General features: G+C 42.9%; 10 protein-coding genes across 10 annotated transcripts; 5 read left to right on the forward strand and 5 right to left on the reverse strand.

Moving 5' to 3' along the window:
• Positions 1–978: 978 nt before the first annotated feature.
• EPUS_02681 (uncharacterized protein) lies at positions 979–2,485 on the forward strand (the record flags this gene model as incomplete). Its single annotated transcript, XM_007787603.1, has 3 exons — positions 979–1,162; positions 1,216–2,361; positions 2,463–2,485. The coding sequence occupies 3 exons, from the start codon at positions 979–981 to the stop codon at positions 2,483–2,485; spliced, it is 1,353 nt and encodes a 450-aa protein (XP_007785793.1).
• Positions 2,486–2,825: 340 nt separating this feature from the next.
• On the reverse strand, positions 2,826–3,510 carry EPUS_02682 (uncharacterized protein; the record flags this gene model as incomplete). The annotated part of the gene is made up of 2 exons (XM_007787604.1): positions 2,826–3,230; positions 3,406–3,510. The coding sequence occupies 2 exons, from the start codon at positions 3,508–3,510 to the stop codon at positions 2,826–2,828; spliced, it is 510 nt and encodes a 169-aa protein (XP_007785794.1).
• Positions 3,511–4,450: 940 nt separating this feature from the next.
• EPUS_02683 (uncharacterized protein) lies at positions 4,451–6,001 on the reverse strand (the record flags this gene model as incomplete). Its single annotated transcript, XM_007787605.1, has 1 exon — positions 4,451–6,001. The coding sequence occupies one exon, from the start codon at positions 5,999–6,001 to the stop codon at positions 4,451–4,453; it is 1,551 nt and encodes a 516-aa protein (XP_007785795.1).
• Positions 6,002–7,377: 1,376 nt separating this feature from the next.
• On the forward strand, positions 7,378–8,829 carry EPUS_02684 (uncharacterized protein; the record flags this gene model as incomplete). Its single annotated transcript, XM_007787606.1, has 3 exons — positions 7,378–7,413; positions 7,479–7,907; positions 7,957–8,829. 3 exons carry the CDS (start codon positions 7,378–7,380, stop codon positions 8,827–8,829), a joined length of 1,338 nt encoding a protein of 445 aa, XP_007785796.1.
• Positions 8,830–9,188: 359 nt separating this feature from the next.
• EPUS_02685 (uncharacterized protein) lies at positions 9,189–12,592 on the reverse strand (the record flags this gene model as incomplete). Its single annotated transcript, XM_007787607.1, has 3 exons — positions 9,189–9,396; positions 9,582–12,315; positions 12,364–12,592. The coding sequence occupies 3 exons, from the start codon at positions 12,590–12,592 to the stop codon at positions 9,189–9,191; spliced, it is 3,171 nt and encodes a 1,056-aa protein (XP_007785797.1).
• A 2,207-nt stretch (positions 12,593–14,799) lies between these two features.
• Positions 14,800–15,162, reverse strand: EPUS_02686 (uncharacterized protein; the record flags this gene model as incomplete). The annotated part of the gene is made up of 1 exon (XM_007787608.1): positions 14,800–15,162. The coding sequence occupies one exon, from the start codon at positions 15,160–15,162 to the stop codon at positions 14,800–14,802; it is 363 nt and encodes a 120-aa protein (XP_007785798.1).
• Positions 15,163–16,258: 1,096 nt separating this feature from the next.
• On the forward strand, positions 16,259–20,335 carry EPUS_02687 (uncharacterized protein; the record flags this gene model as incomplete). The annotated part of the gene is made up of 3 exons (XM_007787609.1): positions 16,259–17,430; positions 17,480–17,873; positions 18,980–20,335. The coding sequence occupies 3 exons, from the start codon at positions 16,259–16,261 to the stop codon at positions 20,333–20,335; spliced, it is 2,922 nt and encodes a 973-aa protein (XP_007785799.1).
• A 2,391-nt stretch (positions 20,336–22,726) lies between these two features.
• On the forward strand, positions 22,727–25,084 carry EPUS_02688 (uncharacterized protein; the record flags this gene model as incomplete). Its single annotated transcript, XM_007787610.1, has 3 exons — positions 22,727–22,944; positions 22,994–23,161; positions 23,215–25,084. The coding sequence occupies 3 exons, from the start codon at positions 22,727–22,729 to the stop codon at positions 25,082–25,084; spliced, it is 2,256 nt and encodes a 751-aa protein (XP_007785800.1).
• A 3,481-nt stretch (positions 25,085–28,565) lies between these two features.
• EPUS_02689 (uncharacterized protein) lies at positions 28,566–30,028 on the forward strand (the record flags this gene model as incomplete). The annotated part of the gene is made up of 4 exons (XM_007787611.1): positions 28,566–28,798; positions 28,846–28,985; positions 29,043–29,137; positions 29,192–30,028. The coding sequence occupies 4 exons, from the start codon at positions 28,566–28,568 to the stop codon at positions 30,026–30,028; spliced, it is 1,305 nt and encodes a 434-aa protein (XP_007785801.1).
• Positions 30,029–33,038: 3,010 nt separating this feature from the next.
• EPUS_02690 (uncharacterized protein) lies at positions 33,039–33,676 on the reverse strand (the record flags this gene model as incomplete). Its single annotated transcript, XM_007787612.1, has 3 exons — positions 33,039–33,064; positions 33,127–33,262; positions 33,311–33,676. The coding sequence occupies 3 exons, from the start codon at positions 33,674–33,676 to the stop codon at positions 33,039–33,041; spliced, it is 528 nt and encodes a 175-aa protein (XP_007785802.1).
• Between the last annotated feature and the right edge of the window lie 25,020 nt (positions 33,677–58,696).

Raw genomic sequence — 58,696 nt, forward strand, 5'->3', positions numbered from 1 at the left:
CCTTGTTCCCTGATCCATAACTGTTGCTTGCTTTAGGATCCCCGCGGTAGGGCTCAGCATCGTTTCTGCAGACATCTCTGTGCCCGGTACTTTCACTTGTGAAAGCATCTTGCCACTCTGTTGCACAAAGTTCTTCTGATCCGCTTTTATCGCGGAATCAATATCGCTGACCTGAGCTTGCCTCGGCGTTGACTCGGAGACATAGCTGCGTCGTGGAAATTTCGACTGCGCTGGACAAGCAGCTGCTTGGAGGCGAGGGGCGTTAGCAAGGGCAGTGCTTGTCGAGAGGCGACGCGAGCATGACCTTGAAGCCTGTCGAATAGCTGAAGGTGCATATCCCGACATCTTGAGATTGATTCGGTCACTTTGAATCGGTAGCCGACCCGGAGTATCAGTTACTATTGATCCAAAAAGCAGCTCGACGGCATATCACGGCTCGATGGCAATCACGATTCATGGTAACTAATGACGATCCCAAAGATTATTTAGCGCTAATTTAGCTCAGATAAGTTACGGCTGAACCTCGGACGAAGCGAGCGGAAGCCCAGTAGTAGTAGTCAATGCTTCTGATCAATCTTCCTGCCGCGCATAAGATACATAACACAGAAGCATAGTCCAGCCCTGCATATATATCCGGATCGAAGGCATTCCCATACCCTTGATCGATTTCACTCTGCATACCCGTCTTGCTGGCGCAACTCCACCACAAGACGCAGCCGGTCAACCCTCACCGCAAGTGGCTGAGCATTCGTATGACGTTGGCCATTCTTGGCCCCAAGAAGATCGCTGCCTGAATCAAGAGACGGGATATTTCGACCTGCTCCCACGAGACTCAAACTCGCGGAGTATTCGGTGTCTGGGAGGAGCAAGCGGTATCAGCGCCTCTGTTGGAAGAAATATCCGCGACCGTCATCCGACCAGTGAGCCTGGATTGCCTCTACTCCCATTTTGACAATTCCGTGGTTATAATCAGGGGAGATGAGCTTAAAGGGAGTTGGGAGAAGCTTGACAAGAGCACCTCAGACTATAAAGCAGCGATTCAATATTGGTGACTCCACAAAAGATGCGGTCTACATCGATGCAGAGAGAAGATTCGAGGAGCTGGAGAAGGAGACGAAGAAGCTTCATTCGGAGTCAAAAAAGTATTTCGAAGCGATCAATGGTACTTGCTTCTCGTTCGTGGTCGCCATATCCGCTCACTGACCAAATCTCCAGGCATGTTAAACCACCAGATCGAATTCTCCAAGGCGGTACAGGAGATCTATAAGCCCATTTCCGGAAGGGTATCAGACCCCAACTCGATAATACCAGAAGGCAATCCTGAGGGCATTCGAGCTTGTGAAGAGTACGAAGCTATCGTCCGAGATCTTCTTGCAACCCTCCAGCCCGAACTTGAAATGATTGAAAGTCGTGTGATCGAACCTGCTCAGCAATTACTGGAAGTGATCAAGGTAATCCAGAAAGTCGCAGTGAAAAGACAGCATAAGCAGTTGGATTATGACAGACACCGCGCCACGTTGAAAAAGCTGCAAGATAAGAAGGATAAGACGCTAAAGGACGAAAAGGCTGTCTTCAAGGCAGAAAATGATGTGGAGCAAGCGACCCAGGACTTCAATTATTTTAATGATCTTCTCAAAGATGAGTTACCCAAGCTCTTCGCGCTCGAAGCGGAATTCATCCGACCTCTTTTCCAGTCGTTCTATTATATGCAGCTCAACGTCTTCTATACGCTACACGAGAGAATGCAGGATATAAATATTGGCTACTTCGATCTTACGCTAGACATCGAGGAAGCGTTTGAGGCCAAGCGTGGAACAATCAGGGAACAGACCGAAGCCTTGGGCATTGTGCGCTTCAAGACGACCGGAGGCATCAAAGGGCCGAGGGGGAGCAAATATGGCAGAAAACCACAACTAGCACTCGAAGACCGGAAAAACAAACCACTCGCCATTACAGACGGCTCCGAAACCTTGCCACCACCATATTCAGCCAGCCCATCGAAATCCACAACCACACCACCATTGATGGGCCACTCACCATCCATAGGCAAGTCCCCATCACTCGGCCACTCGCCATCAATAGGCCACTCGCCCTCAATAGGCCGCTCGTCCTCCGTCGGCCATAACGCCATGTCTGCAGCAATTGCCGCCAAAGGCAAACCACCGCCTCCGAAACCCAAACCGTCAAGATTATCGGGCGTGCCAAACGCGGAAACAGTGACGGCACTGTATGACTATGAAGCACAAGCAGAGGGCGACCTGAGCTTCTCGGCTGGAGAGGTAATCGAGATTGTCACGCGCACGGCTAATGAGAATGAATGGTGGATCGGCAAGATCAACGGCAGGCAAGGCCAGTTTCCTGGTGAGTTGGACTTTTCCATTCAACGCACACTCACACACACATACCCACTCTCTCTCGCGCACTCTCTCGCACATGCTGACGAGTTGTTCTCTTGGGGGCAGGAAATTATGTCAAGCTGAATTAGGAATTGCCGGTGTTATCTAAGACATGTATTACTTATTCTTCGCATCGTATGGAGACGTATTTGGTAGCGCAGGCTCTTCCAGCGTAAGGTGTAATCTGATAGTGGTAGAAGACATGACTACGAAGTATTAATGAGCAACAGCAAACCTTCCGAGTTTACTATCTTGAGCGTCATTTCCTGGTGCAAACTGAGTCAATGCCCATCCATGTAAGCGAGCTCGTCGTGACCACTTGGGGTTCGCCGGCGAAGTGTATAGGCTCTGGCCGCGCATGCCTTGTGCTCAGATCTAAATCCGTATTCCCTGAACATGAGAAGCCCGCCTTCCGGGTCCAACCAACCCTCAAGAAGCCGCCTTATCCATATCCACCTCGGCGCCCCTCTGCCTCGTCTTCCCCTCATCATGCCTCTCCTGCCACCTCCTCTGCTCGTCGCGATCGCCCACCAGCGCCGCCACCGCCCCGCCCATCGTGCCGGCCACGCGATCCCCGACCCCCTGTCCGAAATCCGCCAGCTGGCCCTTGGCCTCCTGCCCCTGGCCCTGGAGATTCTGCTCCCGGCCCTCGCGTTTCAGGCCCTCGCTGCCGACGAGGTTGCCCACCGTCTCCTTGCCGGAGCCGACGGTCTGGTCCCAGGCGCCCCGGCTGCGGTCGCCCGAGGACCCCAGCGTCAACGGCCCCACTTTCACCGCCGATTCCGACGCCGCGTGTTCGGCGGAGGCGTGGGCGCGCGTTTGTTCGGCTTGGGCCTGTGGGGAAAAGAAGGGGGGGGAGCTGGGTTAGCTTGAGGTTTTGGGGAATACGTGGGGAGATGGGAGCGTGGCAGTTTTTTTTCTTCGTCGCGGATTTGGACATGGTTCGATTGCAGGACGGATGCTGCTGTGTCAAAGAGGGGGGAAAGACGGGGAGGAAGGGGTCTCGTACTTTGTCGCTGGTGTTGCCGGTCAAGGAGGCGATGCCAGATTGGACGGCGCCGGCAGCGCTGTCCACATAGGATTTCAGGGTGCTTGGGTTGTCGTTGGAAGACATGATTGTTCTGTCGAGCGGGAAGATGTAGTGATGTTATGATGTTTCAGTGTATATCTGGATTCAGGAATCACTAATTGGTTGGTGGTTGAGTACAGAATAGTTTTACTTCAAGAATTGGATTCACTGGCCCAGTGAAAAGCATTGGACCCTTTAGTGGACCCTGGAGCCTATTGCATATGCCAAGCTTTTGAACCCAGATGACATCGGCATGTGACACTGGTGCAAGGCTGACATAGCGCAGGCTTGGCTTGCGAGTAATGGTGGGGTGGTTACACGAATTACTACGGGGCCTGAAGTAATGTTAGCTCAGGGCTAGTATCTTTCCTTGTAAACCCTCTCTGTACAAAACAGCTTTGCCCGAAAAGGGTTAGATGTAATGATTTGACTCATCAGAATGGATACACACAGAGCAAGCTTTGAAACGACGAATCATAACCCTAGAGATTTCGTAATAAGAACTAGCTGTTCTTAGCACCAGACTAACATTACTTCCGGCCCCCCGTAGTATTCAAGTACGAGGGGAGTCAGGAGCATCTCGAGGTATGTAGCCTTGAGCAAGTTTCTAAGGTAGACCAGCCACCAAATGTGGTATTTTTCCAACAGACATTCACCGCTTGCACCCACACGTTGTCCTTCGAAAGCCACCTTTTAATAGCCCTACAGTACGATCGGCATGCAGCAGTACAGGAAGAAGCCTGATGTGTCGCCCCCAACTGCACAGTGTAATTTGTGAACGAGTTACCTATTTCTTTGATGGTATTGCTGTAAAATGTCGTACACAAGACTTTGTGCTCCTTGACTCCCTAAATGATTATCCAGTGCTCTTGAGCACCTGCCGTGTGTACGCCTTCTGGACCACGGTAAGAGCAGATCAAGTCGACGAACCGAAAGTGGTGACCAAGGCGCTCACAAACTCCCCTACCGTAGCATGCTTCCTCTATCAATACTGACAGAGCCCACCCCCGTTGTCCTCCATATTCCAACTCCCAGCCATCCCAACCACCAGCCCACTCTCATCTGCTGGAATGTCATATCCCAACATACCTAATTCTCTCGCATAAGCGCGACTATCAGCCTCTATCTCGGCATCAGCCTGGCTCTTCCTGGCTCCACTCATCAATTTTCTCGCCCACGCGTTGATGGCCGGCTCGCCAGTCTCGTCGCGGGCTTGACGAAGAAACGGAATCAAAGCCGTACCGCCCGTACCGCGTAATCTCTTGCCCCCACTTCGTGAACCAGAGTTCTCGCTCTTCTTGCCACCGGAGTGATCGTATTTGACGGATGCGATGCCGGCGCCGCGGGTGGGGGCTGGCATGGCGCTGGGGTCTTGGTGACGAGTATGGCTCATGCTTCTCGATTCGCGGCTTTTAACGATGATGTACCGCGATACCATCTGGATGTGCTTGTCTCGGAGGGCGCGAAGCATAGCAAGACAAGCGTCGTAGGCAATACGGAGCTGGGTGTTGGAACGATGGGATTCGACATAATCGCGGATGTTGGCTACATTCTCGACTGCTTCTAGGAATTTCCGGTGTGGACCGGGCATGTATTGACGCATTTCTTGAATGAAATTGTGTCGTGCTTGTGGAGCCATGCCAGGCTCGGCTTCTGATTCTGAGCTCTCGTTTCGCTTTTCACCAGTAGGACGATGTTCGATGCCGAGAACAATATCGAAGAATTGAATTAGACTGCTTTGGGCGTTGCTGCCTCCGCCGTATTGGCGCCAGGTGGGATTCCCACTGCCATCGTCATATTTGACACCATGGGGCAAGCCGGCATCTCGCATGTTTTTGCTGCCTGCAAGATATGGTCGGATACGGTGATAGAAAACATGTGAATCACAATTTTCGTACATTCGTACCAGCAGACCGCCCAGGTCGTCAATTATTTCTGCGAACGATCGAAGACAGCGCATGACTTCCTCAGGCTGGTCACATCTTGCTGCGTTGATGGCATCCAGCATAAGCGGTATGGCAGGTCCTCCTCTTGCTTCCAATGCCACCGAAACCAGGTAAAACCATTGTTCGTCAAGGGAGCCGGTGAATGTGGTAAGGGTTGCAAGGTTGTCGAGAGTTAGGTTGTCGGAAAAGAAGATTGGCTTGTAGTTCCACAAACAAACTGCGGAGTATGTAGCGACAGGAGGCACGCCCAGATGGGCAGAGACTTGTAGGAGTGGATAGGTGATGGGAGGCGGTAATATTTCTGATGGCTTCTCGCCTCCCCAAATGTAGCCATGTGCCATGAAGGCCAGCATGCTGTATGCCCTGCGCCATTCTCGCTCTGTGTCTAGATGTGAGGTAGGTAAGACGGGTAGACGATCGATGACTGTCCGTAGGCGCTTGGACAGCAGCAGTGACTGGAAGTTGTTGATGATTCGTTCCCATTTGTCGTAGACAGGATGTGGAAGTCGTTGAAGCGGAAGTTCGGGAGGAAGGAAGCCATAGTTAGGAGATAGCCCATAGTCTTCGAGACGCGGAATGGGAGCAAGCATGTTGGCGGTCTTAAGATTGATGGTAAGGGCGAATGATCGAGTTCGAGAACTTATGTCAGTAGGTTATATGCCCGTTGGCCGGTGGTATATGACGATTTTTGTCCCCTCAACTCTGTATTTGCTTTGTCACGATCTACGATCCACGTCAATCAATGAGAAAAGACTGGATTGTTAGTATTAAATGGAATAAGTAGAAGATGGTTAGAGATTATGCTTTCATGAAAATGTTGTAGGGGCCAGTCTGAAACGTGGATCGAATAGGCGATGAGTTCACAAGAAGAGAGGAGGTTTGATGCAACGTGTGTCAAGTGAATTACCTGTAGACAAGGGGCATGAATCAGCAGTCTGTACGAGGACCTTAAGCATTATTTGTACAGGATCCATCGCAGATGGTGAAGGTGTGAGTAGTGGGCATATTGATCAACCGAGACGTCCGGTGACGGAGGATGAAAGATGTGTCGGAGTCCCCATTTATTGGCTTGTCCCTCGGCCGCTTAGGAGAGATTCGGCTCTCGAAATTTTCACCCCTGTGGTAGCCGCATTTACAGAGGTGCATACCAAGAGCTTTACCAAGCAAAGGCCCCGTGATAACGGGACGTTCTATCTCCAACATCTACTTTGCATTTGGTAATAAATACTCATGATCACTCTGCACTTGGAAGCTCCTAGAAACAATGAGGCGAATGAGAAGAAATTGCACCTGACCACTACTTAAGAAATGATTTGTTTGAGATTTCAGATGGAACGTGATCACTGATCACCTATGCTTAGGAACACCGTGCTCAACTACTGATTGAGAGTTTCTGGCGTAGTATGAGGTAGGACAGACGAGGCCAGGTTGATGCTTGTGTAGACAAAACTGAAGGAACGGTTACTCCTCCATCAACCATCAACCGAGTACCTTGCTACTGCGATGCCGTAATATCCAAGTGCATAATGTTTGCGCTCTTCTCCAAAGCATTGCACCAGGCAATGACAGTGATGAAAAGATTTGTTTTGTGTAGGCCAAAAAATACACCAGTCAGAACCCCGAAGGATGCTGAATAGATTCGTCTAGCCCGATGTGCAATGGACAGTCAAATCTATCGTGAACCGCATTCATGAGCGCGGCCACGCCAATAAGGTAAGTATGAAGAAGAAGAAAGAAAAAGAGGAAAATGTTTGGTGGAGGAGGCAGATATTTGTACTTGAGAGATTGGAGCTAGTGGCTAGTGCATCTGTTAGCATGGCCTTGGCACAAATCCAGGCAACTAGTACTAAGTAGTACTAACACAGTTTGGCAGCTTTCCGTCAAGCACGTGATATGGAATTTCTTGGGCTCGGTATTGAGTTGGGACAGGTTACATGAATGGTTTATTGATCCATCATCCAGGGCAATGAGGAATAGGGCCAGGATACCTCTAAGCAAGGCTGTGAGTTCATTCCATTCAACCTCTCCCTTTCGAATTGATAAGTTGACATACTATACGACTCTCAGAAAGTCCGACAATCATGGAGCAAATACAACCTCTACAATCTTTCGCGAATTGCCACACCACCCTACAAGACTCGAACCGTCTTTCAACAAAAATGGAGCGCCAAATCTATACTACGCGCTTATCATTCCGAGCAAGTCCGCGAAGGCATGTGGGAGCGCATGTTCTCCCGGCGACTGAGATCAGTCGTGCCGATGAACCCAGAATATCTTGCGATGAATGATGGATCACTAGAATCTGCTGGTAGAGGATCAGGACTGGAAACGCTTTTCGCGAAACGACATCCGAAAGCTATACCTTATATGCAGATGACATTTGCGCCATTAGAGAGAAGGCTAGACACAGCTATTTTTCGAGCACTATTTGCAAGCAGTGCACGGCAGGCAAGACAGTTTGTCGTCCATGGAGCTGTCAAAGTCAACGGGAAGAAGGTCGGTAGCTTTGTGCGGGTGCTTCTGCTCCTATACTGATGCGTCATAGATGAAGTATCCCGGCTATCTTCTTAACCCAGGGGACATGTTCCAGGTCGACCCTGAACGAGTCATGTTCGCTACCGGAGCCCCGAAAGGTCTACCAGACGTATCATCACCAGATGACCGAGCCGTATCGCGCTCAGAGGATAAAGAAGGCGCCGCACCATTGGAAAACCAAACCGAAGAATCTGACAAGGACGAAGACGAAGACGCAGAGGAGGAAGAAGAAAAAGAAGAAGACCCCCGCGAAGTCCTGAAATCCCTTCTCGCACAAGCCAAATCCGTCATATCCAGTCCAAAAGGCGGCAAGCTCAGCGCCAAACAAAAGCAGAACCTCCGAGGTTTCGCAAAGCAGGTCAAGCGTCAACTCTCGCGACGTGACTCCACCACAAGCAAAAGCCATGATCTGGAAACTCAATTCGAGGAGCTGAAAGCTAAACTCCTCCGCCAGCCCAATTTGCCTGCCTCAAAACCAGAAGACTCGTCCTCGTCGCCTAATGAAGATGAAGACGGAGAAAAGAAAGAAGAATCTACCACCACCCTCTCTATCTCCCCACCCCAACTCAACAGCGCAAAAGAAGAAGACTACTACGACGATTCAATGCTCGATCCAGAAGACCTAACCGCCCTCCGCGCTGCCCTTGCGCGCCTGCACCTCAACCCCATCGACCCCACAAAACCCTACGCCACGCCCTGGACACCTAGGCCCTACATGTCAGCCTTTGCGTTCATCCCCCCCTTCCTGGAGGTGAATCAGAACATCTGCGCGGCGGTGTATCTGCGGCATCCGGTGGCGCGGCCGGGGATGGCCGAGGTACCGACACCATTTGCGCAGGTGACCGGGGGGGATGCTTTCGCATGGTACTTGAGGAGAAGGTAAATATCAGAAGGGTCGTTTGCACAGTGCGGAACAAGCGCGGTGGGGGTTGTGTTGGCTTAGTAGTGGAGAAGGGGATAGAGGGGCCATCCTGTCTAGGATGCTTTGTCTCGGGGGTAGGAGGAGGACAAGAGGAAGCCATGCTGACAGGTCGGTCAGCTAGCATCGAAATGCATAGCATCTACTCTGGGCGGGCTTGCTCGATGTTCTTTCCCTGCACATTCAAAGCAAGAGTATAGACTGTACAAGTACCTACTGTAAAAACAAAGACAAAACAAGGACTTGGCAATCCAAGCAATCACAGAACATAGATAGCTTCAGAAGCATACCGTCCTACTACGGACTGACACATGCTGTCTCATTTACATCACCGCACTAGATCCATTAACCTGCTCGACGACGCTTCCGGTCGCTTGAAGCCGCCCAGGACTGGTCTCACCGGCCTCGGCGTGCTGAACAACGACAACTGCTGCGCCGTTAAAGGCTGTCGCATTGGACGCGGCGTGCTGAAAGCTTCGATGGGTGGTGGTGTTGCTGGTTTTCTCATCGGTTGTGAAATGAGTGGAGGCGCTGGCCGCACATGAGTCAGTGGTGAGTGGCCAAGGGAAGAAGGAGGTCTCGTGAAGGTGAAGGAGTGTGGTGAATGGACTAGGCGTGGATGCGATGTGTTCAGGCTTTCATGGGAAGCATGAACAAGTGGAGATGTTGCCGCCATGTGTTGATGGTGAAGACGTCGCTCTGGGCTGGGTACGCACTTGTCGTCCTTGAAATGATTTGTGGTGGTATCGGTATGCGGACATGGGATGTATTCATCGGAGCTGGCTGCAATATGGAAAGATGTTTTGCGGTGCGATATATGATGTGTGGTTTGATCACCAATTTCAAATCGGTCGTGGCCAAGTTGTGGTGCAATACGGTACGAACTTGGAGGTCTAGATGAGGCTGGATACCCCTGCTGCTGCTTCCTTTTGGCGTGGTTAAGGGGGGTATAATCCATAGGGAAAGCGCTGGTATGGCGACGAGCGGACAAGGAGCTCTTCATTGTGGAACGAGGAGGATCAATCCACTGATATCTCGAAACTCCTCGCTCGGGTGTATGATTCATCATAGAGGGGGTTTGATTAGATTTCTTGAATAAGCTTGGCGATCTTCGTAGTGGATGAAAGTTTGAATGTCTGGGCTGGGTAAAAAGATTCGAGATTGGACACAGCGGATTTCTATTAGTGGGGGGATGGGATGCTGTGGTGGCCGAGCGAGAGCTCGGAGTAGGTGACCCAACTACGGACGCTGCCTGTAAAGTAAACTGATCATCTGTCAACTCGACGGGCGACTGATCGTGAAAATCCGTCCAAGACTGCTCGGGAGAGTCATTCTCAACAGTCCTCTCGCGCTCTTGCTGTGTATTGCTTGGCGCTGCTATGTAACTCCGCTCGGTACGAGCTGGGTTGGTATAGACAGAAAGATTGAGAAGTCGATCATCTAGTTGGCCTTCCATAGGACTCAACTGACTCCAAAAATCTGTTTCTGGGGGTCCCGCTTTCCCTGATGCGACGGATTCTGCATCTGAATTCGCTACGCGCAACGTTGTATTAGCAGCTGTCTTGATGGTCTGAACAGGACTAGAGCTCCTTTGGTTCTGCAGCTGACTTGGTAGCAGCTCACGATCCACAGAGAGAGTGCCATCTTCACTAGAGTGATATTTGAGCCAACGTGGAGGGCGGCCCTGGACACTGTGTCCTTTTATTGGAGGATTCTCGTAGAAATGGTTGCTGATAGCGTTCATTTCATCTTGAAGAATGAATCTCATCCATGCTTGACTTTCATCACTGCGAGCTGTAATACCAGAACGACGATCACCTTGCGGAGCCTCTGGCTGCTGGGACTGTCCTAACCTTTGCCGCATGAAATTCTCCTGCCTGGGCTTTGCCTGTCTCAGCTGGACATGGATTGGTGAGTATTGCCTTGCTGCAAGCATGTCAGGGGATCTGGCAATACTTTTATGGACTCCTGCTGTTTCATTCATCCTTGTAGGGGGCTGCAAAGACTGGCCCATTTCAGGAAGTGCCCGCGGGATACCTTGTGCCGATTTATCACGATGCAGGTCTCCACCAAATGCTGGCGAACAAGCAGTCGAGTTAGACTCTCGCTCTTCACCTGCTGCACAGGCTGGTTGAATAGCCTTGTCAGTGCCATCACCAAAGAGGTTGGGATGAGAACTGTGGAGCGGAAGCTCTATTTGATGGTTTTGAGGGCTGGCACCCACGTGATCTTTTTCGCGACTTGGTGCGTGGACCACTCCTGCAGCTTCTGTCTCCGCTTCAACTTGCAGCTCCAGAGTGAATTTCAATCGGTCCTGGGTCTGGTTTTCGATCCCACCAAGTGCGACATGGTTGACTCCAGGTTCTGTAGCTTCAGGCAGTTCCCTAAAAGACAGTCTTTGATTGCTGGAGGCACGACTGTTTCTTACTCCATGATTCTCATCACAGCGACGATTGCTTGGAAGAAAGTCGCTTGATAGACTGCCTGGAATCTGTTGGGAAGAATTTTCGCCAATACGTGGACGCCGTCTTTGCTTTTTTGGTGTCGTGCGCAGATAGCTACCTTCTGAGCGCGGAGGTGTGGATCGAAGGAGGCGGTGTCCCATTATGATAGAGCTCGACCTCACCCCATCCGATGCCAATCTCCTATCCACTGCTCTCCGTTTCATAGTCTTTACGACTGTCTGCGAATGAGGTTGAGAACTCTGTTTGCTGACCGAGTCTGACTTTGCCTTCACTTCATCAAAGGTCTCACTGTCCCGCACCTGCTCTAATGATACCAATGACTTGTTTAGGCTGGCGTATCTGGGCCGCTCAGCTAACATCATAGATTCTGTCAAAGGATTTTCAGAATTACTCCTATCATAGATGGAATTGTGACAGGTAGGGACTTCTCTGTCGAGTAGCATGGATTCTGATGACTCGCTCTGACGTTTTATTGATGCCAGCTTCTTGAACGGATGTGGCATTGTTGTGGTCTGGCTCTGATGTATGTTTGATCCAATGCGTATGCTGACAACCTCCTTTTGGACATCGTCAGAGTGATGCTGGTGTAGGCGAGAATGAAGCGCAGGATCTGGTAGAGGACCAAGATAATATCCTGTTTGCGCAACGGCTCTCCGTTGCTTGTCCTCCGCTATAACTTTTCGCCTTCGGCCTATGCTTTCCAACTCACAAGTCGAGGGAAATTTCATACGAAGGGGCCGCGCTACATTAAGACCCATCCAATCAGAATGTCTCAGGAGACTACGTTTAACCCCGTTAAGAGTGTTTCTCTCCACTTCAGTAGACTTACGGCTCTCTTTCTCCGAAACTGGCTGCGCGTTCGACTCGGTTGTAAAGTAGCGTTGATGTACGTGAGTTGGTAGTTCCGAACCACTGCTCGAATGACCGGGGCTGATATTGGGCTGGCGATCAAAGCGTCGACGCTTGGTACTGAGCCCGCTAGAGGCTTCGCGAGGGTCAATCACTTGTCAGACCGAGTATATGTGTGACGTACCTAGCTCCTCGGGAGAGTTTCGTCTCTTGATGCCCCGGTGTTGATCTTGATCCAACTTCCCGATCTGCTTGAGTGGCACTTTGAACGCTGAAAGTTGTAATGGGGACGGAACACGACGTCCGTTCTGTTGTTGCAGTCTTGCTTTCGCAAAGTGCTGCTTCTGCGCCTTAAGATTGGCGTTGGCGTGGGCTTTCGAGTGGCGCTGAAGGCGGCCACCGGTCCAGTTCATGATAAGGATAAAAGATGACGATATAACAGGATAGGAAATAGACTAAAGGGATGAAATGAAAAGCGAGATTACAGCTGTAAGGTTAAGAGAAGATGGTTCAAAGTTCAGAATCCGTGGCTATAAGTCTGAACGAGCCGTGGCCTTAATCATTAGGAGACGACTTCCATCCCAGAAGGTGTGGGTGCCCTCCCCAGATGCACCAGGAAAACAGTGCTGCTTCTTCGGCTGAAGGTCTGAAAATCCCAGGATATTTGCTCAGATGTTTGAGAACACGGTTCTTGGACGGACTCGAGTTCAAGCCGGGAACTGCCCTGACAACAGAAATGCTGCAAAGAAATGTAGAATCGCTAATCACAGGTACTCGACTATGAAAGAACTTCAGCAATTCAGTTGGCATCTGCCACAGTCGAAGAACCCTCCAGCGTCCTCTCAGTACACCTCCCCATCAGAAAAGCACCGAAGGTGTCACTACTGATTTCGGCCCACAGATGCAAGCTTTGTAGAATAAATGCTAGCCTACCAGACAAACAGTGCAAACGTCGCAGGCAAGATTTAAGCTACTAGTTAGTAGGATGAGGCAAAAGAGAGCCTCGCTAACAATTGGAATCTTTAACTCTCAATATTTCACCCACAAGTAATTTCTTGCATCGAAAGGCAAGCAGAAGTAGTCTCCTGCTACGATTTCATCTATATCCATCATAATCTTTTCGAGAATCAGTCTTGCGTCTCAGTAAAGGCTTTCCCTGGTAGGTCCTGATGAGTAGCATTCTTCCCTTCCGGTTGTCATTTCCATGATGATTTTGAGGTTCAAAGCATAGTTCAGCTGAGGTGTAATAACCCTTGAACGAGAAAACTCCATCCTTAGTTCTCTGAGATTGTTCTGTATCTGGTCCACTCTACGAAGTACTCTTGCATTGTTGAAAAGCTAAGCAGCTCATAGGGTCCATTGGACACATTGATTGGTCGCGAGAGAACACGTTGATGTCCAACGGGCGAATGTTTACACGTTTTCCGACTCCTTTATCTTGACCTGCCCTTGTGCGGAGGATGCTGCCGTTGTCAAGCTGAACAAGTCAGTTGGGTAGCTGCCCTACCTTTCCAGAGATCGCGATGGCCTCCGAATACGATTCTGCTGGCGTAAGAGCTAAGTTAAGAATGAACAAAACTCCAACAAGCTTCATTTGTTGCCTGCAGAGCCAAGATTCTTTCACAGGCTCACCATCTTACTTAGTTATGAAATCGATCATGGGACACTACCATCAATGCAGGCCAACCATTTCAATCACAAAGCCCGCCAGCTGACGGAGTTTTCCTGCCTAATCAATGCTCAGCCGGCGACATTCTCGGCTCTAAAGCTACAGGCCAGCTCGGCTAACTAACCATTTCTCCAACACCTTAGGACTACGTAGATGGTGGTTTTGGTACGCGTGAACCTTTTGGTTTGTTTGATCTTACTGGTTTGAGATAACTCTGAAAGTGTTTGGTGTTGTCTGTGATTAAACAGCGTTGTTTGCATAGTACGGTATCAGGCTGAACTTTGTACCCCCCGCGTCATAATTTCTTACCAAACGCCCTCTTTACATACACTTCCTTGTCAGCATCCCTGTCGCTATTTTGCACGCAGCACGCTCATCCTGCTCATATTGCAAATTTTGCTCATCCTTCGAATATCCTACGAATTCCACGCGTTCTGCACATTCTACGAGCTACGAATAGCTGTTAAAGCTGTGTGGGATGCTGTACCTTCTGACTATCTTGAGGAGCTGCTTCAGTCGATGCAGGCAAGATGTCAAGCAGTTATATATGCCAGGGGGATGCAAACTCGATTCTAGAGACTAGCTCTCTTTGGGCCATTTCGTGGGCGTCTGTACTCAATTCTGCGTAGTGAGTTATTTACGAATACCAGCGTTTTCATCAGGGGGTACGAGAATTCCGCCTGGTAGCGTAGTAGTGGATACAATATATTTCTGTGTCAGCCGCAGTAGTACAGCACACTACCTATCGCAAGGTTGTAAATACGCTTCCTGAGGGACCGTTTGGGAGATGATGATGCAGAGACTCACGGCCCTTTGGTCGGCTGCAGAATGCCACGTCAACGCTATAGACAATTGGTCGGGGATGCGGATCCAATCTGCATCCGTGCAGCTTTCCATCACTCCGGCCTGCAAGTCCATCACGTCTACCCTTCCTGGAGATCGAATCACTCTTTAGGAAGCCCCTGTTGATCTTTCTTGGCCATAGCTGCAATGATTTGACTCGTCCTGATCTGCGCCAGGTGACAGAAAGTTGGCAGCTGGCGGCGGGGATGGAAGGCAACCTGGGTCGCTTTCGCTAGTGGCGCATTTGGCTTGCTGCCACCGTCTTTTGGCAGCGCTGTCCTTCTTAACCACCTCCATGAAGCTTAAAGCCCCGTTCCCCCTCCTCTTCGCCGATGTCTTTTCCTCTTTCCCCAGCACATCATCATTCTTTCCTGCTTTGTCATTGTACAAACAAGGTTCCAGTCCTCGATCATCAACTAGTCGTTTTGTGTGCGCTGAAGCTTGCTGCAACTCTCCTTCAACCTTGGACATTATCCACCTCAGGACAACTCACTCCAGGATTGCAAAGCCAGGCTTCTGTTTCTCGCAGTTTTCTTTTCTGTTTGACCGAATCATCAAGATTTGCGCTGGACTTGGGCTTCCTGCCTTTACCCTCAACGACAGACTTTGCATCAAACGTCAGGTAGTTCCCTCTTTCTTTTCTTTCTTGCTTGCCAAATCCTGGATATCTGCCGAGGATAGTCTCAGCCATGGACCATTCTCAGGACGCTCTCAATGGTCTATGAGGAGCCTGTTCGCTCGTTACGGGCTCGGATACTGGAGGCGAATACTGGAGCCCCGCTACACCTGATTTGCGATAGCCATCGCGTGGAGAAATCAGCTTGTATTCAAAACAATGAACAAATGTTAATGATACATTTGCCACACTGGATCAATCTGAGGCCGGACCTTGACCTGCAACGCTCCCTCCGTTGGACTAATCTGTTATGCTCAGCTCGACTTGTCGCGCATGATATTCAGCAAAGCACTTTTCATTCACGCTCTTTTCTGCTCCACCCCAAGGTACTCTTCATTTGGAAGCAGCTTTCCAATCTACGCGGCAAGAGGTTGAACAATCAGCATTCGATGCTGCGTCTGTTCTAAATTGAAGGATTTCCAACCATTCCAGAACCTTTCATCCTGGGACCACGAGTTCTCTTCTCACTGTTTCCGGCTCTTTTGGGCACCTGTCTTGCCATGAAGGGCTGTGCTCTCCACTTAACCAGGAATCGACCCGCCACATCGATCAGAGGACCACTGAACGGCCCGGAGAAATCTCCCTCGATACCCCCTCTCTATCCCTGCAGGGAGCCTATGGATGACCCTCTGCTATTATCTCCTTCTGCTTTCCAGGAACTGTCTGACTGCCAACCCTACCTTTACATCTGGCATCATACTGGCATTTCCGCCTAGGCATGGTCGGTTTGTAACCTTGCCTTGATGTGTTTACAGTTACTGACTACCACCAGACCCGGATCCCCCTCGATTCTCTTTGCTCAGACATGCCTTGCACCTTAGCTATTGGTGGTTCCTACTGACCATTTGCATCACAGGACTTGCAATAGAGGTCTCGCAGAGATTCGAGAACATGCCTACCAGACTCGTCTCGAAATCCTCAACTCAGTCACGTTCTACCCGTGATTCAAGACGATCCTCAACCAGCCAGGACAAATCGTCTACCACCACAATGGATAACCCGGATGCTGCTCAGCCTTTCTTTTCTCTTCCTACAAATCTTCCGCAAAGACACGGTGACCGCGAACGTGAGATTGTCCAATGGATTGCCGCAAAAGACGAGTTCTCCTATACAGACCCCAATTATGCACCCGAGCAAATGTACTTGACAGGATCAGATGCGTCTTTCTTGACAGAGGACTTGCCCACCACGACAGGAGCATCTTGGAGCACTGCACTGCCAATGGACAACCTCGTCCTGGAGCAATGCCAGCCATTCATGAATGATGAACCCTATCGGCTTTCCAGTACTAGTGCACCCATGACCAGTGGATCTCAGCCCTTTTTTGATGCCCTGGCTATTGAACCTGCAATCAACTTATCGAACGCACCATACTCAGGATCAATCACTCTTGGCACTGGGATGACCGACGGCTCTTTCAAGCACGACTTTGCTTCCGGGTGTATTTCTTATGATTCTAGTAGTTCTATCTATATGTCCCCACCCGTGTCTCCGGGACTGCAAGGGCAAACCTGGCCGGAGGCGTCCAATGAATACGGCACCAGCGGTGATTATGCCACTCATGGAGCTGCGGCCTTTTATCCTAATTCTGATGGATTTTCGCATCCACCCTCCCCACCTATGTCGGACGGTGATTCTCATGCTGCCTTGGTATCAGGTCGACAACCTTTGAGCGGAGGCCAGCTCCCACTTGATAATACCATACAGGTAGCCGACAACTGCAACATCAAATGCTCTCGAACAGGCTATCGCCACCTTGAATCTGCCATGATCGGAAATGCGGTCAAAACCTCTGGCACCACTGATCAGAAGTACGCCTTGCCCAGCCGTCCAGCCCAGAGGGTTCTCAAGCCTGCGTCAGAAAAGCCAAGGGGATATGACCAGGGAACACAGCTTGCAACATCATCTGCCCATTCGAAGCTCAAGGAGAAGCCGGAAACCGCCCAGCCACGGAATCATCATCTGTACAAAGCCTCGCCAGGAAAGGATGGACTATTTCGCTGCCCCTTTGCCAAAGACAACCAATGTGCGCATGTGCCCACGAAACAAAAGTGTGCCTATGAGTGAGTTGTCTTCCTTGCGGCTGTGCGCGAACCCAACTGATCAACATAGCAAATATCTGGACTCGCACTTGAAGCCTTATCAGTGCAAACATGCTGACTGCCTGGGCCTCCAATTCTCCTCAAATGCTTGCCTTTTTCGCCATGAGCGTGAAGCACATGGAATGCATTTCTATGGGAAGAATCCTCACCGCTGCCATTACGCTGGATGCGACAGAGCTATCGAAGGTTTCCCACGCCGCTGGAATCTACATGACCATATGCGACGTGTTCATAAACATAATCCCTCTCAGCTCTTGGAAAACAAGGAGGACTTTTCCGGCTGTGAAGTACCCAGCAAGAGAAAGGGGTCCGATGCCCCAGCATCATGCCAAATGAAGCGAACAAGCTCTTCTCAATCCAAGGCCCGCGTTGCGTCGGCCAGCTATTCTCGGGATGATCATGAGGTATTGGATTCAAGATACCATGCCAGGCAAGCACAACCCCGACGATCGAGTCATGTTCAGACCTTCGACCTGGTCAACCAACAAAACATGGACTTTGCTAGTCCCTTTCCATCAGGGTTTGAACACCTTCCGTATGGCAACAATGCTGCTCGCATGTCCTATGGCTTTTCTTATTCTGCATAAAACCTGGTACCCCCTGTGAGATGCCTGTGGCTTTGCTTTCCCAGAAATATGTCCAATGGATGAACCTGCCATGGATTCAGCACATGGTCCAATACGCGTCTTGACATTAGAAGTGGAGCCGTGAGCAGAGTTTTCAGAACTCTTAATCGTGGATTTTCACAGTTAGCAAACAATGTTTTCTCGGTCTGTGGACCAGTCACAGCCGGACGATATAAATGCAATCCCGCTTGGAAACCCCTGGATCAGCACTGGTTCTCGCACAGCTAGCATGCCAAAAAATGTGAACGTAAGATCTATTAGGATCTCATGTTCCTCGGAGATATCTTATTTTGTTCTTATGTTTTCGAATCTTCTGGACTTCGGCCGCTGACTGAATACTACCCCGTTCTCCTGCTGGTCGGTGTACTGATGATTGCTTCTTGATTCAATATTGCCTGCTGTGCTATTTTGGCTGGTTGTTTTGATCACTTTTCGTGCAAGATACCTGGTCAATTAGTGCAGGGCCAGGTTCGGCCAAAAGGCAAAAGCTTGGTCTTGTTCTTGGTGTATATATTACCTAGCTACCTCTAGAAGGAGCTCTAACGATCAACGACGCAATGTATGTAGAATTCTCCCCAGTTCGCTCGAAAAGCTGTGTAAACCGCCCATGTTAGATCTAAGTAGTTAGTCCCATTTCTGCTGAGGTCGGCGCAGGGAAATTGTTGGCGCTTCCAGGGAGATGCTCAGGTCAAAAAGTACCTCTACCGTTAGTGGCCTACCGGACTAATCCAGTTACCCCAAGGGTGAAGACACTACACTCTACCCCAAGAGTTGATCTGCAAGTGGAAGGAAAATTCATAAATGTGCTGACCCCTTTAAGCAAAGAATGCCCGTAAGCTCTGGCCACAACATTGTGTCTCTTCTGACATCTTCATACCACGCAGCTTATCATCATTACCGGCTATCCTTGCTCTGGAAAGACCCACCGAGCCCGTCAGCTGGTAGTAGCGTTGCAAGACCAAATCGCTGGTGCGGTTGAGCCCAACGCCCAAAGCAATCCGAAGCTCGCTTTGGTGCACATTCCTTCCCATCACTCTTCTATCTATCAGCTCTCTACAAATGGAGATTACCCGAATCGGGACTCGATTTATAGCTCCGCAGCACTCGAGAAGACAGCCCGCGCCGCCGAGCTGAGCACTATTAAACGGGCTTTGTCGAAAGATGCCATCGTTATTGCCGATGATCTGAACTATATCAAGGGATTTCGATATCAGCTATGGTGCGAAGCAAAAGCTGCTGGCACAAGATGCTGCACTGTACACTGTGCAGCGAGAGAAGATCAGGTAGAGAAGTGGAATCGTGCAAGGCTGGAGCAATGGGCTGGGTTGAAAAGTGGGGACATACCAACAGCAGACAACGACACGACCAGAAGTGATGGGCACGTCGAAAACCAGGCAAACCCAGAGATTAGGTATCCAGAATCACATACAGCATTGTACGGAGACAAGATACCCGAATTGTCATCAAGATCAAGAAGCTCAAGCGTGGACGCTGATGATGGAGAAAGAGTCGCGTTTCGACCCAGCATACTCATAGAAGAGTCTTTGAGGTCCTTTTCCCTCGCTGACCAATCCTCTATATCCACAGGAAAGCCTTCTCCTCCGGGGACGGCGGAAGACAACGGGTTTCCAAGCCGCAATCCAGAAGAAATCCCTGCATCTGCGAGGTTCGACTTTGTACCTCCAAGCTCACCTCCTTACTCGCAAAAGACTTTACAGTCCCTTCTCATGCGCTACGAACCTCCCTCCCCCTTCTCTAGATGGGATACCCCACTGTTCACTGTGCTTGCAAGCGATCTGATGCCTCCCATCTCCGCTATCTGGGATGCAATATTTCCTCCTAGAACACCCAGTACTATGCGAAAGGGTGTAGTCAGTGAGCAGAAAGCACAGGTCAAGCCTCATGCTGCGACCGTCCTTCCTCAAGCCACCGGGCCGGATGCCTTGCAGGTTTTGGAAAGGGTAACCTTAGATGTGGTGACACAAATCATGAAGTGCGCCAAAGAATTTCCAGAACTAACAGACGAGGGAGGTGATGTCACAGTCAAGTGTGCTGATGTTGTAACAACGCTGCCTGTACCGCCAGGGACGATTCTGAGTCTTCCAATGCTACAGCGACTGAGAAGGAGATTTACGCAGATACAGAGAGGTGGCATTGCTCATGGCAGAGGATATGTGCAAGGAGAGGAAGCCATCGGGGAAGCCTTTGTGCGCTTTCTGAATGGGGAGATAGGGGCTTGATGCATTCATTGCAAGAGGGGCTGATGATCTGAAAATCCCGAGATAAGGGATGTGACCATGTAGCCCGTAGATTCGGGGAGACCAGGGGCCGGAGGGCATTTAGTTCTAAGGAGGCATCCGCCAAGACATAATCCAATCCTGCCCTGTAGTATGAAGAGCTTTCTCGTGTTCCTTGGTACCTGCGGAGTGCCTGCCTTGATTAGAAGTGCCAGATCACTCATATGAAAAAGTACCGTAGCTTGCTTACAGCGACCTTGAAGGTATGGCCCCAACTGAAACCCAGTTGGGCATGGACTTTTCTCGTTACAAAGTGGATTTACTAGCCCAAGCCCCACTAACCACCTCGGTGCACATTGCATTTTGGGTATGAAGCCATTTCACAACTTTACAAAAGCTTATTCTACGGAGGCGTGCGTCAAAAACATTTGCTAGCGCCAATTTTTAGCTTTGCATTGGTGGATATCTAGCGTTCCTCTAGCTCCCATACTAATTTGTATGGCTAACGCAGGAATCGCACACACTATGAATTCCGCACACAAAAAAGCAGAAAAACAACAGAAAAACAACTAAATAGTAGATATGACCCCACAAAGCAATCGACGTGCTATTCCTCCGAATCTTCCTCCTCCTCCTCCTCCTTCTCCTCCGAATCCTCCTCCTTCTCCTCCTCCTTCTCCTCCTCCTTCTCCTCCTCTGAATCCTCCTCCTTCTCCTCCTCTAAATCCTCCTCCTCCTCAGGCCTCTGCCTCTGCCTCTGCCTCTGCCTCTTTCCGATATAGCATCTCTCAGCGCGTTTCTGTGCTTGTACTGCAGATTGAAGGACTCTCTTGGCAAGAAATTGAGCAGAAAACAGGTGTCAAACAGACAGCTCAATCTTATATTCGAAAGAAGGCAAAGCAGCGTGGATTTCAGCCTGAGATAGATCCTCGAGTTCTTGATAAATATGTTATTGATGAGAAGCCTTCTGGTAGGCCAAAAGAGATCTCTGAAGATGTAGAACACCAGCTATTAGCGAATGTTCGAGCAGATCGAGCAGGTCGAGAGAAATCAAGCGAAGTTCTTGCTTATGAACTAAATATTAGCTTTTCAAGTGCTCTTCGAATTCTACGCAAGCATAGCCTTACTAGTGTTAAACTAACACGAAAACCTGGCTTAAATGCTGCACAGAAAGCCGCACGAGAAGGATAATCTAATAAGATCACAGCCGCCATCACATCTACTGAGCCACGACAGAACAGCACGTTACCCTCTTCGGTATCTTCGCCAGCATCCGCCCGTGAATCATTGTCTAAGATGAGATCTACTGATCAGACTACTTCGTGGAAAGTAGATAAGTCGGCTGATGGCTGAGCCAAGAAAAGTCTCTGCTTTGACCTTGCAGTCCGTACGTCTTGCTGTGGAGGCCCCCTTGGTTGCATATTGAGAAATCAGTGGTAGTAATTCAAACCCGGTATTCGAGAACGATCACTCCGACTCCTAGGTCAATTCATAAGCACAAATCTGTACCAGAGGACGAGCTCTGGCAACACCAGATGCGCAAAATACGGACAGCCCTGACAACAATCCATTTCTTCACGAGGCCGGGGGAATGGTCCCAGGTATGGTTTAGTCCATGCGGGTGTCGTCAGTGGCAGGAATCAATCCAGACCTAGGTACAGTCGACTACTACTCTATAACGCCAAGCCGCAGCAAATATAACACACTGCATGTCACGATCCTTGGGAAAGACGTCTGGGATTGATTCCAGGCTGTGTGCTGGCACGCTTGTGCGGATGGGGACCAACTTCAACTGTAATGACGGTGTTTAAACAGAGGCACTGAGTATAGAGAAGGCGAACAAGCATTCAAACGGAGTTAGGCAGGGCAGAGGGTCAAGGGTAAGCTCTCAAAACTGCAGTTCAAGGACGGATATCAAGTGGATATTGAGTAGCATAGGCAATTCCTGAGTTAGCCATACAAATTAGTATGGGAGCTAGAGGAACGCTAGATATCCGCCAATGCAAAGCTAAAAATTGGCGCTAGCAAATGTTTTTGACGCACGCCTCCGTACATAGTACATTCCTATACCCCGCTTCCGTTGACCGGACGATTACCCATAATTCCACTGACGGGCTTGAACACCATGGACATATTCATCGAAGCTCCATCGAACCTCGTCGGTCATGGCCAGCATCGAAAATCACGAATCTCTAGAAGGGAGGAGACAACAGCCAGTATCGGCGTATGACTATGAAGACGATGTCCACGAAAGATGACATCCTCCAGGCCTCGAGAGACGTTCAATATTTATGATTATACACTACCTTCCGTTCTCTGCCAACTCGACAGCAAGACAGTTTAAGAGTCTGGAATATGAGGGTGGGGTCCGAGTCCTGACGAGCTGTTCGAGCAATGGACTTCGGCGCAGCCGATATCACGGAAAGCTCCTTGCCAAGCTCGAGCGATAGGCCAAACGATGCTACAGCAGCCAGAAAAGAGTTGAAGGGCTACGAGGAACTGCCGGGGACTCTAGGAACGAAACATGACGGGAAAGAGGTCGAACAGTCATTACGCCGAGTCCGGACACTGGGAAGATTGAGGTTCAGGCCTGCAGATGACGATGAGCCTCAGTGGGTGTAGTTGCCCTTGGTCTGTCAAATGTGCTGAACTCCTACACAGGGATTGGTGGTTCGCTTCGACGGCAATCCCGCTTATTGCTGCTACCTTTGCGCCTATGGCCAATGTCATGTCAATCGCGGCGCTGGTTACTTCCTGGCGGAGCGACCTACGTGGTGAAAGCAGCGTACCAGCACAAGCAAACTCGACTGGAATACCGGATCCACGTTGGTAAGCAATATTCGTGCTGGAAGTGGCTTTGGAGAAAAGATTAACCTTCGCAGGTGCATCACTCTAAACGCGACTTCATTAGCCTGTGGATTTATCGGCAATTTGTTCCTCCTGTTCAACTTCACAAGGACTATTCGCTACGTTATATGCCTACCAGCTACCGTGATGTCGTTCTATTTTGCAACAGGAATATTGATAGGCATCACATCTTCAATGAATGATTACGTACCGCCTGGGCCTGGCGAGGTTTATTCCCAAGGCTTTTGGCATGCCATAATTGCTGCTTGTCTGTATCTGTTTTGTTCAATGATATTAATGATCAATATGTTGGGCTACTGTTTGGGACATTACCCACAGCATTTTACCTTGACCGATGAACAGCGCAACTTGATTCTTCAGACTATGATGTTCTTCATATGGCTGGCTGGTGGGGCTGGCATTTTTGCCAGAACTTCTGATGAATGGCAATTCGTGGATGCCTTATATTTCTGTGATGTCACCATCCTTACGGTTGGCTTTGGCGATTATTATGCTCCAAATGGTGTCAGTCGAGGATTGGTATTTCCCTTTGCGGTAGGCGGCATCATCATCCTCGGTCTTATGGTCAGCAGCATACACAAATTCGCACGAGATTTGAGCTATGATTATGTTATCAGAAAACACATGGAGGCTCACCGTCAACGCACCATCACCCGTGCTGTGAGCTCGTCGACTGATTTGCAGAGGCAGAATGACATCGAAAAGAAGATTGATTGGAGTCACAATCACCACCCGACAATCTCAGGACCCTTGGCGCCGCCAAACCAAGAAAGTCGGGGTGTACGGAGAGTGACGTCGAACAGTGATTCTGAAGGTCTTGCTCCGTCAAGTTCTACACTTGAAAGATACCATGAAGGAAAAATTCATCGGACCATCAAGGCGGTCAGCCAACCAGTAAAGACTCTACAACGTGCACGGTTGAGACAGCCAAAGATAATTCTAATGAGGGAAGAGAAGGACCGTTTCGAAGCAATGCGAGCGATTCAAATGAGCGCCTCCAGATTCAGGAAATGGTACGCGCTGAGTCTCTCGGTCATTGCTTTTGGTCTTCTATGGTGCGTCGGTGCTGTTGTGTTCTGGGTAGCTGAGCAGTCAACACAACAGTTGACGTATTTTCAGTCACTCTACTTCTGCTATGTCTCACTGTTGACTATCGGCTATGGGGATCTCTCCCCAAAGTCAAATGCTGGCAAGCCATTCTTTATTGTTTGGTCCCTTATTGCTGTTCCAACAATGACGATTCTTATCTCTGATATGGGTGATACTGTTATCGCGTCCTTCAAACGCGGAACCTTCAGGCTTGCAGATTGGACTATCTTGCCCAAAACGGGCCTCCACCACCCTTTACTGCGGAAGAGTCCTTGGATCAGAGATTGGCTTCAGGGGAAGGTAGAAAAGAAGCGTGTCGAAAAGGGATTTCCAGTCGGCCCCGACGAAAAGCAAGAAAATGGCCCTTCAATAGAGGAACTCGCTGATCCTGAGAGCTATAGCGATGCTGAATTGACACATCTGTTAGCATTGGCTATCCGCAAGGTTGCGGATGACCTGAAGAACCCGTACCCACGGAGATACAGCTATGAAGAGTGGGTTGAGTTCACCCGCCTCATACGCTTCACAAGCCGTACATCCGAGCAATTGGAAGACGAAGAATCCGAGGGCGTCATTGAATGGGACTGGATAGGAGACGATAGTCCCATGCTCAGCGATCAGAGCGAGGCAGGATGGGTCCTTGATAGACTCTGCGAGAGTCTCATCCGCCTTCTCAAGAAGGATAATCTAATAAGATCACAGCCGCCATCACATCTACTGAGCCACGACAGAACAGCACGTTACCCTCTTCGGTATCTTCGCCAGCATCCGCCCGTGAATCATTGTCTAAGATGAGATCTACTGATCAGACTACTTCGTGGAAAGTAGATAAGTCGGCTGATGGCTGAGCCAAGAAAAGTCTCTGCTTTGACCTTGCAGTCCGTACGTCTTGCTGTGGAGGCCCCCTTGGTTGCATATTGAGAAATCAGTGGTAGTAATTCAAACCCGGTATTCGAGAACGATCACTCCGACTCCTAGGTCAATTCATAAGCACAAATCTGTACCAGAGGACGAGCTCTGGCAACACCAGATGCGCAAAATACGGACAGCCCTGACAACAATCCATTTCTTCACGAGGCCGGGGGAATGGTCCCAGGTATGGTTTAGTCCATGCGGGTGTCGTCAGTGGCAGGAATCAATCCAGACCTAGGTACAGTCGACTACTACTCTATAACGCCAAGCCGCAGCAAATATAACACACTGCATGTCACGATCCTTGGGAAAGACGTCTGGGATTGATTCCAGGCTGTGTGCTGGCACGCTTGTGCGGATGGGGACCAACTTCAACTGTAATGACGGTGTTTAAACAGAGGCATTGACAGATTCTCTTCTACGACAAGAGTATAGATCGATACATAAATCTATACCCACATATTATGAGTGGGCTATCGGATACCCTGGTCTCTCTGGAACAGGCTTACTGGTGGTGATTTGGCAAGCAGTCGGGGTTGCGGTTAACAATGAGTATACTTAAGTGGGCACATTGAAACCTGGTAGACGAAATAACTCTGGGCAGACAATTTTGTCAAATTTTGAGTCTTGGCGGACAAGTCCGAGATAGATTTTGAAGTTTTCTCTGAGGATTTACACTGCGAAACCTCTGTTCTCATTATCGGCTCATCAAGGAGGTTCTCTCTCCCATCGGAGCACCATTTATTCAAACACCTCATAAAACGTATTTATCTCAGTAAAATGATTGTATACTACGCTCACCGACACATTCAGCGGGTTCGCTTCTTCGCTCCATCGCCATGGATCATGACCTTTCGTCGATGCCCCGAAAGTCTCCTAAAGCAGCTAATGATGGTTGGGAACCCAAGATTCACAAGACGGACAAAGGCTTCCGCAGGCAGTTCTACTTCTTCTACGGTTCCTTGATGGGCTCTCAAATGCTTGAAAGGGTCCTGGGGCTTGAATCCAGGCCAGAGATTGGAGATATGACTAACAATGTCTTAATATTGTCGTTCGATGTTTGTGCCACATCTGGCGAAGTTAGATGTCCTTGCGATATTCTTTGTGTTGAATCAAATCTCAGGTTCTAAAAGGAACAGCGCCTGGTCAGCAATGAGCTCGTACACAATATACCTCTTGCTTTATTGCCCTCCAGTTCTTGAAGATGAAGTTAAGTTCAACTGGGTGCCCATTTACGAACGTACTAACAGGACCTCATATTGCCCCTAGGTGACTTATTAGATGCAGGGCGCTTTACCCCTGGTCGGCCATTTACGATCAAGCGCACAATACTGTGGAACATTGTGGCCTGATGTGACCTTATAAATGCTCGTTGCAGCCTTTTTTCTAATAGCCTTGGGAAGGTAGGAGATTCTTGGTTGGTTAAATCGTGGAGACCGAGATTACCCTAATCACCATGGAGGGAGTTCATCTCTCGCCCTTACAAGATTTCTACACCACCGCTAAACCCGAGCAGCCAAAAATTCGCCGCAAACGTGTATCCTCGGATCTACCACATAAGCCTTATCACGCAGTCCAGGTCAACAAAGAGCTAGACTAAGCGCCAACTACGGGATTGGACACAGAAACTGAGCCATGCGTGAACAAGGGCTGGCCTAGTGAGCCCTATTGCTTGGATGAATGGACGTGGATGAGATATATCATACTAGGCGCAGACATCATCCAGACTTGCCATTCCCCTTTCTTCTCAATACTTGGTATCAATGCGCTGACCCTTGATCGGAAACCGCTCTCTTCACTCGGAAATAACATTATCGCTGACACAGAGATTGGTCCAACTATCTTACCCATCATCTTTGCTGCAGCTGTAGGTAGGCTCATGAGAAGTATCGCTCGTTCGAAGGCCGAAAAGGTACGCAATTGGATACGCTGGAGCGACTTATTGGGGGTCAGATGATACTAAGAACAAGGTATCCTTCCTCAGTTCAATGCCAATTCAATGCCAAAATCAGGTTCAAATCCAGGACTAATTTAGGGACAATCTTGAACTAGACCTAGGGTTAAATCAAGCGCGCAAGAAGCAGTGTAACATCTAGAAACCTCTAAATTGCTAGGGTCAAAGACTTTAGTTAATAGTAAAAATAGATCAAGTAACAACTGACGTGTAGATCGCTTTATTTTGTGGACACGGCTCAAGTATAGCATTGGCCGTCAGTGAAGTTGAAATTTGAATTGGCCATTTAGCTTTAACAGCCCGCCATAGCGACGTCAAATTAGCAATTTGGGCTTTGGTTTGGGCGAGAACTTTCAGTTGGTGAAAACTAGCAGTGCTCATTCACCACTTTACGTACTAGTACGCAACGACCCCATCGGTCCGGAGCTTCGATTCGTCGTCTTCCCTGTTGCAATCTGATTCACCGGTTGGCCATAATCTGCTGTGCTATCTAACCGAACAGCATGCATGCAGCATATTTGCTTACTAGAATGTCATTATCGCACAGAAAGTCGTATAGCCCAATCAGTTGCAGCTTCCCAGCGTTGTTATGCAGGATGCAAGACAAGGATTGACTCAGTCACCAATGCCACCATAGCTGTGCTTGGTAGAACACACATGGGCAGGACATCGAATTTCACAGGTCCGCCAAGACCAAAAAATCCCCCCTCACTATCATTTGCTGCTAGAGTATTGCAAGCATACTAGCCTTGCTCACCTACTACTCTCATGACATGCGCTTCGGTTGCTTCCCACTCTAGGAAAATGGGGGCGGTATAACATCTGTTCCAACCTTAAAGATGTTCTCAAGTGCAGTGTAACGGGGCCAGTTTGATTGCCTTGAAAGTTTGAGTATGATCATGTCGACGTCCAACTCCTACGTCGTCCAGTTCTCTACTGAGTCTGTAATTCTGTTTTTCAGCCATGTTGCCTGCATTCCCAGCATCCTCATATTTGGGTGGTAAAACTCCTTTCTTCTTCGGTCTTTCTTGCTGCAAACACTTGTTAGAAAAACATATACTCTGCTTCCTGTATCCTGGATCCTCATATTGAAATCTCGAGACAGCTCGATTGGCATTTTGGCATCTCCAATCTAGCCCGACCAAATGGCGGTTCAAATACATGCACCCAGCAATGGCAGCAATTTTTCCGTACAGGCATGGACCTTCTTTGCGATTGCTGTCTTCTTTGTCGTCTTACGATGTCTGGCGCGCATTCAAACAGTTGGTATTCGGAAGTTGGAACTGGACGACTGGCTCATGGAAGGTAGCATTGGTAGGCAACAAACTCAACCCGTCAAACACAAGCAGTTTAACTATATTCTGATAGATATTTGACCTTTTGGTGCAAACATCCCCCAAAATAATCGTCATGAACACCCATATCGACCCTACGAACAACCCGACCAACTTCCCGCTCTCCCTTATCCCCGGACTCGGTAATCATGATATGGCTGACGAGTACCGCGCGAACCTTGACCCAGCCTCTGTGGAATACCAGGTTCGAGTAGCCGGATCCAAGCTCCATATAACGGCCTGGTCGTTATATGTATCTACATTGTGGTGTTTGAAGCTGTGCTTCGCAGTTTTTTACACCCGACTGACGTATGTGGTCTATCAATCGGTGTGGCAATAATCGCTTACGGACCCAGGGCTGGTCTTACACACATGAGAATTCGTGTCTACATAGCTTATGCGGCCATCAGTGTGACGTATGTTGCGGTCATGGCGACCCTGCTTGGATCCTGTCAACCGTTCAATCATTATTGGCAGATTCATCCTAACCCAGGAAGTATAACGCCCGCCCCTGTCTACTGAGTGAGCAGTTGCTGACTTCATCTCTAATTAGACCAATGCACGCCAGCAATTTCAACCGTGAACTGCTTAGTCGTTGTCGTTCTTGACGTATTAACCGACATCTACCTTCTCCATATCCCGCTCTTAGTATGTCACTGAGTCTACTCTGATATAGTTTACGTCAACTGACACGCTCTGAAGATGCTGTGGGACGCCAAGCTCTCCCGGCTGAAGAAGTTCTTTCTGATTGTGCTCTTCAGTGGCGGCATCTTTATCATTATGGCTGGCATAATTCGGGTCCACTTCATCCTCGCTCCCGGACGAAAAGGAGGTTTAGCCGCCGCGTACTGGGGTAAATGTGAGATTCTGGTCGCCTTCATCATCGGAAATGTTCCCATGATCTATGGTGGATTCACAGTTTTGCTTCGGCAATCTAAGGATTCCAAGGTCTCGGCGAGAATGAGATTGAAGACCAAGGGCTGGTTAGGGGCAGAAAGATTCACCAGTATATTCTCCTGGGCCGCCCGCACCAGGAGTCATACATGCCATGAAAAAACCGCCAAGCCTCCGATATCTGTCGTCCTGGGTGCTACAGAAAGCAACGCTTCAGCGGTGAAGCAACACACGCGGTCATCAACGCCATGGGCTCATCACGGATCAGAGAATCGTTTCGCCACCAATATCGACAATAGCGAAACGCAACACGCTGAGATGGACTCAGAATTAGGCATCCACGTCACGCGAGGCATCCGGGTTGAAGTGGAAAGTTTGGAGAGCAGAGAAGGCAACCCGGACAGCATGGGGACCAGCACCCAAAACAGTCGAACAGATAGTGAGGCTCAGCTCGGTCAATTTATGCTCGACACTCCCTTTGGCAAGCCGGCTGCAGAAGACGTCGCTAAGCTCCCGTCGCAGGAGAAGCAAAGTCGGCGTGACCACCAAGGTCAACGACCTGGCACGTCTGACAAGCGGAATGTTACAAAGTGGATTTCCGAAGATTCTTCTGGAGAAACATGCGAGCGAAGTGAGTGGTTTTAAGATGGGGGAAAAACTGAGTGAGTATGGGAATGGAAATGGGAATACAGAGGATTTGCGGAGTTTCTTTGTTACTTTCGCACCAAATGCTAGATGGATTCCACCATTCGGGGCATGTTGGATTTTTCTTCTACAGCAAGCAGGAATGGACGACAAGCTTTGAAGTCACGGGAACCAGAGATTTGGCTGGAGACGAGGGAGAGCATAGACCAGGAAATGCAAATTATGATTCCAGGATATGGACGTATGTCCGGATACTGGGTCAGGCGTAAAAAAGGGGCACCGGGGGCGCTCGTCTACCGGGGTCCTACTAAGTATTTGCTGTAGGGTAAGTAAACCCGAGTTACCAATAGTATAGTACTAGTAACTAAGGGGCCAACACCTGTCCTCCATGGGACTCAAAGCCGGACCCTCCGTGCTGTGTGGGGGCACAAAATTGGGGCCTGGCGAGGTGCTCAGGGAAAAGTCAGGCTACTGTGCATTGCGAAAGTGTTGCAATTCCTTGGCGCTACCCTCGAATTGCTGGCGCTGCGGGGCAGAATTGCGGTGTGGGCAGAGGATGGCCATTTACCACCTAATTATCGTAGTAGAATGCCCAAAATTGCCCAGATAGTAAAATTGACTCTCTTGTGACCTTGCTGCCGAAATTTCGAGATAGAAAACCATGGTGTTGAATCCGAAAGCCCGTAAACCCCTTGGCGGGCTGGAGAACTGAGGGCTGTCATTTCTAGACCCGCCTACTCCGTATTGATGCCTAGAACTCGCCTATCTCCAGGTTGGCGATGTCGATCTGCCAGGAAGAGCCTTCTCCCTTTGTGTATCATTTTGTGGCACTGGAAAGCACTTGGATTCGAGCTGCCCATGTCTCACCGCAGTTTTGCTGCCATCTGGACTCAACCTGAGGGGCGACCAGACATCGCCAATATCGTCCGGGAGCAGATTGGAGAACACATCTTGGATTCGTCCGATGCGCCCAATCTGGATAGACCTCTAACCTCCTCACTACCTCTCATCGCACTTTTCAAAGTTATTTTCGACCTCCAAAGGACATATTATCAATGTTCGACTGCCCAGGTCGAGTCTGCACATCTTCTACCGACTCGGCTACTCCGTCTCGCTATCATTTACCTTCTCAGAATCAAGTGCAAAGCCCTTCGAAGCGGTTCAACACTCTATGCGGCCCAACGAAGCTTCCTGGCTCGAGTGCTAATATCAGGACTTCGGGCATTATGGTTGGCACTCGGGTTCCACAGGTGTGACCTCCCCGACGAATCGGTAAAGGAGCTTAGCATTGCATTCGACCAGGCGTGGACTATACCAAACCCAGCTATTGAGATTGGCCGTCAGCACAAGTGTGATCAACCTAACTGTCCGAATAATGATTATTACTACTATAATCTCTCTTGAATAGGCTATTTGAAGCTTAATATAGCTGATATTCGCGAGTAGAGAGATGCTATAAAGAATGACCCTGCTATTAATATCTATTATCCTCCTCTAGGGGTGCTAACCTAGTTGATTAAGGGTTATAAAAAGCAGAAGGAGCAGAATCAACAGCCTCCTGTTACTCTACAGCCTTTAATATCTACTACAGCTTCGTCGACAGTAGCTGGCCAAGGGATAACGCTCAATATCAATCTCTTAAGGAGTCCTCTGCCAGCTACTCCTATCCATGAAAACGCAGATAACAGGGCTCAAGATACAGATATAGATACCCTAGTTCTATCTGCTATAGCGCCAGCGTTAGCGCTACCCTTACCAAGTAGCCCTATCTCACAGGCTAGAGATAAGGATGCCCAACTACTCGCCTTCATTTAGGCTTGAATCCGTGCTCAACCTGCGCGCTGTGCTGCATTTAATCGTGTACAGGACCTGCTGATAAGTTCTAGCGTAGGTTTTTCAGATTTGGCTAGTTTGAGTAACGAAGAATGAAAGGATATTAGTATCAACGTTAATATCAAGATAGATTTGCTAAAAAACAACAAGATATAGCATCTATAGTATCCGGAGGCTGTTAATAAGGTTGTAGAGCATCTCCTAAGTAAGCTTGATCTTAATATACCTGAAGAGAGCAAAGGCAACAAGCTCTAAGCTTGTAAATAAAGGATAGTTGATATTAAGGAGTATATATAGATATTAAGAAGTATATTAAGTTTACATATATTGTCATTTATTTTGTATAAGAACATATATAAATTTAATTACTAGAGTATATTTAAGTTACTAACATATATATAAGCTCACAAAATTTAATTCTAAAATTTTACTTAAATAGAAAATCTGTGCTAAGACTTAGGCTTAGCAGGATATTATAACTTAATACTATAAATTCTATTAAAATAACAGTTTGCTTTTTGACAATTATAATTTAACTATAATAGCTACTACTACTTCTATATTATTAATTAATAACTCTTTATCTGTATTATCTCTCTATAACTTTATAGCGCCTTAAGCGTATTATAAGGCATGTTAATAATGGTTTTATTAATACAAAAATAATAATAGCAAAAGTAATTCTTTATATACTTCTTAATGCTACAGAGCTGCATAACAAGATAAAAAAAGCCCTTATACTAGTCAGAAAACTGCCTTGTAAGCTCTTTATTTGTTGTGGTAGTGCGCCAAGGCGCCTGCAGCAGATAGCTTGCGGCTGAGCCTGCGCTTCTGTAGAAAATTAACACTCTTTCTACATTATTCCGTCTTATTTATGCTTTTAATAAAGAAAACAAGAATTTAATAGGATTAAAGTTAGGAGAGTAAGGAGATAAATATATTAATTAAACGCCTGCCTCTTAGTATATATCTCTTAGCTCCTATATATAAATATCAGTATTAATAGTAAATATAATGTTAAGAGCTTACTTGACTATAATAAGCGCTATAGTTATCTATAATTAATACTAACTGTGGCCTAAGATATAGATTTATCTTTATTAATAATTTTTAAATAAATATATTAAATCTCTTGCAGTTAAAGCTGCTATAGTATATCTTATAATCAAGATATACCTTAATCCCTATAGCTAGCAAGATGCTCTATCTTCTTAAGCGCCCATTTAGTACTATTACTCTGCATAGTACGCTGCGTAAAGACTAACCTCTTTTACAGTCTTTTGTGCGCTCATGCGCAGCTGATTCGTCAACGAATATAGCCTCCTTAGCACGAACTTCGTATATCTGAGCTCTATAGTAGTCTCGCAAGTCTTCATCTCGCTCAGCAGCTTGACGCTCAACCTACAAAGTAAGTCCGAATTTGTGCGAATTAGAATGATAAATACTAACAGCTTTCTGGGTGATCTTCTCCTTTGCCAGCGTTCGACAGACAGTTGATTTCGATACTTCTATATCATACTCCTCATCTAGAAACGCTACCATTTCGTCTAGATACGAGAGCTTCTTCTCCGAGCCGTTATCCAGAAGCCAATCAAGGAGGCCCTCAAGCGCCTCTGGAGTGATTTTTTGCGGCCTACCCATCTTCGCTTGAGGCGCTGGCCGTGGCTCTCCGAACGTATCAATATTCTGCCGGATTCGGCCCACAGTTGAAGCGTGGCATCGAAATCTATAAGCTATTTCTCGTGGTTCTACGCCTGTAGCAAGCAAAAGGGCCATTTCGTCGACGGTCGACTTCGAAAAGCGCAGTTTGCTCATCGCGAACTCAACACCAAGGGCCAGCAGTTGAGATAGGGCAAGAGAAGGGCGTCAGCGAGGTCTATGAGCAATTTCAAGCAATTTCTACGCGTTCTACGGCCCTAGGGAGCTATTCCTACATCTCACCGCAATTCTGCCCCGCGGCGCCAGCAATTCGAGGGTAGCGCCAAGGAATTGCAACACTTTCGCAATGCACAGTATGCTCAGGATAGCTCACACCTGACTCAGGACGGGCTCAGGCAAGCATCGCCACCCCTCAGGGCGGCTTGGTTGTTGTTCAGTGCTGCTTAGTCATTGCTCAATTTCAACCCCGTTACGGTCAGGTCGCAGAAATGGAAATACGTAGTAGGGTTTACTACGGCATCAGGCACAAATAAATGTTAGCTTCACGGTAGTAATAAGTATTCGCCACTCATAACGCCCTTGATACAGATACTTGACGCCCTTGTACAGTAGCGCCATCGCTACTCTGCGCAATGCTGGGCACTCTGTCCTAAATACGACAAGGTTATATACGTGGCGTTGTATATTCACATGGCGTTAATAACACGAGATTAAAATTATTTATGCCTCTTACGTGAAGTCAAGATTTGTCTGCGAGTATAGTGGCGTACACTTGGGATCAACACCCAACAGGATGAGTGGGCTGTAATCCTTCAGGCTCTTGAGGTAAAAGGGTATGTAGTAAAGCTCGCAGAACATCTATGAAATACGATTAGCTCCAAATAACCCCAAAAGGACTTTTGGGAATGCTGTACTAGTAGCCTTGCATGACTGTGCCCGTGTAGCAGCCAAGGTTGAATAAGAGTTGAAGATTTTCATGACGAAGGAACTTGCTCTGTAGGCTCCATAACGCTTCCATACAATTTGTTGTAGCAACGCAGGTGAAACAAAATCTAATCGGCACCTGTGTCCGCCAAGTCGACCACGAATATTTAGCGCCGCCCCACGCTGTGCCACCTCAAAGAAATCCTGCTATCCAATCCGCTAACAAGCACCACCCTCTCAAATAATATCGGTTTGCGTGAAATCCCATTACTAATGGTACGGTCAGAGGGCCAGTTCCGCAGAACGGAAAGTTTAAGTAGTAGATAGGATGTCCCTTATCAGAGGCTCGAACCTAGAGCCCAATTGGCACCTAAGTAAATGGGCCTTGGCGGACTAGGACCATGCCAGTCAGAATCACCAGTCCCAAAGCGAGAATACCTCCACCTCCACCTCCAAACCCTTTGAGTTGTGCGACCAGCCCAAAGGTGATCAAATCTCTAGGACCAAGAAAGACCGATTGCGTCAAGGGATAGGCTGCTCCAGCCCAAAAGATATCTGTCATGTTACTATGAAGATCGCTTGCGATAACCTGAAATGTTTATTCTCCGTGTATCGTTCTGGCTACGCATTCCAGACACTTACAGGCAGCACAGGTATCAGAATGAAAGCGGCCAGAGCGACCAACAACGATACTATAGCAAGAATAATAGTTATTATCTCTTCATGTTTGCCAGTTTTCCATTCTTGATCTGACGCCGTGTGCTCTTGCTGTGGTTCCTGACAAGCAACCCGCTTGTTAGAACCCTCTGCATCAAATGATTTCTTCTCATTAATCTTGCCAGGAATTGCTTAGTCATTCGTGCTTCCTGTGATCATTACTTTGGGTTGTTGAGTGTCGTGACTTGTATATGAACTGGGATTTACGACATGACTGTCCATAATGGGGTTTGCTTTGGAGAATACAAGCGGACCAGCGCAATTAAGCGTCCCTTCTTCCAGGAATACTTGCAAAGGAGATCTATCAAGTAAACAAAGTAGGTCGCTTGGATGTAAGGGGAGCCGTCGGAGAAGACCCTCCACACCATTACTGTATGACCTCTGGAACATTGGGTTTCATAATATGACGTAAGGAATCAGTCGGTGGTCAAATCCTTTGGCCCAAAGGAGCCCTGCCGATCCGAAATGCCGCCAGTTAGTTGCTCCTGTGGTAAGTGAGCTATTGGTTATTCTCCGCCCGGCCGGTTGCATTGAACGCAAGGCTTGGTCGTTAACGCTGCCAAAAGCCTTGCCGATGCGACCGTTTTCTTTGGACTCGTGGTGAATCCAAGTTTGTGCGTGCGATCGAAGGATGGAATATAATCGCATAGATTTGGAAGCCGCCCGTCCAGTCCAGCCTCATCTCTCCAACATAGTAGCTCACTATTACTAGTAGTTTCGATGATCTCATCTTACGCAGCTCGAAGCAACGAGCTTCAACGCGGATTTTCAATCTGCGATTCAACATGATGAATAATCTTTCGCACAGGTCATACTCATCAAGGTACTTATGATTAGGGTGAACAATTCCATTATCTTTGAGCTTTTATGTGTCAAATGAATAATATTATTCAAATGAATCTTGGAGTCTTGAAGGCTCAGTGGTCTAGTGGTAGGAGTATGTGACACTGGCTACTATTTATTAATTGGTTTTATCTAATATATTTTCAGTTGTCGCTTCGGGTGAAAACCCTGCAAGGTACATGCAAATGTGACAGGTCCCGCGTTCAATCCGCGGCTGAGCCCTGAGAATTTTTTTAACACCCTCCTTCTATGTTGTCGGCGGTGTTAGCCGATTTTGCACATAGGAATGTCATCTGTAGTAACAATGCCTTACAAAAGAGGGTGCATCTGCAGCTGGAAACGATAGGCTCATGGGGTCATGACTTTGGCCCCATCCAGGGCAATCCGCCTGGGACTTAGGCGCTAACCCCAGAGACAGGTTTATTGACCACACTAACGTGACAGCCCATGTGATGCATCCCCCTTAAAGGGAACCTTCATAGGGGCGCATTCTTGGGGGGCGCACATTGAAATCGTCAATCCTTTAGTCCTTTCACTCCTCGCTCATTATAGTATCATCTTCGAAATCTGCTTAACTTCCTCCTCAAGAATTGATCACAACTACTCTTCTCAATTGAACAAAGAAATCAAATCCGCAGCCAACTTAGCAATAATGTCGTCTGAACAAAGCTACGACTACTCTTATGAGCAATTTGTCCAAGATGACCTGCCCAGCCTCGACCTGTTTGACCTACCCGACCTCGACCTGGTTGGCGGCTCTTCTATGACTTCAATTACCGACACTTCCTTCTACAAGTCCCAGGAGAAGTGTCTGACCGATTCACAGCAAGGCACTTCGGAACAGAATCAACAATTCAAGATGATAAGCGACACTCCTGGTAACGTTGAATTTGACGCAATTGCGACACCGCAGCCCTCTGCTCCAAGCAACTCTACTCAACTAGAACCTGCAGCGACCTTCAAAGGAGCTGGAGAGTTGGTCCTTGGTGTTGGAAGTCTTCGCAGCCTGCAAGATGAATTCCAGGCATTCGACAATACCGCTGGTCACTCTCAGTTGGGCGGGCCTGAGGCAGCGCAGCTTTCTCTTTGTGACATCTACGGCGTTCCTCCAACCAATCTGGCAACGCCTAACAACATGGCGCAGAGGGCGTTCTTAGCCGCTCCACGGATTGGACCAATCGATGTGAGTTTTTTTTTTAGACCGACGCTAACGAGGCGCACAGCGTGTTACGCGTCCAGAAGGCACCACACCAGATGTGGATAGAGACATTGAAAAGGAGTGGTCTGGGCCCCAGAAATGTTACTGGCGAGACTGTGCCTCGAAGGCAACTTTCCGTTCTCACTCATCTCTGAAGGCCCACATTAGACACATTCATGTCACTCCCTTGGTCTGCACACATCCAGAATGTTCTTACAAGAAGCCTTTTGGAAAGCCATGCGACCTCAAAAGACACCTAGCGACTATTCACAGCACTGAGCGTGGATATCAATGTCTTGAAGACGACTGTCAAGAGGTGTTTTCCCGCAGAGACAAGATGATGAAGCACGCGAAAGAAAAACATGAGCTTTTCAAATGTCCTTACGGCCATTGCTCCGCAACAGTCTTTGCGGTTCAGAGGGAGTCGCATTTGCGAGAGTCCCATGGCCGTTATGAATGTGCGACTGGTTCTTGCAGCTTAGGTTATAGGTCGTGCTTCACGAGGGAAAACCTTTTACGACATCTGCGGACCTGTCATCGAATAACATACGATCCGAGTTTAAATACAGTAAATCACCTATCCGCAGGTACCAAGGAAGACGAAGCTTTGTATGCTGATGTTCCTTTGCGCCCAACATACCAAGATTGTGCATCTTGCATGCCGAAGAGCAGCAATGAACAGTAGTCGCATCTTGATCCGATATCAATTCGGACGTCTGCAGGTTCGAAATGCACGTTCAGCGTTGTTGGAAACGAAGAGGAGCTAGCAGCCACTGTATGGACAGTTGTTTTCTTTGCCACACTATGTAGTACCGTCATATTAAGGAATAACAGCTTGTCAACTCATTTTCGCATGTTACAATAGGAGTGGAAATTCTAAGCTTAGTTCACGACGCTTCAATTGCTCTAAACAGCCTAGCAGAGCTGGACGAGTTTGCGCATAGGAATGTCACCTGTACTGACAATTCCCTACAAAAGAAAAGAGGGTGTATATGCCGCCGCAAATGACGGAGCCATGGCCCTGGCCTTTCAAAGCCCGAAACTTACCCCAGCGGACCGAAGGACCCTTTTACTAGGGCATAGCTGTGCAAACCTGCGCTTAGTTTGCCCTGAGCGTGTCATAAGCAGCCTGATTGCAGCTAGGAGAGCCCTTAAAACCCATGTAATGCCTATCCACCAAACCGCGGTAAAATGCAGTAGTTAACAGAGCTGCTAATTGGATGATACTACGGGGCGCCAAGATTACCTTAACTGAGTATAGGCCAATAAGACGCCCTGGTGGAAATCTTTATTTACCATGAGCTAACCATATTCGGAAGTACAACAAACAACAGCAAAACTCCTTCTATTTACTATAAGAGTAGTAAATGTCTATCCCAACAACGCGATTTGTAGCAGATAGGGATATTGCATTTATCACAGGACCATATTGAACGTCGAATGCCTTTTTGGCTCTTTCTTGCTCTGTGGGGGGCATTGACAGGCCTCTCACAGAGGGCAATTGATGGCCTGCCTGGTTTCGTAGGAGATGGATCACAGACTTGATAGCGGCGATAACTATCTAATTTGACCCATGAGTGCCCTTTGTAGCTGCCTTTTCGTACTGATTTTGTATGTGGAGCGCAGCTCTTTTGAGGCGGCCTTGGGCGTTATTGTCGTAAATAGTTCCAGGTCCGCGGAGCAGATTTTTCACAATTTCTTCTTGAAATTCTGCATGCGAGAGTATTTTGATTCTCTTGCCATTTCTATCCTCTTTGCCCTCGTTAACTAGCTTATATAGAATATAATCATTAGTAATACTTGCATTAACAAGGAAAAAGAATAGAGGGAACCAGTTACGTTTGTGATAATGCCAAGATATTGTATAGTAGCTATTTAGCTTTGTATAGTTATCTGAGCCGCCTATCTCTTTATTATAACGATCAAGAGGATATAGTTTCCTTAGAAATAGCCTTATTGAAGGCGCAGAAGGCGTAGGCAGGGTAGAATTTGCAGGCAGGGTAGAAGGCGTAGAACTTATAGAGTTAGTAAAATTCGCAGAACTTGCAGAGGGCGCAGAACTTGCAGAGGGCACAGAACTTGCAGAGGGCGTAGAACTTGCAGAGGGCGCAGAACTTATAAAGGGCGCAGAACTTGCAGATTACTAAATTCGCAGCATCAAGAGATTCTGCGAATTTAGCGTATTTCAGAGAAGCACTATAGCATTTAATAGCATCGAAATAGATATATTTGTTAACAAAAGGGTTATATACTGTGGTCATTATTGCAATGGCTCGAAACTAGAACAAGTCAATTAAATTACGACAAGAGTTTATTGTGTAGTAGTAAAATGTATCCCCTCCGTCTCCAATGTACCTATTAGCGTGCTTGGCGTAAATTAAGGTTTTTGAGCCGCATTTGATCGACACCAAATTCCGCAGCTCGATTTCTAATTAAATTTTCAACTACCAACTATGCTACGGCCACAGCGAAATACGCAAATCCCTCTGAGATACAGAGATAGCTCACCTCCCCGAATACACACAACCAACAACGAGCGAAAACGGCCTAAATTGACTTCAAAAACGTCGATCGAAATAACGTTGATCAGGCCTTGGCAGTGATTGCTCCTGCGCCAGAATGCACAGATGAACCACCCAGACTCATTTCAACAGAACTCCCTCAATTTAAGGCCAATTATGTTCAAAATCGAGATGGAGCTCCTCGATATACTGGTCTATTAGTATTGGGCTTTTTTGAGCTCTTTTTCAGCGATTTGGTGGTAGAAATCCTCTCTAAAGAGACTAATTCATACGCCGAATATCATCTTCGATATCCTCTATTTCCTCCTCTTTCTCTCCCGTCCGACTGCCACTGAGTACCTACTACACCGGTAGAAATACATATATTTCTAGGCATAAACCTCCATTTTAGCTTGTACCACTTGGCAGTACGATCGGATTACTAGAAAATTCACAATCTTAGTCAATTTATGGGTCGATATCAATTTGAGCTCATCCATTATTATTTTAGTACAAATAGTGCTCCTCCTCCTCTAAACGCACCCTGGTTCTATCGAATTTAACGTGTGGCTGACCTTATTTGAACTGCCTGTCAAGATGCTTATTATCCCTCCTCTTATATCACTATTGACAAAGCTATAGTCGCCTGTACAGGCTATTTAAAGGATACAATTAAGCTAAAGAATAAGCCTATTAATACAGGCTACAAACTGTGGTGTATTAACGACCATGGTTATATCTGGAGCTGGCTATTTCACTCTCAAATAAAGGGCGTTGAAACGCTTGAAAAGAGTCAAAAAACGAGCTGGCTGCGCCTGCACTCTGCAGGCCGCATAGAAAGCGTCTCTTTAGCACCTACATTCGCGCTTGTTCTACGTTTGGCCGAACAGCTTCTAAAATAGCTTGATTTCTGCATTTATTTAAATAATCTGTTTCTGAATATGCCTATTACGTAGTGTTTTTTGGCCATGGGGATCTATTACATAAGTATAACATGTAAAAAGGCCGACAGATTTCCTTTATATTTAGAGCTATTTTGAGCAAAATAAGCTACTATAAGACTCTACTGTAGCAGAGGTTATTAATAATAACACTCTGTGCTTTATTTAACAGGATAATAAGGCTGTTAGCGCTGTTTTAATAGCTTATAACCTTTATAGGCCTGAGGATAAGGTTTAACGTTCAAAGATGCCCAAAAATTACATCTAAAAATTAATAAATTCTATTACTTATTTTTAATAGTTAACTATTTAAAAAGCTCTTTATTCTAACAGCTATTAATTAATATAATTACTATATAAAGGGTATAAATTAGGCTAATTAGCTATACGCAGGCTTTACATGCTATAAAAAACAGAATTATTAAACTTAGTAGCCCTTGTTTTTCTTTTTTATTAATATTACTAATATTAATGCTTATTTACTATAAAAATAAAGTAATAATGTATAAAACAACGACAGCTATAAGGACTTTATAAGCGCCTTATATAAGTAATTACTTTATTTAAATAATTTAAAAGAAGAGAAAAAAGAGAAGAAGAAAAAGGAGGAGGAACAATCTTATTCTCAACTTATAGTAGTGTTTCAACGTCACTATAAATATATATAATTCAAACAGCGCGGCCGGTGTAAATAGGGAAAGCGTCATTCATCAGGTTATACGTGTAAACGGTTAAATAAACGCAAATTCGGAACAGATGTTACGGAATTGGCCATCAACAGCGTCAATAAGCCTATTTTAGGAGGCTCTCTCTCCCATTATCAATGCAGCAAGTGCCAGATTTGGCTGTGTATCCAAGGGGACTGCTGGCAACAGTATCATCAATCAATTAAAGCGAATAGCTAGATAGAACAGCCTTAATTAGCCGAAATAGGCATTTGTTGACACTCTTTAGACCCCTCATAATGATCGACAGCGCTAATAGTTTGGCTATACATATATAGCTAAATTTGTTATGTAACGTTTCTATTAGATTTTCCTGTACTCAGCTTTAATCTAACTAATCAGGCGCTCTTTTCGTTAGATACTTTTCAAAATAGTCTCTAAGCAGGTCCTCAGAGTCCTTAAAGTTTATGATAAGGTAATAGGTCAGGTCCTCTAGTCAACCTACCTACTTGGTTCGCACCTTTAAGGCCTTGCCTACTTGCTTGACGTTGACTATGTCCTTAACCTCTCACGCCTCCTCTCCTTTTGTTTCTACTGGCAAAGACTATAGATATTCCTGGCCTGACAAGGGGTCAGCAGAGTCTTTAGTAAGCAGCAATATATAAAACATATTGTAAATCTGTATTAATAAGGGCAGCTCTAAACAGAAGCTCTGCCTAAGTCTCTTTATCCATTGTAAGCCCGAATAACTCTGTAATGGGCAACCTTCCTTGTAGAGTTTATCAGAAACGTCAAAATTATGGAAGAGCGCTGCAGCCTTGGCGTTAAGAACATCAAAATTCGTTGAAGACCTGGCTGCAGCCTTAGCGTTAAGAATACTAAAAGTGAATTATAAGAGTAAAACTTAAATTAGCTGCATTAGGCTAATTATAAGGGCTAGAGATCTATAAATAATATCATTTAGTCGCTTTTAGAAAGCTCTAAATTAATATAAAGATTTTAAGTTAATTAGGCTTCTATTTATTAAGAAGAGATATAACGTGATTCATAAGCGTCCTGCGTATACAAGTGTCCCGCACACTTTTTTTTAAAATAATAGTCTTTTATATATTAAGCTTAAGAAGGCGTTATTTATATCAGCTATACTTTTTAGTACTTAGTATTATAGTAGTGTGATAAGGGCGTTCTTATTATAAGTTAAGCTTCTTAATAATTTAGAGACAGCTTTTATAGATAAGTTGCCTTATGCCTATAACTATAAGTCTATAATAAGAGTCTATCTAAATACTATTAAATAGTAATAAAAAGAGTAAAGAGTAAGTCTTCACTTTAAGGACCAGGATAGGCATAGCCTTATAGACTCTAGCTATTACATGTAAGTACCTGTTCTGAATAGGCAAGAGTTTAACAATATTTGATTTTGTGCCTTATAACTTATTAGGAAGATGCTAAATAACTAATATATAAGTTATTACTAGTTTAATAATAGTATTATAAATGCGTCTTATATATAAGAGGGAAGTGCCTTATATAGAAGTTAATAGAATTATAAACACAAATATTTATTAAGTTATCTTTTAGAACATCTTTTTAATATAAGAGCCTTATTTTAATTAAGTATTAATCTAAAGTCCTAGTACTTTAATATTCGTTTTCGTTACTATTAGAGTATTAGCTATATTAATTATTTCTTCTATATTAAACTTCCTTAAGTTTCTTATAAAGTGAATTAGCTTATACTTTTATAATATAAAGGTAGCATTATAATAGCAGACCTAGTGTAAGCACTTATTATATAACTGCTTTAGGCATCTATAGTTCTTTTTTGTGCTTTAGTTAAACACAAGTATATTAATGTTATTAATAAAGCTAAAAGCACTTGCCTTAGTTCTTTAATAATTAGTAATATCTAATAGATCTATATTATAAAAGAGGTACAGAATAGGCGAGACTAAGAAGCCTTAAGGAATCCTTATATAGACCTTAAATCTCTTAAACGTCTTATTACTTATAAAGAATATAGAAGCCTTATTTAATAAGAAGCTTATTATTTATTTAATAATTATAAAAGAGATCTTATACTTTCTTAAATTATAGATTAATTATTAATGTAATACTATATTAAAGGCGCCTACTATATTTATGCTTAGCAGAGAAGCTATCTTATTTCTTCCTTAGTTCTAGACTATATATATCTGTTTAGTAAGGAGCTCTAGTACTGCCTTAATTAAGTAATTATTCTTTGCTCTTATTTACATTTCTAAGAGAGCATTATATTACTTAGCTAAAAAGATAATTTATTATATTATAATAAACTCTAATGTTTTACTTATTATATTAAGCAAGACTATTAGTCTATAAGCCTTAAGATATAAATAGTCTAGTTTATTATAGGTTTTCTTAGAGCTAATATATAGGCCTCTTAAAAAGTATAAGAGTAATATCCTAATAATATATAGGCAGAAAATAAGTAAGTAAGTATAGGTATAAGCTAGTTAACGCAGGCCTAAAGAATCCTGTTAAAGATCCTATCAGGGCCTAGGGCTCTGTCTGCCTTTATATGTTAAATAGTGTTCTATACCTCTTCTTTAGTGATGGCTATAGAGTAGTAATATGCTTGCAGGTATACTACATCTTCGATATTATTAAGTAGTGCCTCTAGTAATAATAGGAAGAAGGCGGCTTTAAGCACCTTAACCTAGTTATCAAAGATATATATTATAATGCCCTAGGTTACTAGTAGTATAAACTTAGGGGAATTACGTAGATAATAGCTATTAGCTCTTGCCTATTTAGCAAGTTTCTATAGATCCCTAAGATTATTATAAGTATGTTTAATTCCTATTCTAAAGTTAATCTGCTTAGCTTTATTAATAGCTTGTTTTTTACAGTTATTTACTTATTAATACCGCGCCTAGTCCTCTTTCTGTCTTATTAATATTTATATATAGCAAAGTTAACAGGTATTCCTTATTGCCTTTGAGCACTCTAGGATCTAGAAAGACTTATTATAGGCATTCTGTTGTGCCTATAGAATTGCTTTACTAATAATCTTGTTAAAATAGTCTTAAATCTCTGCTATATAGGTATTAATTATCTTAGGCGTATTAAGATACCTTTTTAGTAATACTATTATAGTTATTTTTGTTACCTTACTTATATTAATAAGTTTTTAGGCCCTTCTTAACCTCTTTATATAAGGCGTGCTTAAGTATACAAAGGGGCTTAAGCGAGTACAAAGTAAATCTTCTAAAGCGAACAAGCAAGTAATAATAAGAATAAGGCTTATAGAGCCAGAAAGAAGCTATAATTATCCAGGGAGATGGCAGTGAAACGTGTGTAGCCTACACGTATTAAGCATGCTCCTAGGGGGGGCAGATAAACAGAGAAGGAGAAGAACACCAGGAAAGGAAAAGCTACGCTAATTAGCAACAAATAAAGAAAGACTTAATAGATATTACTAAGGGTCTTAAAAAAGAGGAGGAAAATAACAGCGGAGTGATAATAAGCGGAAGAGAGCTAGTAGAGCAGCTTAACATGATTATTAAATACGTACTACAGAGAACACGCATAAGAAACGTAAGGAAAAAGATTAAGACAAGGCTTAACTATATTAAAGTGCTACTAAAGACCTTTCTTAAGACTATATCTAACCCTTAATCCTAAGGCGTGACCTAGGCAAGCATTACTATAACAAGGATATAGCTAATAAGTAATATATTTATAACCCCCTTTATTAATTATATAGTTAAGGTCTAAGCCTCTTAAATAAAAGGGTTACTAAATAAGGAAATACACTTAAAGAAGTTAAGAAAATAATACTAGAAATAGCAGTAATTTAAGTACTATATAGTAGTAACATTAATATATTTTTACTAATAAAAGTTATAAGAGACAAAGCATAGGCCCTCCTCTTTACTAAGGACTTCAAGATCTTTAGAAGAGACTACTAAGTTAAGAGATACTAAGGGTACCTTTATTAGTACTAGTAATAGTAGGAAAAAAGGCAAATAATGTGCTTTTAGTACAGGCTATCTGTAAAGCTTCTAAATCTATTACCTTAGGACTCTAGATTATAAGAATTAGATAGCTTTACTCTTATAGAACACTTATATAACGCTTATAAGACGCATACAAAAAGCGCATTAAGATAAGGGGATCTCTGATAATAGGATTCCTGACAGAAGAGATATAATGTACAGCACTCTGTAGAGGACTAATTATGAACGCCTAGCTATTTAAAATGCGGCCTTTTGAAAAGTCCCTTCAGATTATATAATGCTTTAAGTGCTAGCAATAAGGTCACACCTAATACGCATGCAGGAAGCAGGTGCATTACATGTAATGTGCGGGTTAATATGCTACATCAGAGTATATAACTAAGAGAGTCTTATATGTTAACTACAGCAAGCAGTATAGGGCATAGCAGAGCCGGGCATGCCCGTCTTACTAATCATACTACGAAGGTATCTAGCGCAGACGAATCGCACTATATGCGCAAGCATATAGTATACGCATAGCTATAGCATACAATATAAGCGCAAAAACGAAACAGCTAGCCCTAGGCCAACAAGCATAAGGCAACAAGTAGACGCTAATCTCTCGCAAAAGGACAAGAGCCTAGTTCTTTAACATAGACAATAACTAATGCTGTACAGGACAACCCACCTATATTAAGTAGGCGGCAAGAAGCTCCTTCTAGCAGAGACTTATTATTAATCAGAATAGCGCATTCACATCACAAGCAAGAAGTATAATAATCACAAAGGCAAGCGATATTAACTTAAGCCTAAATAAGCTATAGGCTCTTAGTTATCTAATACAACTATAGTAACAGTAACTTGTAAGGGAGCTATGCCCTCTTTAATAACTTTACGCAACCCTAAGTCCTAATAATTCAAGAGCTAATCTTTAATAGATATACTTAGTCTACCTACTACCCTAAGCCTTATAAACTAGCCTATAAAGCCTGCCTTAAAACTAGGGTATACTTTATAATAAGGTAAGACGTAAATATAATAAACTAGAGGCAAAAGCAGTATAGCCTAAATATAGCAAATCTAGCTCTAATTACCTAAAATAATAAGCTAACAATTCTGAACATATATAACCTAAGAGCAGGCAGACTGTATATACATAAATAGGGATATATAGCTTACGCTCTTAGTAAGGCTAAGAAAGAGGTCCTATTATTAGGAGACTTTAATACCTACCACCCTATTTAGGAAGGCATTAGTACTATATATAAATAGGGTATAAATTACTTACTTAATAAAGCTAACTACTATAACCTTAAACTATTAACTCTAAGGAGGGAGACAACTTAGAAGAGGGACACTTATAACTTAGTAATTAACCTGATATTTGCATTATAAGCACTAAGTAATTAAGTCACCTTCTGGAGCCTAAAAGAGCGCTAGGCCTTACTATAAGACCACATCCTTATCAGGATAGATCTAGACATCCAAGCGCTATAAGGATCACTAATAAAACGTATATAATTCGTACTTATAAAGCTAGATAGAGAAGGCCTTATAAAAACATTATACTAAACTTAATAGGACTAGACAGAGAGCCTATTACAAAGCATCTAAGAAGCCTTAGAGACCCTATTATTATAGTACTGCCTTAGAGCTAGACCAAGCCTAAGAGCATGCCTAAGTTAGTCCTCTAAAGCTAGTGTATTACTAGTACATACAAAGCATATAAGATATAAGTATACTGCTATTTATGAATAAAGAGACCTTTATAGCTTTAGACGCTCTTCTAAGAAGCTAAAAAAGGAGATGTAACAAGTATTAAGAGCGAACTAAAGACGCCTAATTAATAACTTAACTAACGTTAAGAAATAGCAAAGGAATAATAGGCTCTAAAGGCTCTCTTAATAAAGTAAATAAGTAGCAGAAAAGTTGTACGCTAACCCTTATATCTCTGCCTTATAACAGAATAAAAAAGGCGAGCTAACTATATCAGATAACAAAAAAGCCCAAATCCTGGCAGAGAAATTCTTCCTAGCACCCCTAGTTAGTCTTACAAACCTCTTATAGCCTATATACGCGACTTATACAAATCAGGCATTAGCGCTTAATAGCTTTATCTTAGCAGAGGAAGTACTAGTAGTAATTAACAGGCTTCTAAACAGGAAGGCTACAGGGCTAGATAACATCCTAAACAAGGTCCTTAAAGGAATCGCCCTAGAAATCGTAACTAGACTAGCACATAGTATTCGCATAGTCTTTGTATGTAGTACTCTTCTAACACAGTATAAGGAATCAACTATAATAGTCCTGCGTAAAGAGGGCAAGAAGGACTACTTACTACCTAGCAGCTATAGGCTAATTGCCCTAGAGAACACGCTAGCGAAGGTTGTTAAGAAGGTTCTTATAACTCACCTAAGCAATGTGACAGAACAATACTCTCTGCTCCCTTAGACCTAGATAAAGGCAAGAAGGGACAAATCTATAGCCTTTATAATAGGCTTACTAATCTTATATATTTAAACTGCGTAATAAGCACAATTAGGAAGTGTAGTCTTAATACTAAGCCTAGACCTCTTAAAGGCCTTTAATAATGTCCTTTATAATAAGCTACTAAATATCCTTAAGCTGTGACAGAACAATACTCTCTGCTCCCTTAGACCTAGATAAAGGCAAGAAGGGACAAATCTATAGCCTTTATAATAGGCTTACTAATCTTATATATTTAAACTGCGTAATAAGCACAATTAGGAAGTGTAGTCTTAATACTAAGCCTAGACCTCTCTTAAAGGCCTTTAATAATGTCCTTTATAATAAGCTACTAAATATCCTTAAGCAGAAGGGCCTTCTAGATTAGCTTATTTAAGCAGTCGCATACTTTCTATATATAAGGCGTATACATATTATATATATAGAGTATAAAAGCGACTAAATTAAGACTAATATAAGCATCTTATAAAGCTTCTTTCTCTTACTAATCTTGTTTTTATTCTTTATATCTAGTCTGCTAAAATAGTTCTAAGACCTAGAAAAAGGAACATTAGGATTCAGCTTTATAGATAACATTTATCTAGTAATATAAAGTAAAAGTATATAACAAAATTATTATAGGCTAATTATAACTTATTTATAATGCTAATACTAGATAGAAGTATATAATACTAAGTTTGCCTTTAACAAGTATTAACTAATATACTTTATATAAAGTAAATATTATATATAAAAGAACCTAGTATTAATTATCTAAATAAATAGCTATTAAGTAATAGTTAAAAATAAGGCAATCAAGGTACTAGAGGTATAACTAGACCCTAGGCTTACTTAGAATAAATATATAATATATATAACTTATAGAGGTATTATAGCCTCTAAAGCCTTAGTAAGACTAGCTATCTTTATCTAAAGACCTTTAATACGTAACTTATAATTATTATATATTATAGTAATTAAGCCTACTTTATTATATAGTATATAAGAGTAGGGTTTAAGTATATAAGGCATAAGAAAAGCGATAATAAAAGCTGCAATTAAATTACTTAAAAAAGTCTAGAATAACTGCCTTTATTATATTATAAAGGGATATAAATAAATACTTAGAGTAGTATTAGAAAGGGAAACTTAGATCCTGCTAATTAATATCTATATTATAAGTATAAAATAATACTATATAATTAAAACAAAAGATTATTAGGTAAAAAAGAAGATCGCCAGAACAGCAGATGCTATATAGGACTGCATACGAAACGCACGCTCATCACGGCCATGCCACAGGCCAAGGACTAGCAGAGAGAATGCCGCTGCTAAAGCGCAACAGAGAATCCAAGAAATGCGTAAGTGGACAGCAGAGTGGCAGCGCCGCAGGCGAACCATTGATTCCATGGCACTGGCAACTTCAGAAGTAACCGCGAGGAATGAATTTGGCCCAACCTTTACCCAACTTCCCAGCTACGTCCGCCCTTGACCTGCTTATACTCAATCCGTAGGTCGGCCCTTAGCATCAAGAGCAGCAACATGTCAGGGACGGGCACTTAGAGCAGGACACTCATATGCTGTATACAGGGTTAACAAAGGCAAAGGCAATGGCACTATTCTTAATGCGGTCAGAGGTCATAGGCCTAAACGCATAGTTAGCGGCTATCTAAGTACCAGATACTAACCCTGCCTGCGCCTATAGCTAGCATATACAAATAGTTAGCTATATCCTGCTATACTGCCTAAGATATAACAGAGTAGGCATGCTAGCTGCCTATAGAATAGAGTATATAAGCAAGATCCTCTTCTAACCCGCATGTGTAAAGTATACAGCTCGCTAGTTTATCTGCATAGGGCTCCTAAAGCAATTTTATACTATAAAAGAGATAGCAGAGAAGGAGCTAGAAGGGTATAGAGTATTTAATATAGCAGAGGAGTAGTAATAATAAAGGTTAAGACCCTTTAAAATATTTAGTATATAATTAAAAGAATAACTATATAGAAAAGGGTAATAAGTATATAGGCGAAACATATATAAGGTAAAGGCGCCTTACAGGGTAATCTCTAACTCCTTTATAATAGCTATACTTATCTAGTCTAGTAAATCTAGAGTTTTCCTTATTAGGCTTTTCCTTTGCTAGATAGCCGTCTATATAGCCTTATAAATAGGGACTGAATAAACATTAAATAAAATAATATATATATATATATAAGGCGTACTTTCTATATATAACTAAGTTAAAAGAAGGAGGTAATTAGCTAATTAGCATAAGTTATATTCTACTTAGTAATAATTAAGTTATAAGATTAATAAAGCAAAAATAAATACTAAGTTAATAGTTAAGTAGAGGCCTCTTATCTCTTAGATAATAGTGCCTAAAGGAAGAATTAGTTCTAGTTTAGTATTAGTAATAAGATTAATTAATTACTTTACTACTTTATGCTTAGTGCTATACAAGGTTCTACTCTAATATAGATGATATAAGTTAAAATCTCTTAGTAAGACATGCTCTCTTAGCTTAACTAGAAGGTTATAAAGCGCTAATATTATAAAGAGCGTCTTTATTACTAAGTATAAGGCGGGTAACTTATTATACATATTATAGATGTGTATTATTATTAGCTCGCTACTAAAATGCGTTCAAATTACTAGTGATATAATATTAGAAGATTTGTAATAGACCTTCTAGCTATTAATATTTATATTATCTTTAATATAGAAGTATATACTAGTGTCTTCTCTTAAGTTATAAAGCAAAGTAAAGCCCTTTCTGTAGGCGTTAAGCAAGGTATATATTTATAAATTATGTTATAGCTCCTGAATAGTTATAATATTATAATTAAGAATATAATTGTCTTTAAAGAATAGGATTATAGTGCTTACCCTCTTCTTTTATACGTTATATTATAGGATTAGTAGAGTTTTAATATTTAATATATTATAACTTCTTTATTAGGGCTATTCTCCTAAGAGTTATTAAGGCCTATAGTAATAAGCTTTCTAAGCGGGCAACTATATTTAGCCTTAATAAAGGCCTTATTCTTAGATTTAGCATTTATAAGGTGCTAAAGACTATTACTTCTTAAGCGCCTTATTAGCAGAGTTAAGAATATTATTATGCTACTATTATAACTAGAGTTTGTTAAGTTACTAGCAGGACTTATACGCTTAGTAGCCTCTGTTAGAGCATTTTAAAGCTTTACTAAAGGCAAGGCATTTTAATAAGGTTAGATCCTTAGTTATTTATTCTTAATTAGACGCAGTTTCTTAGCCTATCTTATCTTACAAAAGGGCGACTATACTTAGTACTCTAGCTATATATAAACTACATAATAATAATAATTTATAACCTCTTTATTAGGATACTTCTTAGTACTATAAAGAGCTATATAATACTTATAATATATAAGTTATTTATATTACTTAAACTATATATAAATTATTTGTAGTACTTAAGCTTATAATTAATTATAAATCTCTTAGTTAATATTTAGTTTATTATCTTAATAGTTTTTACCTTAACTAAGAGTAAAGAAAAGATCTTCTTGTCTTTAATTGCCTTAGCTAACTAGCCTATCTTAATAATCTTGATATCTTTATATAAGCTATTATTAAGCGCTTATAGCCTTTTGATCTTTTTTAACTATTTAGTAGTGTCTACCTTGTTTACTCAGATGTTATATACTATAATTATAAAGGTGTACTACTAAAGCGCTACTAAAGTCTTTACTGCCTTAATTTATTTTATATCTTTTAGGAGGGCAGCTTTTGCCTCCTTAGATAAGGCTATAACCTTAATATTCTTATTTCCTATTCTGTTTACCTTTATAAGTCTAAGGGCCGCTTTCTTAATCTTTTTTACTAGTTTCTTTACTTCCCTTTTACACATTATATACTTTTCTATTTTATTAGATATCTTAATTATAATTTCCTTCTCCTCTTTTCTAAGGGTATTGCCTATCTATACTAGGTGATAAGAGGCGGTAGGTCTTAGGGAGCACTATATTCTGTCATCAGCTATGTTTCGCTTCGCCGCTACAGCGTATAACGCTTTCAGGGGGCGTGCTTCCTAGTAAGGGTTCGCCTAAGATAGTTTCTGTTCCTTGATCTTCGTTAGCCTGTCCTCTATACTTTAGAGGATCGCCTTAGTAGATCTTGTTGATTCCTCTTTATCTCAGGCGCCCCTGGCGTCCTGCCTTCTTCCTTTCTCTAGCAGCTCCTGCACTTTATATAATATATATATAATACCTGCGTATCACTATTGCTATTGTTCTCTTTCTTTGCTAGGTAGTCTGAGATATTACTGATCACTTTATCTTACTAAGTATTTATTCTTTTATACTTAACTAATATAAAAGATATAAATTTATAAATAATATATTATATATATTTATTTATAAGCTCTTAGAAAAAGCTTATTTAAGATTTATAACTAAAGTAGTAAGCAAGTTATTAAAGATTTAAGAGTTTAGAGCTCTTTTATTTATTATTTTTATCAAAATTTAGTATCCTATACTAATTAATTCTATTACTTTATATTATCTTTACTCTTTTATTTCTTTACTAAATCAACTCGAAATTAGTTCAAATTAATACTAGCTCTTAACTCTATCTATTTAATTAACTCTATTCTCTCAAATTAGCTTCTTCTACTCAAAATCTCTTAAAAACTATTCAAAACCCTCTAAAATCACTCAAAATATTGATTTCTCCACGAATTGCAGCTTAATTAGCGCTAGAATCAAGTGCCAGCATCTTAATTGCCTTGCATAAACGCACTATTAGCAAGCTATCCGTTGAAAGCGCTGAAAATAAGCCGATTTCTGTTAAAAACCCCTCAAATTCATGCATTTTACAGCTAAAACGAGTATGAAAAGCCTCTTAAAACACTCAATTCGCTATATATCAAGACGAAACCTCTTACCCTCTAAAATCACTCAAAATATTGATTTCTCCACGAATTGCAGCTTAATTAGCGCTAGAATCAAGTGCCAGCATCTTAATTGCCTTGCATAAACGCACTATTAGCAAGCTATCCGTTGAAAGCGCTGAAAATAAGCCGATTTCTGTTAAAAACCCCTCAAATTCATGCATTTTACAGCTAAAACGAGTATGAAAAGCCTCTTAAAACACTCAATTCGCTATATATCAAGACGAAACCTCTTCCCTGGATAGCTATAGCTCTGATAGCTATAAAGGATCTTCTCCGGTTGACTCTGGCCTTAATTTAGGGCTAATTGATCCTAATATCTTTATTGAGATCCTATTTCGAGCTGAAATTTATCAAAAATATCTTTCAGAGTCTTTACATCCAAATCCTACAAATAGAGGGCCAAAAGCAAAGCCTATTCCAAAGAAATAAGGGAAAAAACAGCCATATAATTATACAAGTAAGTAAAAATAGCTCTTTTTACTTATTTTTAGCTGTTTTTGGTTGTTTTTTTTGTTTCTTTTATTATTTATACTAATTTCTATTAGCTTCATCTATCCCTAATGACTCTACAGCCGATACACAGCTAGATAAGCTTCTAATACCCCTAGAAGAAGCTGAAGAACACTTCAAAGGCTGCCAAATCAACGAAATTCTTTGCCCTTTACCTGATTTTCAACTAATTCTGATTGTTGAACATCTCTCTGAACCTCGCAACCTGCCTAATAATTAATATTGGCACCCTCTAGCGCTATTCTAGCTATTCTTTAACTGGGAGACTATGTCTCTATAAGACTATATCTTTATCAGGATAGACCTAGATACCTAAGCAACAGATAAATTATAAGTAATACGTATATAATTTGTACTTGTAAAAATATCTACAGAATTCTAAAGGAATACTTGCTTTTTCTCTTATTTCTAAATATTAATTTAAGCAAATTATATTATTTTTGCATTTTAAAGATAAAGGAGAAAATCTCTCTTTTATAAGGGCTAATTAGTAAGATAAATTAGACCCTATTATATTTATTCTTTGTCAAAAACCTGCTTTTTATTAGTTTCTAAGCACAAATATTACTGTTGATAAAGTTATAATCAAATTTGAGAGTCGAACTTCACAAAAAGTTACTATTCCTAATAAACCTATATCTACAGGGTTCAAAATCTTTGCTTTAGCTAATTCCGGTTATATTTTTAACTAGGAATGCATAAAGCCGGGGTTAAATAAGGGGTTTTTGGCTACTAAATAATGTGTTTCTGTTTCTATTCTAAATTTTACAAAAACTACTTTTTTGAATCCTATGTAATTAGTTATTATTTATTTGGTTTTGTGTTTAACTCTATTTATTAAATAAAACAGACTGCATTTTCATCTATTTTTGGATAATTTATTCACCTTATGAAAATCTGTTTAAGCACTAAAAGAGCATAGAATTACTATTACTAGAACTATTCGAAAATCAGCTGCTAACTATTCTTCTTACTTTTTAATGCTTAAAATTACAAATAGAGTATTAGAATAGAGTTATTTAGAAGCTACTATTATCTATGGAATAGCTTATTAATTATAGCAGGATTCAAATGTAGTTATAAGTAAGTTTTTCTTTTATTAATTTTTTTTTATTTAATATCTCGCTTATTTTTCAAGCTATTTAATTAATTTTTAAACAGGAATAACCACTAGATTTTTTTTACCCTAATTAATTGAATGTAAGTCAAAACGACCCTGAAAATTAGCCTTAAATTTAATAATTACTTAAAAACCTTTTAGGGATTAATTAACCAAATTTCTTCCTACCCCTCTATTTATTAATTATTATAATTATTATATAGGGGGGGTAGACTAAGCAAATCAGCTCCGAGCCGCCTTTACTACTCATTTTTGTTAAAATCTTAAGGAATTTCTTTCAGAAGTTTTTTGGTGCCTTGATTTAGCTATTATAAATAGCTATAAGCTTTATTTAGTTATTAACGGCTCTAAAATGACTCAAAATGGCAATCAAGATATAAATTAGCATCAAAACTATATAGAAGATCTTATTAATCTTTTATTTTGTATGAATTCAGAGGATTTCGCTCAAAAAATTACTAAAAAACCTTATTTAAAATATTAATTTTAATCTTATTAATCTGGACTAAAACCTTCTTTAGATGCTATTAATAGAGTCAAAAACTCTATTATTTAGTAAAAAAATGCGCTAGAAGCACTAGAGTCTTTATATAAGCATTATACTTATTTTAAAGCATCAAAAAAAAGCTACTATGTATTTTGTATACCAAAATTAATAAAACTGTTAAAAAAACAGTAACAAAATCGGCAAAAAGGCAGGAGTTAAGAGAAGAAGACCTCTCTATTTCTGTATTTCGATTTAATTCGAATCAGAATATAGATATAGAGAGGTCAAAGCAATTTTGAAGGGATCAAAAAAGATTTTTCTTATTAATAATTATATATAAGAAAAAGAGAAGGATTAAAAAGATATTAATAACATAACTAATAAATAAGTATTTATTAGTTATGTTATTAATATCTTTTTAATCCTTCTCTTTTTCTTATATATAATTATTAATAAGTTTATTATAATAGATAAAATTAAGATATAAAAAGAAATTAAAAGAATTCTTTTTTTATAACTTATTAAATAGTTTAACTATTAATTTAAATAAAACTTTTTCTAAAAGCTTGTATAATATGTTATATAATTTATTATTTTTAAACTTTTATCTTTAATAATAGTATAACTATATTAAAAGTTAGTTTTCTAAATCTAATACCTTTTTACTATTCTTTTTATTCTAGGCTAAATAATAGTCTAATAAAAATAGAAACTATATATTTAGATACAACTTTTTAAGTGTTATCAAGTAATACTATTTATAGATCTCTAGCCCTTATAATTAGCCTAATACAGTTAATTTAAGTTTTACTCTTATAATTCACTTTTGGTGTTCTTAACGCTAAGGCTGCAGCCAGGTCTTTAACGAATTTTGATGTTCTTAACGCTAAGGCTGCAGCGCTCTTCCATAATTTTGACGTTCCTGATGCCAAGGCTGCAGAAATAACCTCACCGCTAAACGTGGGTACCTCTTAACGCTAAACTCTACAAGGAAGGATGCCTATTACAGGGATATTCGGGCTCACAAGAGATATAGAGGATAGCGAAGCAGTACGATAGCATCTGTTAAGTTATAAGGGACACAAGTTTAGTTAGTAAGTAAGGACACATATATAGCTGGCTTGTGTATATAATGCGAATCGCCTGCAAGACATAATCGATCTGTGTCACGGAGTTGACATGGAGGCCTCCTGGGGCCTAGATGGAGTCGTGGTCCGACTCTCTCTAGGGCATCTGGATTAAGGATTAATATACTATTCCAACTGCATTCAAGTAACTTTGGTTACTTAGGCGTAACTCTTTTGTGAAGTTGGATCACTATCTCAATCTGTACGAAGGAGACTTTTACAGATAATGTAAAGCGAATAATCTTTAGGTTTAATATAGAGCATAATATATAATAGTAGCTAGTAAGGAGACTATCTATATAGCCTAAGAGGACAGAATGCGCATATTAGTATATAAAGAGTCTAGATCAGCTATCTCACTTGTACTAATAGCCTGTAATAACTATATGTTCTATATATAAGTTAAAGCAATATTATTCTAACTAACTACTAATATTATATACTTATAAAGTAAACTATAACTAGAGCGTAAGCTAGGACTTAAGGCACCTGAACTTTAAAGTATACTAATAAGAAATATATAGGAAAGCGTAATAAAGACCTAATAAGAGGATATTAATTCTATGTTATATTAATTAGATTATGTTAGGGCTCAACTAGTTAAGACAAGTCTCAACTAGAAGCTGGGTCTAAAGGGTTGGTTGGGTAGAACAGGAAGTGCAGTGAACAATACTAAGATGTCTTCAACTTAGGTATGAGCTGATAACATGATTGACTACAAAGACTATGAAACTATCTGGGAAATGAGCGTGCTTATATAGGCTAAGAGATTCGTGCTCATGGCTGCTCACTCATGAGCGCTCGTGAGCGTTGCTCATCAGTCCCTCCTCATGAACACCTTGCTCAAGGTTGTCTCCGCATGAGCGTGTCCTTTTGCCAAGCCCCTTGGGCTTGGTTAGTTCCAGGGTCTCCTCACACAGGGTCTGTGCAGCCTCTAAGGCCTGTCGGTGCCTAGTGCGTTCACGTGCTGTAACAGATTAGCTAGGAAATATAATAAAGTTGTAGGCCTAAATATAGTAAGTCTGGCCCTAACTACTTAAAATAGCAAGCTAATAATCCTAAATATATATAACCTAAGAGTAGGCAGACTATATATATATGAATAGTAATATATAGCTCACGCCCTTAGTAAGACTAAGAGAGAGGTCCTACTATTAAGAGACTTTAATACTTATTACCTAGTTTAGAAAGATATTAGTATTATATACGAACAGAGTACGAATTATCTGCTTAACAAAGTTAGCTACTATAACCTTAGACTACTAACCCTAAGGGGAAAGGCGACTTAAAAAAGGGGCATCTGTAGCTTAATAATTAATCTTATATTTATATTATAAGTGTTAAGTAAACAAGTAACCTTCTGTGGCCTAGAAGAGCGTTAGGCCCTTATTATAAGACTATATCTTTATCAGGATAGACCTAGATACCTAAGCAACAGATAAATTATAAGTAATACGTATATAATTTGTACTTGTAAAGCTAGATAGGGAAGGCCTTATAAAAGTATTATACTAAACTTAATAGGACTAGATAAAGAGCCTGCTATAGAACATCTAGGAAGCCTTAAAGACTTTATTACTATAGTACTATTCTAGAGCTAAACTAAGCTTAAAGGCACGCCTAAGTTAGTCTCTTAAAGCTACTATGTTATTAATATATATAAAGTATATAAGATATAGATATATTATTACTTATAAATAAAGAGATCTTTATAGCTTTAGACATTATTCTAAAGAGCTAAAAAAGGAGATATAATAAGTATTAAGAGCGAACTAAAGGCGCCTAATTTATAACTTAACTAATATTAAAAAATAGCAGAGGAATAATAAGCTTTAAAGGCTCTTCTGATAAAGCAAGCAGATAGTAAAAAAGCTGTATATAGACTCTTATATTCCTGCCTTATAGCAGGATAAAAGAAGCGAGCTAACTATGTCAGACAATAAAAAGGCCTAAATCCTAGTAGAGAAATTCTTTCTAGCACTCTAGGTCAGCCCTGTGAACCGCCTATAGCCCACATGCGTGACTTAGGCAAACCAGGTAATAATGCTTGACAGCTTTATCTTAGCAGAGAAAGTACTAGTAGTGATTAATAGGCTCTTAAGCAGGAAGGCTACAGGGTTGGATGGCATCCTAAACAAGGTTCTTAAGAGAATCGCCCTAGAGATTATAGCTAGACTAGCGTAAAGCATTTATATAACCTTTGTACATAATATATTTCTAGTATAATATAAGGAATTAATTATAATAGTCTTATGTAAAAAGGGTAAGAAGGATTACTTACTACTTAGTAATTATAAGCTAATTGCCCTAGAGAATATACTAATAAAGATTATTAAGAAGGTCCTTATAATTTACCTAAGTAATATAGTAAAATAATACTCTTTGCTCCCTTAGACTTAGATAAGAGTAAGAAGGGACAAATCTATAACTTCTGTAATAGACTTATTAATCTCTTATATTTAGATAATATAATAAGTATAACTAAGTAATATAGTCTTAATACTAAGTCTAAATCTTTTAAAAGCCTTTAATAATATCCCTTATAATAAGCTACTAAATATTCTTAAGTAAAAAAGCCTTCTAAATTAACTTATTTAAGTAATTATATACTTTTTGTTATACAGAAAGCTGTGCAACAGGGTATGGGAGTGCTATAGAGATAGCGGAGAGTCACAAAGAAGCTATAGAAGGCAACTGTATGACTATGTCGATTGGTATGATAATGGCTGACTCTCTAAGTGCTATAGAGGCGAGGATAGA

This window comes from Endocarpon pusillum (assembly GCF_000464535.1).
Source record: "Endocarpon pusillum Z07020 unplaced genomic scaffold C682903, whole genome shotgun sequence".
Classification (NCBI taxonomy): Eukaryota; Fungi; Ascomycota; class Eurotiomycetes; order Verrucariales; family Verrucariaceae; genus Endocarpon; species Endocarpon pusillum.